Source organism: Callorhinus ursinus, unplaced genomic scaffold (assembly GCF_003265705.2).
Source record: "Callorhinus ursinus isolate GAN/ISIS: 27379988/994484 unplaced genomic scaffold, GSC_fseal_2.0 scaffold82, whole genome shotgun sequence".
In the NCBI taxonomy this organism is placed as follows: domain Eukaryota; kingdom Metazoa; phylum Chordata; class Mammalia; order Carnivora; family Otariidae; genus Callorhinus; species Callorhinus ursinus.
This window is the reverse complement of record NW_027397144.1, coordinates 641,283-707,434: the sequence shown is the minus strand read 5'-3', so window position 1 is coordinate 707,434 and position 66,152 is coordinate 641,283. Positions and strand designations below refer to the sequence as shown.

General features: G+C 52.6%; 5 protein-coding genes and 2 non-coding genes across 12 annotated transcripts in view; 3 read left to right on the top strand and 4 right to left on the bottom strand.

The window, feature by feature from the left end:
• Positions 1-24,934, top strand: part of DNMT1 (DNA methyltransferase 1) — a 45,149-nt gene extending 20,215 nt beyond the window's left edge. For all 4 annotated transcript variants that reach the window (XM_025863197.2, XM_025863196.2, XM_025863198.2 and 1 more), the window contains 29 exons: positions 289-370; positions 2,224-2,258; positions 2,580-2,625; positions 2,720-2,800; positions 2,873-2,982; positions 5,911-6,029; positions 6,304-6,396; positions 7,001-7,152; positions 7,310-7,497; positions 7,601-7,784; positions 10,087-10,184; positions 10,397-10,544; positions 11,620-11,735; positions 11,917-12,121; positions 12,200-12,333; positions 13,479-13,652; positions 15,560-15,781; positions 17,035-17,227; positions 17,973-18,057; positions 18,238-18,366; positions 18,726-19,008; positions 19,330-19,471; positions 20,697-20,863; positions 21,282-21,459; positions 22,116-22,311; positions 22,618-22,784; positions 23,011-23,127; positions 24,188-24,278; positions 24,573-24,934. In XM_025863197.2, coding sequence (XP_025718982.1) covers positions 289-370; positions 2,224-2,258; positions 2,580-2,625; positions 2,720-2,800; positions 2,873-2,982; positions 5,911-6,029; positions 6,304-6,396; positions 7,001-7,152; positions 7,310-7,497; positions 7,601-7,784; positions 10,087-10,184; positions 10,397-10,544; positions 11,620-11,735; positions 11,917-12,121; positions 12,200-12,333; positions 13,479-13,652; positions 15,560-15,781; positions 17,035-17,227; positions 17,973-18,057; positions 18,238-18,366; positions 18,726-19,008; positions 19,330-19,471; positions 20,697-20,863; positions 21,282-21,459; positions 22,116-22,311; positions 22,618-22,784; positions 23,011-23,127; positions 24,188-24,278; positions 24,573-24,607 — 3,970 coding nt within the window. In that variant the 3' untranslated portion in view covers positions 24,608-24,934. The remainder of the gene's footprint in view (positions 1-288; positions 371-2,223; positions 2,259-2,579; positions 2,626-2,719; positions 2,801-2,872; positions 2,983-5,910; positions 6,030-6,303; positions 6,397-7,000; positions 7,153-7,309; positions 7,498-7,600; positions 7,785-10,086; positions 10,185-10,396; positions 10,545-11,619; positions 11,736-11,916; positions 12,122-12,199; positions 12,334-13,478; positions 13,653-15,559; positions 15,782-17,034; positions 17,228-17,972; positions 18,058-18,237; positions 18,367-18,725; positions 19,009-19,329; positions 19,472-20,696; positions 20,864-21,281; positions 21,460-22,115; positions 22,312-22,617; positions 22,785-23,010; positions 23,128-24,187; positions 24,279-24,572) is intronic.
• A 13,345-nt stretch (positions 24,935-38,279) lies between these two features.
• Positions 38,280-42,554, top strand: EIF3G (eukaryotic translation initiation factor 3 subunit G). The gene is made up of 11 exons (XM_025863124.2): positions 38,280-38,406; positions 38,515-38,561; positions 39,055-39,138; positions 39,244-39,332; positions 39,469-39,528; positions 40,406-40,510; positions 40,604-40,793; positions 41,586-41,693; positions 41,792-41,928; positions 42,023-42,129; positions 42,426-42,554. Exons 1-11 carry the CDS (start codon positions 38,387-38,389, stop codon positions 42,439-42,441), a joined length of 963 nt encoding a protein of 320 aa, XP_025718909.1. The 5' UTR covers positions 38,280-38,386; the 3' UTR covers positions 42,442-42,554.
• P2RY11 (purinergic receptor P2Y11) lies at positions 42,549-49,865 on the bottom strand. 2 transcript variants are annotated; one of them, XM_025863123.2, is made up of 13 exons: positions 49,746-49,865; positions 49,475-49,645; positions 48,866-48,967; positions 48,619-48,669; positions 48,353-48,523; positions 47,426-47,502; positions 47,128-47,235; positions 46,900-47,023; positions 46,722-46,800; positions 46,489-46,618; positions 46,249-46,412; positions 46,085-46,165; positions 42,549-43,909 (listed from the first exon to the last, which is right to left on the bottom strand). In XM_025863123.2, the coding sequence occupies exons 1-13, from the start codon at positions 49,761-49,763 to the stop codon at positions 42,825-42,827; spliced, it is 2,361 nt and encodes a 786-aa protein (XP_025718908.1). In that variant the 5' UTR covers positions 49,764-49,865; the 3' UTR covers positions 42,549-42,824. The 2 variants fall into 2 exon arrangements, with proteins under 2 accessions (XP_025718908.1, XP_025718907.1); XM_025863122.2 differs by lacking the exons at positions 46,085-46,165; positions 46,249-46,412; positions 46,489-46,618; ... (7 more) ...; positions 49,475-49,645; positions 49,746-49,865 and adding an exon at positions 45,417-45,757.
• Positions 47,308-47,387, bottom strand: LOC112816701 (small nucleolar RNA U105B). Its single transcript, XR_003206206.1, has one exon. It is a non-coding gene; the product is annotated as a small nucleolar RNA U105B (small nucleolar RNA).
• Positions 48,734-48,820, bottom strand: LOC112816707 (small nucleolar RNA SNORD105). The gene has a single exon (XR_003206210.1). It is a non-coding gene; the product is annotated as a small nucleolar RNA SNORD105 (small nucleolar RNA).
• On the top strand, positions 49,768-58,343 carry ANGPTL6 (angiopoietin like 6). 2 transcript variants are annotated; one of them, XM_073887680.1, is made up of 6 exons: positions 49,768-49,893; positions 54,398-54,980; positions 55,676-55,853; positions 56,404-56,591; positions 56,669-56,939; positions 57,908-58,343. In XM_073887680.1, the coding sequence occupies exons 1-6, from the start codon at positions 49,883-49,885 to the stop codon at positions 58,096-58,098; spliced, it is 1,422 nt and encodes a 473-aa protein (XP_073743781.1). In that variant the 5' UTR covers positions 49,768-49,882; the 3' UTR covers positions 58,099-58,343. The 2 variants fall into 2 exon arrangements, with proteins under 2 accessions (XP_073743781.1, XP_025719003.1); XM_025863218.2 differs by lacking the exon at positions 49,768-49,893 and adding an exon at positions 51,652-51,849.
• On the bottom strand, positions 57,854-62,808 carry SHFL (shiftless antiviral inhibitor of ribosomal frameshifting). Its single transcript, XM_025863219.2, has 8 exons — positions 62,548-62,808; positions 61,967-62,090; positions 61,722-61,771; positions 60,281-60,319; positions 59,964-60,113; positions 59,437-59,540; positions 59,181-59,335; positions 57,854-58,605 (listed from the first exon to the last, which is right to left on the bottom strand). Exons 1-8 carry the CDS (start codon positions 62,566-62,568, stop codon positions 58,379-58,381), a joined length of 870 nt encoding a protein of 289 aa, XP_025719004.1. The 5' UTR covers positions 62,569-62,808; the 3' UTR covers positions 57,854-58,378.
• Between the last annotated feature and the right edge of the window lie 3,344 nt (positions 62,809-66,152).

Below are 66,152 nucleotides of genomic sequence, written 5' to 3'. Positions count from 1 at the left end.
GAATAAATAAAATCTTAAAAAAAAAAAAAAGATTTTATTAGAGAGAATGAGAGAGCGAGAGAGAGAGAACACAAGTGGTGGGGGAGGGCAGAGGGAGAAGCAGGCTCCCCACTAAACAAGGAGCCCGATGTGGGGCTTGATTGCAGGACCCTGGGATCTTGACCTGAGCTGAAGGCAGATGCTTAACTGACTAAGCCACCCAGGTTCCCCAAATTTGTTATTTTTGATGTGAGTTGGCAATATGGTTATTCTGAGCAAATATTTGGCATATATTTATTTACCTAATAGAGCTGCCAAACGGAGACCTGAAGAGAAAGAACCTGAAAGAGTAAAACCACAAGTTTCTGAGGAAAAAGATGAGGATGAAAAGGTAAGCTCTTATTTTTTAATCCTATTGTGTTTCCTACATCCCAAAGTGATTTTTTTTTTTGAAGGTAACTTTTTATTATGGAAGCATTCACGCATACCCCAAAGTATGCAGAATAAGGTAGCAACCCCTTGTGTTCTCATCCACCTGCAACAGCTCTCAGCTCATGGTCCAGTGTTTCAGTCAGTCCCTCCCCCATCTCTCAGCCTCCCTCACCCCTGGATGATGCTGAGTAAATCCCAGATGTATTACTGAAATACTTACAGAAGAACTACCTGTAAGAGGAAAGGACTGTTCTTAAATATCACCACAAGACCGCCATTAACACAATGTCCAGGTCTAGTCTGTTCAAATTTCCCTGCCTATAAAAGACAGTGGAGACTGAATCAGGACCCAAACGAGGTCTGTACAGTGAATTTGGTTGGTATTTGTCCTGTCTCATCCAGAGCTGTGCCCCTTCCTCTTGTGGTTTATGGAGGGAACTGGCTTACCTGTACGGTTTCTGGGTTTTGGTTTTTTGTTGTTCGCACCCCTCTTTTGTTAAGCATCTCTCTCCGGCCCTGTCTCCTACAGGTCTGGGGGCTTACCCAGAAGCCGGTCCTCTGTTTTCAGTGGACCGCTGAGGTGGTGCCAGGTGCTTCCTGTTGCATCACACCAGAAGGCACAGTTGTCTATTTATGGTTTTAAGACTTATCACTGGGCCGAAGTGTTGTCACCCGATCCATCCTTTATAAAGTCCCTCTCAGCTTTTCTTTCGAGGTTTTTAGCAGTTATTGCTTAAGTCTGTATCACTGGGAGTTGCAAAGTGGTGATAGTCCAGTTCTCTCATTCCTTCATTTACCCAAAATAATTCTAGAAAGAAGTTTCCCCTTTCTTTATGGTGGCCCAAGCAGACTAATATAATACCATAGTCCAGGTGGTTTAAACAACAGATGTTTATTTTTATAGTTCTGGAGACTCAAAGTCTAAGATCAAAGTGCCAGCAGGGTTAGTTTCTGGTGAGGCCTTTTTTCCTGGCTTGCCGATGGCTGCCTTCTCACCATGTCCTCACAGGCTCTTCCCGGTGCGAGCGTGGAGGGAGAGTGTGAGCCTGGTGTCTCTTACAAGGACATAGTCCTATTGGATTAGGGCCCACCCTTATGACCACCCTTTTAACCTTGGTCACCTCCTTAAAAGCCTCCTCTCCAAATGCAGCCACATTCTGGGTTAGGGCTTCAGCTTGAAATTCGGGGAGACTTAATTCATTTCATAGCACCCCTCATCAGTTGTTGACTTATGAGGTACTGCTTGTACAAGAAAGCTAAGCATTTTAATTTTAATTTTTTTTTTTTGAAAAAGATTTTGAGAGAGTGAGCGCAAGCCGGGGGAGGGGCAGAGGGAAGGGGAGAAGCGGGCTCCCTGCTCTGTGGGGAGCCCAACATGGAGCTCGATCCCAGGACCCTGAGATCACGACCCGAGCCAAAGGTAGATGCTTAACCGACTGCCTTTGGCTCAGGTTGTGATCTCAGGGTCCTGGGATTGAGCCCCACATTGGGCTCCCTGCTCTGTGGGGAGCCTGCTTCTTCCTCCCTTGCTCCCCTTGCTTGTGCGTGCTCACTTATGTGCTCTCTGTCAAATCTTTAAAAAAAAAAAAAAGGGTCTCTGTTAGGAGTCTGTTAAGGGAGGCTTTCATTACAGGAATTTTGAATATAAGACTTTATACACTGCAGATGGCTGGGGTCTCACTGGTCCTTTGACTGCCTTCTTCCCTGCCTCTGACTAGGTTTTGTGATAACCATGTAGATAAAATTCTGAAGCATTATTCAGATATAAAATACTTTTGTACCCTTCACTCCTCTTTCGTTCTCTCTGTTTAGGAAGAGAAGAGACGCAAAACTACATCCAAAGAACCGTAAGAACTTATTTTTGTCTTGGTAAAAGCAGGTCATAATTTTAATATGTTCTAGAAAGAAAAAGAGGTTTTTAATGAATTTAGAGCAGCCTTAGCTTAGCTTTGTATCTGATTGGGTCTGTGAGCTCAGGACCAAAACATTCCAATTCTGCATGAGGCAGGTGCCCTCTGTGTGGTAAGGATGGGGAGTGGACCCAGCCCCTTGCCCCTGAGGCAGCAGCTGATGCCCATCTGTGTTGGTAGATAAGGTGTAGCTTTGGTAGATTCTTACATGTTCTGATAGGATTAAAAAAGCCAAACCATCTTGTGCTTTATTCTCAGAACTGAGAAAAAAATGGCTCGAAACAAAACAGTAGTGTCCTCCAAGGTAAACCTATAGCTGGGGGTAAACCCAATGCTACGGTGCCAGTGGGGTTGCCCAGAGCTGGCTGTCTGAGCACTGTTTGTGTTCATGCCCCCAGACCAATCCTCTGCGGTGTGTGCAGTGTGGACAGTACCTGGATGATGCCGAACTAAAGTATGAACAGCATCCTCCTGACGCAGTAAGTTCTGGCTCTACTCCCAGCCTTCCAGTCCCTGTCTCTGCTCCTGCCTAATGGTCCGATGTCTCTCAGGTGGATGAGCCACAGTTGTTGACAAGTGAGAAACTCTCCATCTTCGATGCCAATGAGTCTGGCTTTGAGAGTTATGAGGCTCTTCCCCAACACAAACTGACCTGCTTCAGGTAACGGATATGCTTCTGCTCTTTTGTAATATAATATAGCACTTCCCTGAAGATGCTAAAATTCTTAAGATCCTAGTGAAGTTGTTTGTTTTGTTTTCGTTTTTTTCCCCCTTCCCCCATCCTAGTGAAGTTCTTTAGCACCTACCTGTAACATTTCTTAAGTTGCTAACACTTCATGGATAAGAACCACAAAGATAGTAGGAGTATAGTAGAATTTGCTGTGTGGTTTGTTAAAACTATATGTGTTTAATCTTCAGTCTATGCATATCCTGAAGCTCATTCAAAGGAGGGCCAGCCAGGTGCTAGGTACTGATCTAGGTGTTAGGGATGGAGCACAGCAGGTCCCTGCTTTCGTGGAGGCAGAAACAGTTACGCCTGTCAGGTAGTAACAGCTACGACTGATGTGAAAAGCATGGTGAACAGAGAGGGGTTGGGAGAAAGAATGTTTTTGGAATGGAGGGTATGTGACTTGAGCAGAGCCCTTAGTGACATAGAGAACAAGCTAGAGAACGAGGGGATAGCTAGGGAAAGACGTCCCTGCTTCCCCCACCACCACCAGGTGGAGGGAACAGCAGGTACAGAGACTCCGAGGTGGACTCCTGTTGGCTCTGGAAGACTCAGCGATGAGGCTGCTGTGATTGGAGTTGAGGGAGCAGGGGGTCAGGGAGGGGGCTAGATCCTGCAGGGCTTTGCAGGCTGTGGCAATGACCCCTGAGCTTTCTGAGTGCAGGTCTTGGCATCTGGACTGTGCCTTTGGCTAGGTTCAAACAAACCTTTGAGTACGCAGAGTCTCCACGTTCTTCAGCGCCCTCTGTTCCATTCAGCTCCTTCTCCCTGGGGCTGCAGTTACTCTGAGGCTTCACTTTGTGGGAAATGGCTTGCCTCCAGGACTAGCCCAGTTTCTTTCAGGCCTTGGCAGGTGCTTTTCCCCTTCCTGTGGAGAATTGTGGGGGTGGATTGCCTCCATCACACCTGCTAGCCTCAGGTGGGCATCACTTCCATGACACCCCTGCCCCATAGGTTAGGGGTTCTCTTGCCCTCAGACAAGATCCCCAGTATATTTCTTCAGCACATTTCATGCTTCATGTGGTCGGTGGTTGGCTGTATCTTCCTCTCCAACATGATCAGGATCCTGATCTGTGTCAGGATGCTGTCCACCTACCAGTGATCCTCAAGGCCTGGCCCTCAACTCTGCCAGTGAAATCAGCTGATACAGCTGATGCTCATGCCCTCATGTCTCCCTGTTGTGTCTCTCAGGACTAAGGCTCAGGAGAGGACCAGGAGCTGGAGCCAGGGCTGCCGTAGTCAGGAATGTCAGAGCTTGGGGTCTCTTGGCTCCCTCCTTGAGAGGGATCTGCTGTAGACTCCTTCCTGTACGGTGGGGTGGTGGCACTAAAGACACACTTTCCAGGGATAATGTGCTTCTTAGCCTCGGGCCGTTGGAGCCAGACTGCCTGAGTTATTTAGGGACTCTGCTGACCTCTGGTACTTGGGCTGAAAGTGGCAAGTGGAAACAAGTCCAGGGCAGGGTCCATACTGTGAATTAGTGAGTCCTGTCCCTGCCTGGAACTTAGAACTTCTCCCTGATACCACCTCTACCAAGAGGGTCCATGGACAGCTTGTCGGGCTGGGCACTATTTCTTCCTCTTCTGTAGGCCCCCAGTATCCTGTTTTCCCTTGATAAGTGTCCAGGTAGCCCACTGGGCCTAAGGCCTGAGGGCAGAGTATGACCCATGTCTATCATGACTGGCACGTAGTAGGGGAGTTTAACTCAAGATATTCATGTTTTCATTAAGTTCTGTGACATTTCAGGATGTGGATTTCTGGCTCCTAAGGGCCTAGGCTGTGGGATCATGGTGGAGGGTGGTGTTCTCGAGAGACTGCAGATTGTGTGTGGCCTGCCTGGGCCTTGGAGGGATGAGATGGTACCTCTGGTGCAGAAAGTAGTTTTTGAGGCCAGCCTGAGCAGGAAGGAACCCCGCCCCCCCCAACCACAACCCCCCCCCCAACACACACCGATTTCATGTTCTTCTGAAGTTTGGCATTTGGGTGGTAGGACTGTGGATGCCTTCCAGCTTGAGATTTAACCCTCCAAATGAGGCTGTCCTTGCCATATCTTTGTACTACTTTCTTTCTTTTTTTTTAATTTTATTTATTTGACAGAGACACAGAGAGAGAGAGGGAACACAAGTGGGAGGAGTGGGAGAGGGAGAAGCAGGCTTCCTGCTGAGCAGGGAGCCCGATGTGGGCCTCGATCCCAGGACCCTGAGATCATGACCTGAGCCGAAGGCAGACGCCCAACAGCTGAGCCACCCAGGCGCCCATCTTTGTACTACTTTCATATTATTATATAGTATGCTTTATTATGCCCCCCTTTCTTTTTTTTTGAGGTTAAACTCCTGTAACACTTAACCATGTATGAAATAGCGTGAATAGGTAAATGCAGAGAAACAGAGTGGGGAATTGCCAGGGGCAGGGACGGAATAGGCAGCAGTACCTGCTTACCAGAGGGGATTTTCTCGGGGGCAGTAAAGGTGTTGTGGAGCTAGACGGAGGGGACGGTTGCACGACTCTGGGCGGAACAGGTCTGAGAAGCCAGTGCTCCTCCGTTGGCGGTGTGCCGAGGGAAGATGTAGTTACTGCTCCCCTACGAGGTTTCCTGTGCTCCCGCCGTAAGACTCACCACTCTCCTGGTGTCACCCTTGTAGACATCCAGGTCTGCAGACATCAAGGTCCTCTTGATGCACCGGTGGGAGAATCGGGTAGAACTGTCGGGGTGGGGACACTGTGCTGACCTAGTGTTCTGGCAACCGAAAAGGTAGGAGTCTAGGACTTGCACCTGGGCCCGTCACCTCGTGTCTGAACGGAACTCTGCACCGATACTGCCTCCACCGGTCGGCTGGTAACGGCTCTCTGTTGCCTGTCTAGCGTGTACTGTAAGCGCGGCCACCTGTGCCCGATCGACACCGGCCTCATTGAGAAGAACGTTGAACTCTTCTTCTCCGGTTATGCAAAGCCAATATACGATGATGACCCATCTCTTGAAGGTAAGTGGAACACTCCAGGTTCTGTGTGGGACAGAGATCTTAGAAACAAAGCTCACCTCCAAAGCAGTACTCAGCTGCAACTACTCTTCTTCAAGTTGGGACTTAAGACGTGCTGTGGACAGCTGTTAGCACACTTGCTGGCTCTGCGGGCTGCCCGCTTTGGCTGATGAGTGCAGTCAGCTCGGGAGCACTCAGTGCCACTGACCCTTCTGGGGTTTGATGGGAGTCCTAGCTCTTAGTTCATTTCTTTTCAGGAAACTTTTTCTTCTCTTAGGTGGTGTTAATGGCAAAAATCTTGGCCCTATAAACGAATGGTGGATCACTGGCTTTGATGGAGGTGAAAAGGCGCTCATTGGCTTCAGCACTTGTAAGTATGTGGCCAGTCGGGGACTGTAATGGGATCTGAAGGGGGCCTTCGTTCCTGCCCTCCCTGGGGCTTGGTTGGGCTCTGGTGGGATGCCTCAGGCTCACATGAACAGCAGGTGACTAACTTGTGACTGTGTGGGAACTAGGTCGGGTTCCAATAGGGTGACTTTTCTAGGAGTTACAGCTGACTCTGGAACTGACCCTCCAGTTAGAAGAAAGAGCAGGTCTTATTCTTATAGCTCAAACCCAGACTGAATTCCAAAAACAAAGATGAGCCCAAATAAGGCCACTTGGCCAGTCTCCTATTCTCTAGCTGTCTCTAAGATATTATTTAAGGAATCTCTGCACCCAACATAGGGCTTGAACTCATAACCCTGAGATCGAGTTGTATGCTCTACTGAGTGAGCCAGCCAGGCACCCCCGTTCTCTAGCTGTCTTAGACCACTTCTGGATGAGTTCACTCTGAATGTACTTCGCATTTTGTTGACTTTTGCGTATGGAACAACTTAGACTATTCCATAGTCTTCATAGACTCATCCCTGGCCTTTGGCCATCATAGTTGTCATTAGATTCAAACCACTTCTTAAAATTTCTGTTTACTTCAGCTTTTGCCGAATATATTCTGATGGATCCCAACCCAGAGTATGCACCACTGTTTAGCGTGATGCAGGAGAAGATCTACATAAGTAAGATCGTGGTTGAGTTCCTGCAGAGCAACCCAGACTCAACCTATGAAGACTTGATCAATAAGATTGAGGTGAGAGGTTCAGGGTCTTTGTAACCTGGGATTCATGCCTATTTACATGCCGCATAGATGTTGCTAGAAAACACATCTAAAATGAGAAACCGTTTTTCAGTTTTATTAGAACAGTTTTGCTTAAGCCTAAGAGAAACTTCTGATGTTTTTCTTAAAGACCACTGTTCCTCCTTCTGTGCTCAACCTGAATCGATTCACAGAGGATTCTCTCCTTCGACATGCCCAGTTTGTGGTAGAACAAGTAGAAAGTTATGATGAGGCTGGGGACAGTGATGAGCAGCCCATCTTTCTGACCCCTTGCATGAGAGACCTGATCAAGTTGGCTGGGGTCACCCTAGGAAAAAGGTAAGGATGCAGCAGGAATAAAACCGAAGACATGACACCAGAGAAGGTAGTGTCATGGGCGCTCCTCCCTAGCCCACTGACACGATGGAAACCTCTGTCCCAGGCGAGCTGAAAGACGTCGGACCATCGGGCATTCTGCCAAAGAGAAGGACAAAGGCCCCACTAAAGCCACCACTACCAAGCTGGTCTACCAGATCTTTGACACTTTCTTCGCAGAGCAAATCGAGAAGGATGACAAAGAGGACAAGGAGAATGCCTTCAAACGCCGGCGGTGTGGCGTCTGTGAGGTAATCTCACTTGGGCTGGGCTCCCTGTGTAATCTGAAGAACTTCTTTCTTCTGGCTTGAGACTCTCCCTCCTCAAATGTCACCCTGAAAACAAGGTTACCTGGGGGGGATTGCATGCCTCATGGGACAAGCAGATTGACCGGACAGCTGTGCAAAGAGGTGTGCTTGGGCACTTGGCTGTTAATGCTGCTCTCACCATAGAGGCTGGCCTCCCGGGTGGCATTGCTCTGTCCGGATCGCACCGTGTCTAGCAGCCTGGGTGAGTGCAGAGGAAGGCATTACCCCACAGAGGTGCTGCTGCCACAGAGGACATCCTCCCCGGAGCCTTCCTTGTCTCCTGGTGTAACTTTCCCAGGAAAGTGGGGACTCTATCCAAAATAGATTTGAGGCCTTTTAAAAGCCCTCTCTTCCTCTGAATTCTTATATTTACTTGACTCAGGTTTAGGGGGATTAATTTCTCCAGTCACCGAGAGCGGAGGTATTTTGGTATCTACTACAGGCATACCTTGTCTTACTATACTTCATAGATACTGCATTTTTGGGGGGTTTTTTGTGTGTATTTTTGGTTTCTTAAAAATCGAAGTTCTGTGGCAATGCTGCATTGAGCAAGTCTATTGGTGCCATTTTTCCAACAGCATTTTCTCACTCTGAGTCTGTCACATTTTGGTAATTCTTGCAGTATTTCAAACTTATTCATCATATGTATGGTGATCTGTGACCAGTGACTGTAGTTTGCTGAAAGTTCAGATGATGGTTAGCATATATTTAGCAATAAACAATTTTTAAAGAATATCCTTTTTTTTTTTTTAAGACCTAAAGCTATTTAATAACACATTTAATAGACTATGGTGTAGTGTAAACATAACTTTTCATCTGCACTGGGAAACCAGAAACTTCATTCGGCTCATGTTAATGTGGTGGCCTGGAACTGAGGTCCGCCTGTATTTGACTTATTTTGGACAAAAACTCAAATGTGAAAATACTACAGCTGCCTTTAGAACCTGTGTTCACACTGCCTTGCTGGACTGTGTTTTCCTTTTGTTTCATTAACAGGAATTCACATGTTCTCACCATTCTTTTGGTTTTATTTTTTTCATTTAACACATGTATATGCAGTTTTCAGAGCTTCTTAAATACACAGAACTGGTATTTGCGCCAGCTATGTGTTGATGCAGTTAGATGTAGTTGACTCACTTTGATTATTTAATAGTGTTTCATTATATGAATATCACAGCTTATCCCTCTGTTTTAATGCTGTGGCAGTGTCCTTGAATGAGGTTTCTTTTTTTTTTTTTTTAAAGAAATTTAACTGTCTGCTGAAGTTTCTTTTTTTTTGTTTTTAGATTTTTATTTATTTATTTATTTAATTGACAGAGAGAGAGCGAGCGACACAGCGAGAGAGGGAACACAAGCAGGGGGAGTGGGAGAGGGAGAAGCAGGCTTCCTGCCGAGCGGGGAACCCGATGTGGGGCTCAATCCCAGGACCCTGGGATCGTGACCCGAGCCGAAGACAGTCACTTAACCAACTGAGCCACCCAGGCGCCCCTTGAATGAGGTTTCTTGTGACCATCTCTACGTAGAAGCAGAATTGCTGGGGTGTGCATTATAGGTTTAACTTTGGTCTAGAAAACTCCAAAGTATGGGGCGCCTGGGTGGCTCACTCGTTAAGCGTCTGCCTTCGGCTCAGGTCATGATCCCAGGGTCCTGGGATCGAGCCCCGCATCGGGCTCCCTATTCGACAGGAAGCCTGCTTCTCCCTCTCCCACTCCCCCTGCTTGTATTCCCTCTCTTGCTGTCTCTCTCTCTGTCAAATAAATAAAATCTTAAAAAAAAAAAAAACAAAAAAAAAACTCCAAAGTGGTGGTGCTGGCTTACCCTTTGAGCTTTGCGAGCTCTCATTTCTCTGCACTTGTCCCAACACATGCCCTGCTTTTTAAATTTGCTAACCTGGAGGGTGTGAATGGGATCTTGTTCTGAACTTACTTCTCATACTTCACCTAATGAGGCTAAATACAAATTTTTTTTTTTAAAGATTTTATTTATTGATTTGACAGACACAGCGAGAGCAGGAACACAAGCAGGGGGAGTGGGAGAGGGAGAAGCAGGCTTCCCACGGAGCAGGGAGCCCGATGTGGGGCTCGATCCCAGGACCCCAGAAACATGACCTGAGCTGAAGGCAGATGCTTAACGACTGAGCCACCCAGGCGCCCATAAATACAATTTTTTTTAAATTGTAATTCACCAAAAAAATGGTTACCAATGGTTACTAATGGCCATTTCATTCACTTCTTAAACTTTTTAGGTTTGTCAACAGCCCGAATGTGGACAGTGTAAAGCCTGTAAAGATATGGTTAAGTTTGGTGGTAGCGGACGGAGCAAACAGGCTTGCCAAGAGAGGAGGTAGGTTTGGCTGACGCCGTTCTTGTAGCAGAGGAAAATGCCAGCTGGTGGCAGATGAGCTTTGCACAGGACAGGTGGGCTGAGCTATCCAGAGCAGGCAGCCTTCCCTTCTAGCGTTGTCCCCGGTCTGTCCGCGTTATCTGACTAAAACATCCCCAGTAGGTTTTACTTTATTATAAAAGGGGATTTGCTTATAACAAGTGATTTTATAGGTGCCCCAACATGGCCATGAAGGAGGCAGATGACGATGAAGAAGTCGATGACAATATTCCAGAGATGCCATCACCCAAAAAAATGCATCAGGGGAAGAAAAAGAAACAGAACAAGAATCGGATCTCTTGGGTTGGAGACGCTGTCAAGGTAATCCTGGAGAAGCTGGTCTTCTTATTGTCATACCTCTGAGAAAAGAGTTGTCCCCTCTGTATCACTGCCAAACCGCTTCAGCAGCCTGAGCTCTGGAGTGGAGAGACCTGCTCGTTTGCCTATGAGAAGAGTAGGGCCCGTGGGAGAGGCCAAGGCCCTTGGCCATGCACCAGAAATGTTTTTTGTTTTTGTTGTGTGCCCAGACTCCTAACATTCCAAAGTGGGCATTTGACACTGTCCTGGGGGTGTCAGGCTGGTTCTCCTTCAAAGCTTGTTTCAAAGAGAGCCACCACTGCCCCCTCTGGCCTGGGCGTGGGTGTTTTTGCGACACTAGCAGATTGCCTCCCTGTCGTTCTGTGATTGGCTGTTGTCTATCTAAGGCACAACTTTTACCAAAGCTGGAGAGCTTTCCTTTCCTTTAGCACTGCTTCCTTGATGTCTGTAGGCCAAAGATCCGCTCTGTAGCGTGAGGCCTACCCGTGCCAGATACTGCTGTAGGCCTGGACATGGCTAAGCCTCTGTGCTATGGTGCTGATCCTCTAGGACAGGAGAATAGGCACATGGACTGTCCAGCGGATGCAGGGCTGGAGGGAGGTTGGGGCCTTGGAGGCTTCCTGAGGAGGCAGCCTCTGAGCTGAGACTCAGAAGGTTGGCGAGGAACCAGCCTCACAGAGATGTGGGGGAGAGGCAGGGCAGAGGCCCTCAGGGGGAAACTAGCTTTCCTGGTGGGAGAAGTAGGTCCTTGTGGCTGACAGGAGTTGGGGCTGGGATGTGGCCTTAGGACCTTGGTGCAAGGAGTTGGGACTGGTGCTGGTTAAAATCAAATGCTGGAATCTGCTTTGCTGCTGACACTGAAGGGCAGGGCTGATGAGGAGGGAAAGTGAGTGCTCTTCATGTAGATTTCCAGCTAAGTGAGGTAGATGTTTTCTGTAGTAGCCGGGTTGGTAGAGGCTCATGATTTAACAAAATTATTAGAAGTTAGGCTTTTATGCAAAGTAATAGGAACAGGTAGGTCAAGCAGAGACTGGACCTTCAAACCCATCCTCACCTGAAATGAAGCTCTTGTTTTCAGACTGATGGGAAGAAGAATTACTTTAAGAAGGTTTGCATCGACTCAGAAACCCTGGAAGTGGGGGACTGTGTCTCTGTTATTCCAGATGACTCCTCAAAACCGCTATATTTAGCAAGGTTTGTATCTTTTCCTTTGCTTGACTTCAGCACACATTCTCTTAGACAACTAGGAGATGCTTACATAAGGAGAGCAGTGGCGGCTCTTTGCTAGGCTAATTGCAAAAAGAGAACACAAGTTGCCCTAAGTAGATTCAGTCCAGATTTGCCAGTCAGGTGAGTGACTTTCTTCGGACTCCAGGGTCACTGCGCTGTGGGAGGACAGCAGCAATGGGCAGATGTTTCATGCCCACTGGTTCTGCGCCGGGACAGACACAGTCCTCGGAGCCACATCGGACCCCTTGGAGCTGTTCCTGGTGGATGAATGTGAGGACATGCAGCTTTCGTACATCCACAGCAAGGTGAAGGTCGTCTATAAAGCTCCGTCGGAGAACTGGGCCTTGGAGGTGAGTGCCCAGTGCCCCTCTCGTGCCCTTCCCTCCCTGAGTGGGGTCATGGCTGACACTGGGTCCTTGTGCTCACAGGGAGGCATGGATCCCGAGGCTCTGATAACGGAGGATGACGGAAAGACCTACTTCTACCAACTGTGGTATGATCAAGACTACGCGAGATTTGAGTCCCCTCCGAAAACCCAGCCAGCGGAGGAGAACAAGTACAAGTGAGTGCGGGCCGGCCACTGACGCTCATGTGCTGCTACCTGGCGGGGTTTTCCTCCCCCGCTCATCAAACACCAGCCCGACTTGGTCACAGTTGCTTTAAATGTATGGACAGCCCGGGCGTGGAGTTACCTTCACGAGAAGCTCTCCCATCCCGGAGCAGAATGTGTGTTTTTGTGTGCTTCTCAGCGTTTGTGCTACAGACCTTGCACGTTTCTTTGTGTTTCTTAGAGGTTTTCTTTCATAAGTGGTCCCTCTGATGCTGCTTTATTCTAACTGGTGAGTGACTGCTTTTAGGGAGGCTTTTTAAAATTTTCTCTGGGTGTTCAGTGCCCCGTGCCTTCCTTTGTAGCCTCTGTACCTCACCGTTTGAACTCAGCGTGGCACTGGCACCCCTCCAGCAGCAGTGAGGCTGATGGGGTGAGGGCTGGGAGGCTTGCCTTATGTGCTTCTGGGGTTTCTCCCGTCGGCCTGCTGCTGCCTTTTGACTTGATCTCCAGTGAAGGCCATTTCTAGCTCTCCTTTATGGGCTTATTGATGAGAAATAATGAATTTTACCAGCTAGCTTTTCAGCCTAAAGAGAGAATAGTAGGAGACTCCTTTGACATGGAGTTCTGCCTGAGCCACTCTGCATTTTTGCTTGTGGTGTATTCCTTACCGTATTCTACATTCTGTTTGTCTTAGGGGTTTTATTTTGTTTTGTCTTAGGGTTTTTATTTGTTTATTTATTTTTAAGATTTTATTTATTTGACAGAGAGAGAGACAGCGAGAGAAGGAATACAAGCAGGGGGAGTGGGAGAGGGAGAAGCGGGCTTCCCACCGAGCAGGGAGCCCGATGCAGGGCTCGGTCAGGACCCGAGCCGAGGGCAGATGCTTAACGACTGAGCCACCCAGGCGCCCCATCTTAGGGTTTTTATATCAAATACTTGAAAGTGGAATTGACTTGTCATTTTCTTGTGTTATATCTTTGGTCCCAAGTAAGTGTTTTCCAAAGTGTGAACATAAACTACAGGAAAGCTACTTCCTTCAAATATCTACAAATATTTTCTGTTGGTCATCAGAGTTTTTGGATTAGGCCACTGGTTGTCGTTGCTGCAGTCGCTACCAGCCAGCTCAGGGCCTTTTTTTTTTTCCTTCACTCCTTCAGGTTCTGTGTAAGTTGTGCCCGTCTGGCTGAAATGAGGCAAAAAGAAATTCCAAGGGTCCTGGACCAGCTTGAGGACCTGGACACCCGGGTTCTCTACAGCTCGGCCACCAAGAACGGCATTCAGTATCGAGTGGGTGATGGCGTGTACCTCCTCCCCGAGGCCTTCACGTTCAAGTGAGTGCCTGCTCTGCCCAGGTCAGGGCCATGAGCTCTGGACCAGTACAGGGTTGGCTTTGCGATGTCCCCCACCCTGGACCCCGAGGACTAGCTGCTGCCTGAACTGTCACTGTAGTATCTGGTGATCAGCAACGGCCACCTCTCCCGTGTAGAGTGCGGATAGTTCACTGCAGAGTGAAGCTGTAAGCCTGAAGGAAGTCCACGGATGCACTGGCTAAGGGGTCGCTAGTGCCCGTGGTGGGGCCCTGCCCAGCCATGAGGCTTTGGGGCGGAGACCATCTCCTCTCAGTCCCTGTCTGTTCCATGGGAGGATGGTCTCGCCTGCCCGGCTCTTAGGATGAAGTGAGTTGAACAGAGAGCACTTAGCCCAGTGCCTGGCCTAGAGTAAAGATTGAATGAACAGGAGTTGCAATCCCATTTACCAGGAAGTATCGAGACTCTTTGTATATCAGAGGTTTGGGGCTCTTCGGGGACAAATAAAGCTGAGGAATTTCCACACTTGATCCAGTCTTTGTTCTAAGAACTAGCGTGGGGTTGCGTTTACAACCAACACTTTCCGAATTTCTCCGTTTTCCGACTTGCAGTAGCATTTTCCTAAAGTCCCAGTTGGAACCCAGTCCCCACCCTCCGTTCGGTTACTGTGAATTACAGAACAGAGGGCAGGGGCCTTCCGGCCTCGGGCAGTTGGTGCATGTAGCCCCTTTAGCCCCGCTGTCCTTGGTGCATTGGAGAGGGTGCCCAAGGTGCTGTGTGCCCAGATGCTCACTGCAGAGCACAAGCGTCCACACCATGCTCAGAGGCCCCTCTGGAACCTGTCAGACTGAGGGGGTCTGGTGGGAAAGCACGGCAGCTGCCCTCCTCATGGCAGCCTTGAAAGTGTGCAGCCAAATCAGATGACCAGCTGTACCTCAGGAATAAGGCCAAATTCAGCTTGCCCAGACCACGAGTCTCCACCCTGGGCCTTTTGCAGCATCACCTCTTGGTCAGCACCTGTCAGGAGAGCACCCGTTAGGCCTTGGGGATAAGCCCACAAATGGGGAGGTTTCCTTGCCTGTGCTGTGTGTCCCTCGCGGTTCAACAGGGTACTTGACGGGTTGGGTCACTCGGAACTGAGCTGGTGGAACCGCTGCCTTCTCACAGTTGCCAGTCTGAGCCAAGGGAAAGCGTCCTGGAGGCTCTCCTGGCAGTTTAGTGTTCCTGCCTGGAAAGTGCTTGTGTTCTCACACTCACTGAGCAGAATGAGTCACATGCAAGGAAGTGCAGTCCTGCCTTGTGGCCGGGAGCTGGGCAGATCCAAACAGTGTCAGCCAGCAGCGCACAGATGGAGAAAGCTCGTTTTATTTTTTTAAAGATTTTATTTGAGAGCCCACATGAGTGGGTCGGGGGGGGGGTGGAGAGGGAGAAGCAGACTCCCCGCTGAGCAGGAAACCTGATGTGGGGTTCAGACCCCGGGATCATGACCTGAGCTGAAGGCAGATGCTTAACCCACTGAGCCACCCAGGTGCCCTGAGAATGCTCATTTTAAACTATGGGTGAGACTTCATATTTCTCTGTAAATCTTGGGGCACTTAGCTGCATTAGTTTATAGGGTGTTCGAATTAAGTAGTAGTTGTTACTGGCTGGTGAGGAAGGCTGAGGTAATTGCTTTTTTTTTAATTTTTTTAATTTATTTATTAGAGAGAGAGAGAATGAGAGATAGAGAGCACGAGAGGGAAGAGGGTCAGAGGGAGAAGCAGACTCCCTGCTGAGCAGGAAGCCCGATGTGGGACTCGATCCCGGGACTCCAGGATCATGACCTGAGCTGAAGGCAGTTGCCCAACTGACTGAGCCACCCAGGCACCCCCTGAGGTAATTGCTTTTTATGGTTTCATGTTCAGTTATGCATAATGCTTGCTTCTCTGCAGCATCAAGCTGTCCAGCCCTGTGAAACGCCCGCGGAAGGAGCCTGTGGACGAAGATTTATATCCAGAACACTACCGGAAATATTCTGATTACATCAAAGGTAGTAACCTGGATGCCCCTGAGCCATATCGAATTGGCCGAATAAAAGAAATCTTCTGTATCAAGAAGAGCAATGGCAGGCCCAACGAAACTGACATCAAGATCAGAATCAACAAATTCTACAGGTCGGTGAAGGCCTCTGCTCTTCCAGGAGGGCGCACTCTTCTAGAAGTCTGAAATGGGATTGTAACAGTGATATTTTAAGACTTTGGTAGAGATAGCTGTTTTTCTTTTTTTCTTTTCTTTTTTTTTTTTTTTAAGATTTTTATTTATTGAGAGAGAGAGAGAATGGTAGAGAGCATGAGAGAGGAAGGTCAGAGGGAGAAGCAGACTCCCTGCTGAGCAGGGAGCCCGATGCAGGACTCGATCCTGCGACTCCAGGATCATGACCTGAGCTGAAGGCAGTCGCTTAACCAACTGAGCCACGCAGGCGCCCGAGATAGCTGTTTTTCTAAGTGTTTGATTATCTGGTGGGTGCTGACAGTGACTTAATTATATTTCATAGCCTTGCTTTAGACCTTTGTTTTATTTTATTTTATTTTTTTAAAGATTTTATTTATTTGAGAGAACGAGTGAGCAGGGGCAGAGGGAGAGGGAGAAGCAGACTCCCCAGCAAGCAGGGAGCCCAATGTGGGGTTCAATCCCAGGACCCCGGGATCATGACCTGAGCCGAAGGCAGACGCTTAACCGACTTGAGTCACCCAGGCGCACCTAGACATTTTTAAAGTGACAGAGTTCTCTCCCCCAAAGAAATCCTTACGCAAAAGTCAAGTGTGTGACAAAGTCGGGGGGAATGTCCTGGGCTCTGCCGTCTATTTAGGATTGTCTGAGTTCTGCCCCCTCCTCCCTCCCCGCCCCATTCTCTCCTCCTGTTCTTCCCAGGTGCCCCTTCCTGTTTCTCGGGTTCCCCTCTGTCTGTCCTTTTCCCAAGTTCTTGGCTTCAATCAGTCTGCCTCTGGGATCCTAGTAACTCCTAGTGGTTAGGAGCTAACCAGAAAATAATCAGAAATGGGTATAAGGTTGTTTCACTTAACTAATGTGTATCAAAGACTTAAAGTCTTTGTAGTAATCGTTTGTATTAGCAGAAAGGGAGTGAGAGGTCTGGCTGGTACAGGCAAGAGCAGGAAGCCCTAGACGCCTAACGGGCAGCAGGCAGCTGTCCTCCGTGGGGAAGGAGCCAGCAGATCCCACGCTGAGTCCGTGGCGAGGAATCACTGTTGGTCGTGTCAGTGAAGGGAGATAGAAATCAGGTTGACCTAATGGGGTTGTGGTCTTTACCCGTTGATTTTCTGAGCACCCCCAGAAATGTGGTGCCGTTTAATTCTTTTGTCAGTTAACAGCAAAAGAGAATTGCTAACCAAGACGCTTCCATTTTCAGGCCAGAGAACACCCACAAGTCTACCCCAGCAAGTTACCACGCAGACATCAACCTGCTTTACTGGAGCGATGAGGAGGTGGTGGTGGACTTCAAGGCCGTGCAGGGCCGCTGTACTGTGGAGTATGGGGAGGACCTGCCTGGGTGCCTCCAGGACTTCTCTGCCGGGGGGCCAGACCGCTTCTACTTCCTTGAGGTGGTACCCTGCACTTACTGGAGGCGGGGGCTTCAGGTCAAAGTTCCAGCCTCCAAGAAAGTAGTGGAATTACCCAGAGTAATTCCACTGGAGTAATGAATCTGCGGTATTCAGGTTCTTCTGGAACTTAACACTTTCTTAAGCCAGAAGTAACATTTGAGAGTCCTTATGTACGTACAGTTTATTTGGAAACTACTAGGAGGCCTCTGCTAGCCCTATTAATGCCTTAATGTGAGTTACAGAAAGGTGCCCCTTTCCCTGGCGGACTCAGCCCTGCCTCTCAGTCCCTTCACCCAGAGTCTGTGGCCAGGTGAGGTCTGTACGGCTGAGCACTGATGACTGAGGAAGGATCTGGGAGTTTGTCACTTAAGTTAAGAGCTTTTAAATTGTTTGAGCGTGGCTCTTCCTGGGTTAGGTCATTTGAAGTTGATACACGCCTGTGTTTCCCTCATGTTTCACTGTGGATGGCCCAATTATCACTTTGTCTATTTTTAGAATGAGTAGTCCAGGTACTTAGAATAGCAGGAATTCCAGAGTTGGCCACAAAATATTTGTATCATAGAACTCCCCCCTCCCCTCCCGTTTCTACCATAATAAAATCGAAGTATTCTTATTGATGGCTAATGCTTATGGCCATAATTAGGGAGAAATTAAGTGGATCTTTATCAGATTAACTTAAATTGTCTTTGTAAGAAAAGGGACCAGTGTGTTTCCCTGCCAGACTGTTGTGGTTTTTCCTTCTTAGGCCTATAATGCCAAGAACAAAAGCTTTGAAGATCCTCCAAACCATGCCCGTAGCCCTGGAAATAAAGGGAAAGGGAAGGGTAAAGGTACGTCATTATTCCGCACGGTTCTCTTCAAGTCTGTCTTATGTAATTTGGGAACTGATGAATCATTTGGTATGAAAACACAGCTTCTGATATTGCATCATTCTCTGCTGTGAATTTAAAATGAGGGTTTAGGGAGAACAGGTTAGGGCTCTGACCTAACTTGTGGCCTGTCTCTTCCAGGGAAGGGCAGGGCAAAGTCTCAAACGTGTGAACCGAGTGAACCAGAGACAGAAATTAAACTGCCTAAGCTGCGGACCTTAGATGTGTTTTCTGGCTGTGGGGGGTTGTCGGAAGGATTCCACCAAGCAGGTAAATACCATGAGGGTTTCTCTGCATAACTAGTAAAACTGGGGGCGCCTGGGTGGCTCAGTCGTTAAGCGTCTGCCTTCGGCTCAGGTCATGATCCCAGAGTCCTGGGATCGAGCCCTGCATCGGGCTCCCTGCTCCTCGGCAAGCCTGCTTCTCCCTCTCCCACTCCCCCTGCTTGTGTTCCCTCTCTCGCTGTGTCTCTCTGTGTCAAATAAATAAAATCCTTAAAAAAAAAAAACAACTAGTTAAACTGGATCAGGCAGGTTCCACCTGGAAGACGTTTCTGGCTCCCGTCACAGTTCTGCCTCGAGTGTGATTCAAGGGGGTTCTTAGCACACATTTGTCCTTGTATGTCCCAGGCATCTCGGAAACACTGTGGGCCATCGAGATGTGGGACCCTGCGGCCCAGGCATTTCGGCTGAACAATCCTGGGTCCACGGTGTTCACGGAGGACTGCAACGTACTGCTGAAGCTGGTCATGGCCGGGGAGGCGACCAACTCCCGGGGTCAAAAGCTGCCTCAGAAGGGAGATGTGGAGATGCTGTGCGGTGGGCCGCCTTGCCAAGGGTTCAGTGGCATGAACCGCTTCAACTCTCGTACCTACTCCAAGTTCAAGAACTCCCTGGTGGTTTCCTTTCTCAGGTAAACGGAGTAGAAGCCCCTGTGTTCAGGGCTGCCTGAGGGTGGCTAGACAGCCAGCCCTGGGACTGCGACAGCACGTGTGCTGGCGGCGCACAGTCGCTGGGTTAGCTGGTGTGCCTACTGGAGGCCGTGTGTGCAGGTGAGGCGCCCAGCCTTTGCCTCCAGGGAGTTCACAGCTGGCTTTTGGCAGAGAGACTTGGAGAGTCACCGAGCGTAGCTTCCCAACGAGCAAACTTCGAGCATTCGGGTGTAGCCTCTGGTAGAGTAGGTCTTCATTTGGTGCGTGCGGATGACCCTCGTAGTCTCTGCCACCTCCCACAGCTACTGTGACTACTACCGGCCCCGCTACTTCCTGTTGGAGAATGTCCGGAATTTCGTTTCCTTCAAGCGCTCCATGGTCCTGAAGCTCACTCTCCGCTGCCTCGTCCGCATGGGCTATCAGTGCACCTTCGGCGTGTTGCAGGTGGGCAGACGGGTGTGGGCAGGGGAGGGGCTCGGTGGTCCCTGGACTGTGGCAGATGGTTTCTAACTGAAAATAAGAGTTGAACGGGACAGGCCTGTACTACAGTGACATGTGCCAGTGAGCGTGGGGGAGGTGGCGGCTGGGGCCTGCACCCACCTCTGCAAAGCTTGTAGCATCCAAGTCTGAGACCACAGAACCGGTGCACCAGTAAGTCTGCCTACCTCTTAGGGTTTTGAGAATCGAATCATCTGGTGCCTGAGGAGGGGCTGTGTGTTTCCACCCCCTTTCTCTTGAGAGGAAAGGATGGTGGCCAACTGCAGAGCTCTAGGTAGCAGATAGATCCCCATGCGGGGTAGGTGAAGCCAGAAGTGCAGAAGGATGGGGCGCCTGGGTGGCTCAGTCATTGGGTGTCTGCCTTTGGCTCAGGTCATGATCCCAGGGTCCTGGGATCAAGCCCCACATCGGGCTCCCTGCTCGGCAGGAAGCCTGCTTCTCCCTCTCCCCCTGCTTGTGTTCCTGCTTTTGCTTTCTCTCTGTCTCTGTCAAGTAAATAAATAATATTAAAAAAAAAAAAGTGCAGGAGGATGCACAGACTAAACCGTTACTGGTTAGCAAAAATATCTCTCAGGTGAATGTACCCAGGTAGAAACCTCAGGAGAAGGTGGAAGATCGTACTCCAGGGAGCGACTGGTAGCTCTGTCTGCATGGATAGAGACTTTGGGTGATTTGCTGGAACTAGGCTTGATCTGCAAAGCAGCTAGTCTGTATATACCTGTTCAGTAACTAATGGCATAACAAAAACTGAAGCAATGCTCAAATGGGAAGAAAGTCTGGCTGGAAGGTAGTGAGGTAGTGTCTGCGTGAGCGAGGTGCTGGGCTGCCACCCACCCCCACCCCCCAGGTCCAGCCTCCGTGGGTCTTGGGCTCACCCATCAAACCTTGTTGGCAGCACTTGGTGCTGCTGGGTAGGCGGCAGGGCTCCTTGGCTCTCTGCCCGCTCTTCTCCCCGAGCACTGAGATCAGGGGATCCCACGTAGAGCTCTCGAAAGAGCTGGCTGGACTTGCCAGCACGGTTTACTCCCACCTTCTCCAGGGACTAGTGGCCATCGCGTGGGATCTTTTATCTTTCGTGTGGTCCCACTTCTGTTAGGAGTAAACCTGCTGAGTTAATTAGGGGCTAGCTGGAGGTGCCCGCCTAACTGTGGGTGCCTGGCCCGCTCCACAGGCTGGTCAGTACGGCGTGGCCCAGACGCGGAGGCGGGCCATCATCCTGGCCGCGGCCCCTGGAGAGAAGCTTCCCCTGTTCCCAGAGCCACTGCACGTGTTTGCGCCGCGGGCCTGCCAGCTGAGTGTCGTGGTGGATGACAAGAAGTTCGTCAGCAACATCACCAGGTGGGAGCCCCTCCTTTGCCCCGCTGTGTTTCCTGGGAGGTTTGGTGTCGGTGGGTCTCTCGTGAGGCCAGAGCTGAGGAGAACATGTTAGAGCAGGCAGCATGGCGCGGGCCTGCCGCACAAGTGCTTTACCTCCTCTGGTCTTGCTCTGACCTCTAGGTGAGGGCTGCACGCAGGGCAGCCGCTGGACCCGGTCGTGGCTGTGAGCAGAGCCCGTAGGGCAGCTTGTCTTTGTACACAGGGTCTAAGAAGGATGCCGCTCTCATGACCTTGGGCGGCCCTTTGACTTCTGAGCTAGGTTGTCCTCCCTGGGCGGGGGGGGTCGCAGGGCCAGCTGTCAGGATGTGGCACCTGTGACATGAGGAACTGTCGTGGCCTGGGTCCCCAGAGTTGTCAGCAGTCTGCTGTGCTGTTGCAGGTTAAGCTCGGGCCCGTTCCGAACCATCACTGTGCGGGACACCATGTCTGACCTCCCTGAGGTCCGGAATGGAGCTTCGGCACTGGAGATCTTGTACAATGGGGAGCCTCAGTCCTGGTTCCAGAGGCAGCTCCGGGGCTCACAGTACCAGCCCATCCTCAGGGACCACATCTGTAAGGTAACAGTGCCTTGCCAGAGCAGGGCCAGCCTGGTCGGACCAGTGGCCTCATGAGAATGGAACGTGTGGTTGGAGCCCAGCCAGGGCTTGGGGTGGGAGGCAGGATCTGAGCCTGGCCCCTTCCCAGCTCAGCTTAAATCAGCATCCTCTCAGCTGGCTCCCGCCCTCACCTCCTGGCCTCCTGCTTTTCTTCTTGCCACTACCATCCGTGCCCCCCTGCAGCAGCACACGGTCACAGAGCGTCTGAGCTGCTGCTCTTCCTGAACAGGTGTCTGGCCACTGCCTCTCTGACCAACCTTGTCTCTTCTGCCCATGTTCTGTGTGTTCTCCTAGATACACCAAACCCAGCTCTTGCTCTAGCTGGTTCTCTGATCCTGCGGGGCTCTGCTCACCTGTCACCACCTCAGAGAAGCCCTCTCAGCTTGCCCTTCACCCACTCTCCCACATGCTATTCCATGTCCCTGCTCTGCTACCTCCATGGCAGGTGCAGTCCCCAGGTTGTCGATTTGGGCTACCGTTTGTCTCTCACAATGGGATGTAAACCCCCTGGGGGTTCCCGTTTCCGGTGCTGAGAATGGTGGTGCCCAGCCTACCATGGGTGCTTAAATGCTCCCTGATTGAAGTGACAGACAGTGGGCGCTGCTGTGCATTTTCAGGACATGAGTGCATTGGTGGCCGCCCGCATGCGGCACATCCCTCTGGCCCCTGGCTCAGACTGGCGTGACCTGCCGAATATCGAGGTGCGACTCTCTGATGGCACCATGGCCAGGAAGCTGCGCTACACGTACCATGATAAGAAGAACGGCTGCAGCAGCACTGGGGCCCTCCGCGGGGTCTGCTCCTGTGTGGAAGGTGGGGACCCTGCCGGTGCCCTGGGTGGGGCTTCCCTTGGGTTTACCTTGAACCACCCGCCCCAGCCCCTTCAGCTTCTGATCACCTGCAGCAGTACAGGGGGCTCCCAGCGGGAGATACTGGGGGCCGCCGCTCATGGACCTGCGGCCCCGGGCAAGGCACAGACCCGCCGAACCTGGATGGCCCTGCTGTAAATAGATGGCTGAGAGCATGAAGTCATAAAAGCTTTGTCTTCGGCTGGGGACTCTTGGCTGCTCTGTCCCTCCCGTTCCATAACCACAGTCTCATCGCAGCCCTCTCTTCTAGCGGGCAAAGCCTGTGACTCTGCGGCTAGACAGTTCAACACGCTCATCCCCTGGTGCTTGCCCCACACCGGAAACAGGCACAACCACTGGGCCGGCCTCTACGGACGGCTGGAGTGGGATGGCTTCTTCAGCACCACCGTCACCAACCCTGAGCCCATGGGCAAGCAGGTAGGTCTGAGGGCTGGGGTCGTGCCTGGGAAGGGACAGAGGCATGGGCTCAGCAGGTGGGGCCGGCCCATGAGAGGCTAGCCTCCTGCCTCTGTGCTGACGGAGACCGACTCAGCCATTGAGGCCTAGGCTAGAGTTTTCCTGTGGGGCAGCTTCCCTCCTCCTGTCCCAAAGGGCAGGTGGGCCCAGTTTCGTTCCCCTTCCCCACCTCCCCTTTCGCCCCCAGGGCCGTGTCCTGCACCCCGAGCAGCACCGCGTCGTGAGTGTGCGGGAGTGCGCTCGCTCCCAGGGCTTCCCGGACACCTACCGGCTGTTTGGCAACATCCTAGATAAGCACCGACAGGTCAGTGGGGAGCTGAACCCGGCCTGCTTTTCCTCTGTCCTCGAGGACGGGCCGAACGGGGTCTGACACAGAGTGGCCCTGATGGGAGAGGGGCCGCTCTGTGTGACCAGGGAGAAGCAGTACTCACATGGTCACTTCTGAGGGGACGCTGAGCACCCTGAGTTTGTTGGCCGATCGGCCTCAGTGTCCCCAGGAAGGAGGGACCCTGTCCCTAGGGCCCAGGGTGCTCACAAGTCAGGCTGTCGTTAAGCACATCGGTTGCTATTTACAGCTCTGAGGCAGCTTTAGCCCAAAGGAAAGTTCCAGGGCACTGAACCTCAGTGAAGGAGCAGAGTAAATGTGCATCGGTTAAAACTCACAGTTGCTAAGGGTGGGAATGAACCAACAATCCCTTGGGTGTTGAGTTGGCTGTTTCTTTTTTTTAAGATTTTATTTATTTATTTGACAGAGAGAGAGGCAGGAGAGAGGGAACACAAGCAGGGGGAGAGGGAGAGGGAGAAGCGGGCTCCCCGCGGAGCAGGGAACCCAGTGCAGGGCTCGATCCCAGGATCCTGAGATCATGACCTGAGCCAAAGGCAGATGCTTAACGACTGAGCCACCCAGGCGCCCGAGTTGGCTGTTTCTTAAATGTATTTCCGTCCAGTGGGGGAGGGGGGGAAACGTATTTCCGTCTAAGTAATGCCTGCACATGGCTCACAAAGCCAACAGTGCCTGGGCTTATAGCAGAAACCTCCTGCCTCCTGCCTCCCCCCGCCCCGAAGTCCTGTTCTCTAGAAACAACCCCTCTTAGCCGGAAGTGAAGCATGGTGACATCCATGTCTGGATCTGAGCTTTTCTAAAGCCCTTTAAAAGCCCTTCTTCTGTGGGTGGGTCTTGACATGGGGTTTGGGGTGTGAAGATGAGCTGGTTGGAGGGTCCCAGAGCCATCACGGTGGCCAGGCTTTGCAGGCCCATGTGAGCAGGAGACCTGGGCCTTTGCGCCCTCATCATCGTTCTGAGAAGAGGCTGGTGCTGACCCCAGCCATGCCACACCGGGCATCTCCCTCCTTCCCTCCTGCAGGTGGGGAATGCTGTGCCGCCGCCCCTGGCCAAAGCCATTGGCTTGGAGATCAAGCGCTGTATGTTGGCCAAAGCTCGAGAGAGTGCCTCAGGTACAGTGGGGGCAGTGGGCGTGCGGTTAGCTCGGGGCCCTTTCCTCAGGCCTGCCCTGTGGCCTGGCTCAGACGCTAGCCAGGGCAGCTGGGGAATCTCTAGGGAACACCTGGGAGCAGTCTCACTGAATATTCATCCCGAGCCCCTGCAGGTGCTTGTTTGGTGGGCCATTAACGTCGACACCTGGCTGTTAACACGGCTCTTTATTTTAGCCTGTTTGTTACACTTGTCTGTTGCTTAGTGTAAGGTCATATGTGTGCTCTGCAGTGACTTGACCTTTTATTTCTCTTTAGTTAAAACCAAGGAGGAGGAAACTACGAAGGACTAGTTTTGCCCTCCCGTCGCCCTTGTTTCTGGCACCAGGGATCCCCAACATGCACTGATGTTGTATTTTTAACATGTCGGTCTGTCAGTTCAAATGTGTCGTTCACGGTGTTTGTGGCCTTGGCTGACATGAAGCTGTTCTGTGAGGTTTGCTTATCAACTAATGACTTAGTGATCAAACTGTGCAGTACTTTGTGCATTCTGGATTTTAAAAGTTTTTTATTATGCGTTATATCAAATCTACCACTGTATGAGTGGAAATTAAGACTTTATGTAGTTTTTATATGTTGTAATATTTCTTCAAATAAATCTCTCCTATAAATCACCCTGACTGGTGGCTTGTGATTTCTGAGGGACTTCCAGCTGACTCTCAGCTGGGTCTGGATGAGCGTGGGCTCCTCAGAGCTGAAGGTGACTCCATGGAGGTGTCTAAAGTTAGATCACTCGATGGGGCACCTGGGTGGCTCAGTTGGTTGGGCGACTGCCTTCGGCTCAGGTCATGATCCTGGAGTCCCGGGATCGAGACCCGCATCGGGCTCCCTGCTCAGCGGGGAGTCTGCTTCTCCCTCTGACCCTCCCCCCTCTCATGCTCTCTCTCTATCTCATTCTGTCTCTCAAATAAATAAATAAAATCTTAATTAAAAAAAAACTAAAGTTAGATCACTCGAAGTGTGCCATGGACGTGCTTGGGGTGGGGGTTAACTTGCGACAGGTCTGTCCAAGGAGACGCAAGTGGAATTTGTTAGTGTGGCTTCCAGGAGGAAGGCTGGAAGGCTTCTTTTAAAGCCTCCTTTAAAACCTTTTAAAGGAGCAGTCTTCGTTGGCCTTCCCCAGTGTAGCCCTTCTTTGCTCTAGAGTGGACTGGGATGCCTGGTGGTACAGCAGCCATCTTGTGACCATGAGGGTAGAAGCCCTGTGTAGTGGATAGTGAAGAAAGAGGAGTCGCTCGGAGCCGTGGCCTGGTACCCACAGACAAGCTAAATCTTTTAGGTAGGCTTCCTGGGCGTTCAGCCTAATTCAGTCCTACTGAATTCAAAGACATACCTTTTCTTTGGTTTGTCTTTGTAAAGGATTTGCTATAAAATGCCAACAAAGCAGAAGCAAAGAAGTGTTAGTCACCAGCACACACGACACAGGACCACTCGTGGGATAAGGAACACCCGTCCTACCACCTCTACTGGTAAATGACGCCCTTGGTGGCCCTTTGGCTGTCGCTTTCCCCTCAGGGAGTCACAGGTGTCTTAGTCCTAAGAGTGGAAGACTAAACCTAGTTCAAACGTAAAACTTAAAACTACCTTCCTACTAAGGGGCTAGATGTTTCCTCCTGTTTTAAAGAGCGCCACACTGAACGTCGTTGTACACGGGTTTCCATCTCCTTCAGGGAAATACTTGGGGGCTCCTGGATCATTGAGTGTAAATGTTTTCTGTTTCTACTTCAGAACATTGACCGACCAACCCCGTTAGGGGTCTTAACGCTGCTCCCACCAACAGTATGAACTTTCCTTTAGCGTACTCTGGCTTTTGCTGTTTTAATCCTCATCAATGGCCTAGAGAGACCCTTGTTAGCATTTTAAGGAGCGATTGAACATCTTCAGGTGTCCGATGGCCCCTGGAAGTTGTTCCTTGTCTCTGATGCTGCGGGACTTGGTCCTTGCTGGTTGCCGTTTGGGCATTAGATTTTTCCCCCTTGCTTGTTACTTGGATCTTGAGTCATCCTATCTTTGCCATATAGGAATCTTATTTTTAGGGGTTAGATTTACATTTGCCTGCTTTTCTGTTATTCAGAGCCTAAGTGTAAAGGTCCTCCCTACCCCCCAGATCCGAAACTAGTGCTTTCTTCCCTATTTCTTTGACCCCTCCTTTTTAACATTGCTTCTGTAAGGATGAAAATAAACACCTCAACTTACTTATTGACTGGGTAACAAATGCACCCGGGGAACACAACAGCTTGATGTGGTGCCTGGTAAAGTTCTCCCATCAGATTTTATTTCCTGGTTATACCTTCTGTTTGCCACCCCCCCTTTTTTTTTAAGCTAAAAATTCACTTAGAAAGTATATTGTGAAGGGGCACCTGGGTGGCTCTGTTGGTTAAGCATCTGACTCTTGATCTTGGCTCAGGTCATGATCTCAGGGTCCTGGGATTAAGCCCCCCTTCTGGCTCCGCACTCAGTGGGGAGTCTGCTTCAAGATTCTTTCTCCCTCTGTCCCCCTCTTAAAGTCTTTTGTGAGTAGAGTGAGGAGTATGTTAAATCTTTTTTTTTTTTTTTTTTAAGATTTTATTTATGGGCGCCTTGGTGGCTCAGATGGTTGAGCGTCTGCCTTCGGCTTGGGTCATGGTCCCGGGGTCTTGGGATCGAGTCCTGTGTCGGGCTCCCTGCTCCTTGGGAGCCTGCTTCTCCCTCTGCCTCTCTCTCTCTCTCTCTGTCTTTCATGAATAAATAAATAAAATCTTTAAAAAAAAAAGATTTTATTTATTTAATTGGCGAGAGTGACAGCGTGAGAGGGAACACAAGCAGGGGGAATGGGAGAGGGAGAAAGAAGCAGGCTTCCAGCCAAGCAGGGAACCCGATGCGGGGCTCGATCCCAGGACCCTGGGATCATGACCTGAGCCAAAGGCAGACGCTTAACTGACTGAGCCACCCAGGTGCCCCAGAAGTATGTTAAATCTTTTCCCCATTCCTAAACCCCTTGACCAAGACAACAGAGTCCTTACCTCCTGAAGACCTCCTCTGCCCGAGTACAGTGCGTGTATTTGACTTTTCCCTGCTACAAAGAGTGGCATTGATTAAAACTACACCTCAAAAGCTATCCTACCTGCACATGTCTTGCTCGGCCCCTGGTTTGGTTCTGTTTTGTTTCTGTCGAGGTCTGATAGGAAACCAGTCCTGAACATACAGCTTGTATTTTGATAAATGAACCCACATCCTTTTTTTTTTTTTTAAGATTTTATTTGTCAGAGCGAGCACAAGCAGGGGGAGCAGCAGACAGAGGGAGAAGCAGGCTCCCCGCTGAGCAGGGAGCCCGATGCCGGGCTCGATCCCAGGACCCTGAGATCATGACTTGAGCTGAAGGCAGATGCTTAACGACTGAGCCACCCAGGTGTCCCAAATGAACCCACATCCTTAAGCTGTAGAACATCTCCATCACTCCAGAATCCCCTTGTGTCCCTCCCCACCTCCTCACCCCTCTTCCCCTGCCATCAGGCAACCCCTGGTCCATTTGGGTCTCCATAAAGGACCTAGAGCCATTCAGTTCAGTGTGGGCTCTCGCATCTGGTTCCTTTCACTCAGTGTGATGTTTTGGGGATCCATCTATGCCAATGTCTGTCACCAATTTGTTCCCACTTATTACTAAGTAGAAGGAATGCCTTTATTTTATTTTATTTTTAAGATTTTATTTATTTATTTGAGAGAGAGAGATGAGACAGAGAGCACGAGAGGGGGGAGGGTCAGAGGGAGAAGCAGACTCCCCGCTGAGCAGGGAGCCCGATGCGGGACTCGATCCCGGGACCCCAGGATCATGACCTGAGCCGAAGGCAGTCGCTTAACCAACTGAGCCACCCAGGCGCCCCGGAATGCCTTTATTTTAAACTGTTAGGGTGCCTGGCTGGCTCAGTCAGTGGAGCGTGCAACTCTCGATCTTGGGGTTGTGAGTTTGAGCCCCATGTTGGGTGTAGAGATTACTTAAAAATAGCTTAGTAGGGGCGCTTGGGTGGCTCAGTCGTTAAGCGTCTGCCTTCGGCTCAGGTCGTGATCCCAGGGTCCTGGGATCGAGCCCCGCATCGGGCTCCCTGCTCGACGGGAAATCTGCTTCTCCCTCCCCCACTCCCCCTGCTTATGTTCCCTCTCTCACTTTCTCTCTGTCAAATAAATAAATGAAATCTTTAAAAAAATAAAAATAGCTTAGTAAACAGTTTATTCAAAAACTTTATTTTTTATTTTTTTACTCTTCTGTATTTGAAAATTACTGCCCCTCAATGGCAGTTGGTCAAATGGTGGTAAGTACATTTGTTAGTGTGTCTGAATTCACATCCACGGTACCTTTCTAGTAGTTGAATGTTGAATAAAGTAGTTGAATGGCTCGGTCAAACTTTAAATTTGGCATATCTTCTGAAAACCTAGTGGGTATTTTCATAGTGATTGCATTAAACTTACAACTTCGGAGGAAAAATGATCTAATGACAAGCCTGCCTTTCTAAGAATAGGGTCTGCCCTGGTTACAGATATTTTTTTGTCCCTCAACATTTCAGTCTTCATATAGATACTGCAGTTTTGTGTTTTTTTTTTTTTTTTAAGATTTTATTTGAGAGAGAGAGTGCGAGAGTGCAGTAGCGGGGGGCAGAGGGGGAGGGAGAGGAAGAGGGAAAGAATCCCAAGCCTACTCTGTGCTGAATGCGGAGCCAGAGATGGGGCTCGATCCCAGGACCCCAGATCATGACCTGAGCCGAAATCAAGCACTTAACCAACTGAGCCACCCAGCCTCCCTGATACTGCAGATTTCTTAACTTGACTCCTAGGTATTTAATCCTCCCATCACCAACGTAAATGGGATTTCTTTTTTGGGTTTTACTGGGGGGTAGGGAGGGGAAGGATGTTACTATCTGAACAGTGGCCCTTTGCCTCTACAGAAAGATTGACGTGTATTGATTATTGACTTTGTGTACTATGTGGTTTTGTTGTTCTTTGTTTTTTGTTTTGTTTTTTAACCTAGCCAACCTGCTGAATTTCCTTATTTTTGTGATACCTCACTACCAAGAACAATTCGAAGATTCACTTTAGCGTGAGGAGTAGAAACTGTTTGGTGCTGTGGCTTGAGCACTGGGTCTCAGCTGGGCAGTGGTCTGTTCCTCGGGGGTGGCCCAAGTGAGTGGCTGCCTGTCAGGTACATCTGCCTCCGTGTACCCCAAGAGCACCGGTCTGAGCCAGGCTGTGGACCAAGGGGGTGCCCCCTGGTGCTAAGGGAGGGGACATGGCTTCCAGCAGCTTCTGCCTCTCTGGCTCCCTAACGGCATCTTCTTCCATCAGAGTTCAACTCCGCCTTTTCCCGGGAAGAAAAACCTACTGGAGTTGGAGAATTGACAAGAACGGTGATTGTAGTAGATCTAATCAATGAAATCCATGGATGGTTCAAAGCCTTGTTACCATTTGAGGTGACTGTTAAACATGGTGCTGTACTTTGAAATCATTAAAAAGCGGGGGGGGGGGAATCAGGCCTTTCTGGCAAGAACGATTTAATGAGAAGCAGGTGGTGCCCGCTGATGAGAAAGCTCTGTCTCCAACAGAATGGCAGTTAGTAAATCAGGTGAAAGAATAGATTTTGATGATCATTTTGTAATCCCTAATCTAATTTACTCAGTCAAGAATCATGGCTGGGTTTGGGGGTTTTCTTAGGTTTTTGTTTGCTTGTTTTTTATAAAGCATTAAACCATTTTAAGTGTATAATTCAGTGCCATTCAATTGCATTCACATTGTTGTGCCACTCTCACTGCACTTTCCAGAACATTTTTATCCCAGAGTCATTAAACACTAACTCCTGGGGCGCCTGGGTGGCTCAGTCGGTTAAGCGTCTGCCATCAGCTCAGGTCATGATCACAGGGTCCTGGGCTTGAGCCCCGCATCGGGCTCCCTGCTTGGTGGGAAGCCTGCTTCTTCCTCCCCAACTCCCCCTGCTTGTGTTCCCTCTCTCGCTGTGCCTCTCTCTGTCAAATAAATAAATAAAGAAAATCTTTAAAAAATTTAAAAATAAACACTAACTCCTTATCCCTCCCCACCTCCTTTCTGTCTGAGTTTGCCTACTCTGGGCACCTCCTATAAGTGGAATCATATATTCGGCCTTTTGTATCTGGCTTCTTTCACTAAGCATGTTTTTTTTTTTTAAGATTTTATTAAGTCCTAAATTAATTAAATGTTAAATTTATTTTATTAGAGCAGGGGGAGGGGCAGAGGGAGAAGGAGACAGAGAATCTCAAGCAGACTCCCCGCTGAGCCAGGAGCCCAATGTGGTGCTCAATCCCAGGACCCTGAAATCATGACCTGAGCTGAAATCAAGAGCCGGACCTTTAACGAACTGAGCCACCCAGGCGCCCCTCAGCGTGTTTTTGACGTTCATCGATGTTGTGGTAGGTGTCAGAACTTCATTATCTTTTTTTTTTTTTTGCAGCTTTGTTTTACTTTGAAAAAGAAATGGTTACTACTCTGCCTCCCTTTCTAAAATTGTCCACATGACATTTACCCATTATAAAGTCAAAATACCTTTATTGTATAAAACCTTAAGCATATATCAAAGAATGTAGGAGGGAATTAAATTTGGTTGGATCTTTACTACCATCTTTTGTTAACTATTGTCTGTTAAATGTGATGGTGTTTGTACACGTGGGTGCATGTTTTACGTAAGTATACGTAAACATAACAAAAATGTATCAGGCATATCTAAGCAACATCTCAGATCCTCTTGTCCGTTCCTGTTTCTGAGGCCCTTGGCCAGCTTTTCTCCCCTGGCTGCCACTGCAGTAGCTGAGGAGGTATGGACTCTATCAACGTCACTCAGGTCCACCCAGCAGTCCCTCTCCTGTCCCTGCTGGATGCCTCTCACCTCCTACTCTTGGCTTCCCTCTTGCTTTTTTTTAAAATTTTCTTATTGTTATGTTAATCACCATATATTACATCATTAGTTCTTGATGCAGTGTTCCATGATTCATTGTTTGTGCATAACACCCAGTGCGTCCATGCAGAACGTGCCCTCTTTAATACCCATCACCAGGCTAACCCATCCCCCCGCCCCTCCCCTCTAGAACCCTCAGTTTGTTTTTCAGAGTCCATCATCTCTCATGGTTGGTCTCCCCCTCTGACTTACTCCCCTTCATTCTTCCCCTCCTGCTATCTTCTTCTTTTTCTTTTTTCTTAACATATGTTGCGTTATTTGTTTCAGAGGTACAGATCTGTGATTCAACAGTCTTGCACAATTCACAGCGCTCACCGTAGCACATACCCTCCCCAATGTCTATCACCCAGCCACCCCATCCCTCCCACCCACACCACTCCAGCAACCCTCAGTTTGTTTCCTGAGATTAAGAATTCCTCATATCAGTGAGGTCATATGGTACATGTCTTTCTCTGATTGACTTATTTCACTCAGCATAACACCCTCCAGTTCCATCCACATCGTTGCAAATGGCAAGATCTCATTCCTTTTGATGGCTGCATAATATTCCATCGTGTATATATACCACTTCTTCTTTATCCATTCATCTGTCGATGGACATCTTGGCTCTTTCCACAGTTTGGCTATTGTGGACAGAACTTCATTATCTTTTAGACTGAGTAACATTCCATTGTCTGACACACCGCATGTTCATCTGTCTGTCGGGGAACACGTGGGTTCTTTCCACCAGCTCTTGTGAGCAATGCTACCGTGAGCACTGGTGTAGGAGTAGCTGAGTCCCTTCTCTGAGCTATTTTGAGTACATACCTAGGAGTGGAATTGCTGGACTATAAGGCAAGTCCTATGTTTCACTGTTTGAGAAAGTCTCAAACTCTTTTCCACAATGGCTGCACCCATTTACATTCCCATCAGGAAAGCACAAGGGTTCCGGTTGCTCCACATCCTTACCAACACTTATTTTTCTGTTTATTAATTAAACAGCCATCCTAATGGGTGTGAAGTGGTAGCTCATTGTCTGCTTCAGGTGTGGGTATGTCCATGTGTTTTTAATTTCTTTTTTTAAAAGATTTTATTTATTTATCTGAGAGAGAGAATGAGAGACAGAGAGCACGAGAAGGAAGAGGGTCAGAGGGAGAAGCAGGCTCCCTGCTGAGCAGAGAGCCTGATGTGGGACTCGATCCCGGGACTCCAGGATCATGACCTGAGCTGAAGGCAGTCGCTTAACCAACTGAGCCACCCAGGCGCCCTTTGTGTTTTTAATTTCTTACTCGTGCTAAAATACATATAAATTACCGTTTCAACCATTTTTCAGTGCCCAGCTCCGTAGCATTAAACACATTTCCACTGTTGTGCAGCTGTCTCCACCATCTGTCTCCAGAACTTTCTCATCTTCCCACACTGAACTTCTGCCCCATGAAACACCGACTCCCCACCCCTTCCCCCACCCCTGGCATCCTACATTTGCTTCCTGTCTCCGTGAATTTGACTCTGGGGAGCTCCTGTGAGTGGAATCATGCAGTATTTGTCCTTTTGTCACTGGCTTAGTTCACTGAGCACAATGTCCTTAAGGTTCGTCCCTGTCTTAGCAGGTGTCAGAATGTCCCTCCTTTTTAAGGCCAAATAATAACCACAGTTTGTGTACCCATTCTTCTGTCAACAGACACTGGGGTCGCTTCAACTTTCTTGCCAATGTGATCCATGCTACTTTGAGCACGAGTACAAATATATGTGTGTCCCTGCTTTCAATTCCTTTGAAGATGTACCCAGAAGTGGGTTTGCTGGATCATGTGGTAATTCTGTGTTTTTTTTTTTGTTTGTTTGTTTTTTTGTTTGTTTTTTTTTTTTAGGAACTGCCCTACTGTTTCCCACAGCAGCAGGTTATTTAATGGCCTAAACATTCAAGGCCCAGCTATAATCCTTTTGTGTGCCTCCCAGATCCCCATCTGCTACTTCCCCAGACATACCCATATGAGAGCATTGCTTGCCGTGTCTTCTTCCTGTCCAAGATTTTCCATTGCTCCCACATCCCTGAATCCATAAACCTAGTATTTTCTAGGTCTTTAGGAATATTTGGTAAGTGCTATCTCACTGCACATATCTATCTGCAACCTGCATGTTTGGAGTTTTTGAAGAAAAGGCAAGCTATAGAAAAAGTACAGTGTATCCCAGAACGACCAAAATGAATGGTCAGCACCTGTTTCCCTTTTAATGGTGCGAGGAAGCCCGACACCCTGGCATCATCTGTCAGCTTTGTCCACATTCACAGGCAGTCATCTGTGACTATGAATAGAAAGGTAGATAGTGTCCTACAACCACTGACCAGGCACCGACTCTTCCAGACCCGGGGCTTAGTCGGGGCATGTGGCGATATGACAAACCAACACTGTCCCTTCCTGCCTTGAGACCAAAGCAGGCAGACAAAATCCACAACGAACAAGGTGATTTTAAAGAGCGAGAAATGCTATGAAGAGAATTGAGATGGAGTGGCTGAACCTTGCTTTGTTCCGCTCCAGGTTTCATTAAAGGGTGTATCGATTGGGGCATTTGGGTGGCTCAGTCGTTAAGCATCTGCCTTCGGCTCAGGTCATGATCCCAGGGTCCTGGGATCGAGCCCCGCATCAGGCTCCCTGCTCAGTGGGAAGCCTGCTTCTCCCTCTCCCACTCCCCCTGCTCGTGTTCCCTCTCTCGCTTTGTCTATGTCAAATAAATAAATAAAATCTTAAAAAAAAAAGGGTGTATCGATCTTATATGAGTGCAGCTGGATTACTTTTCACATGTGTACCTGCCTGTGTCATCCACTACCCAGATGGACACATAGGAAATTCCCATCACCCTGGAAGGATGCCTGGCACCCCTCCACCCTCAGAGAGTGCTCAGGTCTGATTTCTGTTAGTATCAGTTGGTCTTGCCTGTTTGCGAATTTCCCACAAATGGCATCCCAGGGTATCAATTCTTTTGTGTCTGGGATACGCATCCATGTCACTGTGTGTGTTAGATTGCTCCTTTTTTCCTATATTGTTCTCCACTGTAGAGATGGACCACGGTTTATCTTTGGCTTTCCATTCATCTGTTGATGGACTTTTGAGTTGTGGCATGGGCTGAATTGTGTGCCCCTCAAATTCATGTTTAAGCTCTAACCCCAAGGACCTCAGAATGTGAGTGTATTTGGAGATCGGAACTTTATAAAAAATAACTGGGTTAAAATAAGGTCATGAAGGTGGACCCTAATCCAATATGACTTGTGTCCTTATAAGGGCCACGTGAAGACACAGGGACAAGGTGGCCGTCTACAAAGCCAAGGAGAGAGGCCTCAGAAGGAACCAGTCTGACATAACAATAAAAAAATTAAAAAAAAAAAAAAAAAAAAAGAAGGAACCAGTCTGCTCAGCACCTTGATCTCGGACTTCCAGCCTGTGGGCCTGTGAGAAAATTCATTCCTGTGGTTTGAGCCCCCCGTCTGTGGTACCGTTAACGGCAGCCCTAGCACGCCAAGCCAAGTTGTTTCTGGTTTGGGGCCACTGTGAATAAAGCTGCTATGAACATTTGTGTCCATATTCTAACACGTGGCTTGTGGTGGACAGGAACACTTGTTTCTTCTGGAAAATACCAAGAAGTAGAATTCTACATCGTGAGATCTTGCGAATGGCCCTGGAGCTGCCAGAGTTTCTGGGGGGACAGCATATGGTGCATGTCCTCACGGCCCTCCTCATGTGCTTGGCTCAGCTGGTTTGGCTCTTGTCCTGGCTGGTGTCCTGTAGAAATTCCGGAGGTGGGAAGAATGTTGGTGCTACAAAGAAGAGCTGGAGGAGAGGAACTCGGAGGCATTTTTTGTTTTTTGGTTTTTTGTTTTTCCATCCACCCTTGGACTCCAGGTTCTACCCACATCCCTATGCTCCCTTGAGGCCTCTGATTTTCCCTTGGGAAATACCTTTTTGTAAAAGTGATACGTGCCTGATGTTTAAGAAAAAGTATTCCACACAGAAAAATGCCAAAAAATAAGTAAAGATGAAGCCAAATGGAAATGCCCAGAAAAATCCATCTTTAGAGGTTAACGTCTTTTTCTTTTTTTTTTTAATGCGAGTGTTAATATTTAACACTTTTTAAAAAGATTTTATTTATTTATTTGACAGAGAGAGACACAGCGAGAGGGGGAACACAAGCAGGGGGAGTGGGAGAGGGAGAAGCAGGCTCCACCAAGCAGGGAGGCCCATGCGGGGCTCGATCCCAGGACCCTGAGATCACGACCCGAGCCAAAGGCAGACGCTTAACCATCTGAGCCACCCAGGCGCCCCGAGGTTAACGTCTTTCTATGCATCTACAAACGTGCAGTTCCTCTCCAGAGGTGGTGCTTGCACAGATGGGGCAACATTTAGCTAATCCCTTGTTCAGGATGGTTGCACTGTTATCAGTTTTCCAATTCCTTAAGCCGCACTGTGCTGGACACTTTTTATAGACAATTTAATACACCTGGACATGAATTTCCTTAGGCCAGTCCTAGAAGAGGGAATGCGAGTTAGTGGATATGCAAAACACACTAAAATACATTTATATGTTACATCTCACACATATTACACACTACAGATTTATATATAAAGTGCATAATTGGGGCGCCCGGGTGGCTCAGTCGGTTAAGTGTCTGCCTTCGGCTCAGGTCATGATCCCAGGGTCCTAGAATCGAGCCCCACATCGGGCTCCCTGCTCAGTGGGGAATCTGCCTCTCCCACTGCTTGTGCTCACTCTCTCTGACAAATAAATAAATAAAATCTTCTAAAAAAATAAATTGCATAAAATTATATGTATGTGTATACTTATATTTAAACCCAAATAATGTATACCCATGGTAAAAAATTTTAAATATAGTAGAAAAGTCCCAAAACAAGCCTTCCTCCCCTGATGTCTTCCTCTTGAAGCATCCCTCAGAAAGTTTGATTTTTTTTAAAAGATTTTATTTATTTATTTGAGAGAGAGAGAGAGAGCGTGAGCAGGGGACAGGGGTAGAGGGAGAAGGAGAAGCAGATTCCCCACTGAGCAGGGAGCCTGATGTGGGGCTCAATCCCAGGACCCCAGGATCACGACCAGAGCCGAAGGCAGAAGCTCAACCAACTGAGCCACCCAGATGCCCCCAGTCTGATATTTCTTTTCAGAAAATAGTTTGCATATATCTACATATATGTGCTATTTTTTAAAAGATTTTACTCATGCTTGTGCTCTCTCTCTCTCTGTCAAATAAATAAATAAAATATTTTATTTTTTAAAGATTTTACCTATTTTTGCGAGAGAGAGAGCACAAGCTGGGGGGGGAGGGGGCAGAGGGAGAAGCAGGCTCCTCGCTAAGCAGGGAGCCCGATGCGGGACTCGATCCCAGGACCCTGCGATGATGACCTGAGCTGATGGCGGACGCTTAACCGACTGAGCCACCCAGGCGCCCAATAAATACAATCTTAAAAAAAATATTGTAATAACTTTGTATGGTGGCAGGTGGTGACTACACTTCTTGTGAACACCGCATGATGTATAGAATCGTCGAATCACTATGTTGTATACCTGAAACTGATATAATATCGTATGTCTATGCCACCATAAAACAAAATTCATGTTATTTTAAGTTTCAGTGAATGTAAAATTTCCACCCAAAAAGTCTGCATAATTTCATGCATTAATGAGTGTTCAAGTGTCTCTTTCTCTACATCTTTGCTACCACTGGGTAACATCAAATATTTAAAGTTTTGCCCATCTGCTCCGTTACTAAGATTTTGCATTTCTTGGAGTAAATTCGAGTAAGTTTGCCCAAATGTTTATTGGCCCTTTGTACAAACTTTATACTTTTGTTCTTATTGCCAAAACGCTCTCCTTTGCTCACTTTCCCAGGCTCCTTTCTCATCTGCTAATTCATTTCTTACCACTTCACCCTCTTCAGGCTTCCAGAAAAATCTTTCTCACAGGAAAATATGGTCACAATGGGTCACCATTCAAAACATGTCCGTGACCTCACCCGTACTCAGAGCCTACAGGATAAAGAGCCTACACTCCTTAGTCTGGTTTAAAAAGTCTCCTTTATGATCTAGTTCCCACTTTGCCCCAAATGCCCATTAATGGAGCACTTAGTATGGGCAGACCTCCCCGTGGGTGCTGGGCACCCAAGAGGCAAACAAAGCGGGGAAATGTCTCTTTCTGCAGATGACCTTCTATGTGGGGTTTCTCAACCTTTTTACATTATTGCTCCTCTAAAGGAGAAAAGTGGGGTTATTTTCCAATTTAATTTAATTCCAACCTGATTACATTTAATTTCTCCCTAACGATATAAATTAAATACTTAGGAATAACATTTTGTCTAGGAGTGCTGATTTTGGAGGGCCACAAGCCTTTGTAATATCCAAGGTGTTTTGCCACCCAAGAATTCATTTTGGCCCCTTTGGGAGCCATGTGGTTCCCCCTGAGAATAGAGAGATGCACAATAAACAAGTAAGTGGAAAAGATCGTATCAGAGGGCCAAGAATATTACAAAAGAAAGAAGGGAGGGAGGCTGAGGGGCCACTTGACATCTTGATCATTTGAATCAGGAAAACACTTCCCAGGAGCGCCTGGGTGGTTCAGTCAGTTAAGCGCCTGTCTTGGGCTCAGGTCATGATTCCAGGGAGCCCCCCCCCCCCCCCCGCATAGGGCTCCCTGCTCAGCGGGGAGCCTGTTCCTCCCTCTCCCTCTGCCTGCCACTCCCCCTGCTTGTGCTCTCTCTCTCCGTCAAATAAATAAAGAAAATCTTAAAAAAAAAAAAAGAAAAGAAAAACTCTTCCCAGACTAGGAAGACCAACCTTGATTTCTTCAGCTTTACAACGAAAATGATAATTTCCTCCTCACAGCGGCTGGCGTACAGCAAGCTCTCAATAAGTGAGCTTTACAGTTATTAGTACATTTTTACTTTATCTAAAAGGTAAACGGAATACGCCTCTGCTCAGCCCGAGTACCAGCGCCCAGCAGCTCCCACAGCCGGCACCTCCACCTCCGTCCGCAGGGGGCGCTGTGGGCCCTGCTGCTGGGCTGCTCTAGGCGGCGGCACAGGAAGTCTCATCCTCCCCTCACTTCCGGTCTCTGGCCCGGGCTTGTGCTGCGTGGAGAAGGGTCGGAAATGCCAACTGGAGATTTTGAGTGAGTCGGGGGTCGCGGAGCGATCCCTGGGAGGCGGTCTGGGGGTCCTTGGGGGAGTATCATGGGGCCTGGGTGCGAGCCTGCCCCTCTGCAAACTTGTCTTTGCAGTTCGAAGCCCAGCTGGGCCGACCAGGTGGAGGAGGAGGGCGAGGACGGTGAGCATACCGGGTCGTCCCAGGTCACCGCGGCCAGTCCCCAGGCCCGTCACTGCCGCCTGCTCCAACCCTGACACCGCCGTCCGACCCCGCATCCCCCTTCACGGCCACCCTCTGCCCGGCGCCATCCTCCCTCCGCGCCAGCCTATCTCCAGTTCCAGATCTCCGCTGGCCAGTCCCTCCTCCTCCCATGCCACCGCCCAGTCCTCACAGCTGCCCCGGGGAGGAAGTTGTAACAGCCTGCCTCCTGCCTTTATACTGGCGCCGGGTATCTTTATGGGCCGCCCATTGCTTTCATCCTTGGCACTGCTCGAGGTTACTACAGCTCGGCGTTCTGGCACGGCTATCCCAGGGCACTTCTTCGCCAGTCCCCCGCCCTTGGTCCCGCCTCCCTCGGCCGCTGGTGTGGGCATCATTCCAAAGGTCCCTTCATTTTAGCTTGGGAGCTCCCGCTCCTCCAGCTCGCCCTTCCTCCCCCCACTCTCTCTCGTAGACAAATGTGTCACCAGCGAGCTCCTCAAGGGGATCCCTCTGGCCACTGGCGACACCAGCCCAGAACCTGAGTTACTGCCGGGAGGTGAGTGACGACCTCTGCTCCATTCGGGGCTGCCTCTCCCCAGCGGCGTTCCCGCCTGGTCCCCGTTACCCAGGGCTCAGTTCCGTCACCTCTTCTCTCTCCCAGCTCCACTGCCGCCTCCCAAGGAGGTCATCAATGGAAACATCAAGACCGTGACAGAGTACAAGATAGATGAGGATGGCAAGAAGTTCAAGGTGAGGCTGGGGGAGGAGGTGGGTACCCTTGTGCTTGGGGGCACTTGGGCTGGGAGGGGATGGCATGTGGGTTGGTTGGTTGGCCCCAAGAGCCTTGAGATACAGGAAGGCCCAGCCTCTCCCCTCCCATCCACAGATTGTCCGCACCTTCAGAATTGAGACGCGGAAGGCCTCAAAGGCTGTCGCAAGGAGGAAGGTGAGACCCTTCTCCCCTTGTCTTGGGGGCTCTCCCAGGGCTGACCGGAGGAATTAGGAATCCTTTTTTTCTGTTACCTTTATTTTTAGAAGCGGCGTTTAAGTCTTTGTCCCTATTGTGTTGGGAGCACAGCTTAGGTCGAAGGGTTTTTGTGCTCTGTTGGGGATCCTGAAAAGTCCAGGCTGCAGAATCTAGGTGGGCTTAGATTCTTAACTCCTTTCAGCTTGTTTACCAGGAGGAACAGAGCCAAGCCCTCCTCCCCTCAGGTGGTCATAGCAGCTCCCATTTAACTGGGCTGTGCTTAGGAAGAAGCGATAGCCGTAAATGCATTTGGCACAATTTTCTGTGCACTTCCTCTGTGCCAGACCCCAATGCCAAGTGCTTTGCAGGAAGTGTTCTCTTATCTGATCCCTCTAGCTATCCTGGGAGATGGGGAGCATTTGTGGCCCCATTTTATAGGGGAGGAAGCTGAGGCCTAGGTTGTTTAACTAGCTCAAGGCCCTCACAGTCTGGGTGACCTCTGTGCACCCCTGGGCATCACTTACTTGTGGGAGCTGGCCCAGCTGCTTTCATGGGTCCCCCAGGAATGATTAACTGTGGGGCTTTCTCCCTGGGCCTTCGTTCTCTCTTTTGGAACTTGGAGCCAAGAGCCATCTCCGCTTCCTAAGCCAGCATGAAGCTAGGAGCTGGCACATGCTAGGAGTGGGACCCACTAGGAAACAGGAACTGTCATTGTCACTGCTATGGGGGCTTTTTGGGAGGGTGAAGAATATGGTTCAAGGCCCAGGCACCCTGAAGGGGGCTACTGTAGGTCTGGGGTGCCAATGGAGGGGGTCCCACTTGCCCTTACCTGTCCCCCATCCTGCCCTGAGCCCAGAACTGGAAGAAGTTTGGGAACTCAGAGTTTGACCCACCAGGGCCCAATGTGGCCACCACCACGGTCAGCGACGATGTGTCCATGACGTTCATCACTAGCAAAGAGGTGAGTGGGGCAACAGGGCAGGCCCGGTGGCCATGATGGTGGTGGCCAGGGTGTGGCAACCTCGCTCTGAGCTTCCGCTGACCGTCCACCCAGGATCTGAACTGCCAGGAAGAGGAGGACCCGATGAACAAGCTCAAGGGGCAGAAGATCGTGTCCTGCCGCATCTGCAAGGGCGACCACTGGACTACCCGCTGCCCCTACAAGGACACGCTGGGTCCCATGCAGAAGGAGTTGGCTGAGCAGTTGGGCCTGTCCACTGGCGAGAAGGAGAAGCTGCCTGGAGGTGCCCGGGCCTGGGATGTGGCTTGGCAGGCCATGGGAGGGTTGTGTGCACCTCTGGGAGAGACCTTGGTGTTCGCCTGCTGCGACTGGGGCTGTCCCCGTCAGGAAGTTGGCATCTCTCATGTCGGCACCAGTCCTGCAAGGCTGTGGCTGTGGCCTGGTTTGTGTGAGAGCGTGAGACCGGCCGGGTTGGTGCTATGACTGCCGGTAACGTCGCCCATTGTTCCTTGTTGGGGGCTGGCGGACTTTGCAAGCCTGTGTGTCTACACCGCGTGAACGTGAGACTTGCTAAGCTGTGATTCTGCTGCAGACTCTGTGACCAGATTTGAGCGTGTCATGTCATGTCTGCCACGGATGTGCCCACGGCCCTGTGCGGGGGGGTATGTGCGCGCACGTGTACAGCCTCAACGCGTCACTGCAGTCCACGTCCTTTGGTGTGATTTGCTCATAGCGGGTTGAGTCTGGACAGTTCTACGCCTGTGACTTGGCGCACAGCACACCTGTCCCTGCCATGTTCCTGTGTTGGGAAGCTGAGCGTTCTTCTAGACCTCAGCCCTGTGTCCCCTTGGATTGCACCAACCCGTGGGTTCTTGCTCTGACTTCCTGGATGTGACTTTTATGTCCCTGCAGCCAGTGGGCCTCAGAACCGCCAGAGGCCTGTGGCTTGGTAGATGGTGCCTGCGCTGGATCAGGGCTGGAGCTGCCAGCATCCCGGGGGCGGGGGTGGGGGAGGGTGGGATCTGTTCCTCGTCTGTGCCAGGGTGAGGCCTGACCCAACTGCTTTGGTCTCCAGAGCTGGAGCCGGTGCAGGCCGCGCAGAACAAGACGGGGAAGTATGTGCCGCCAAGCCTGCGCGATGGGGCCAGCCGCCGTGGGGAGTCCATGCAGCCCAACCGCAGAGGTGAGTGGCGGGCGGGCACTCCTCGGTCCCATGATTATCCTTCCTTCAGGGCCTGGTTAGGGCCGTTCTCTACAAGTTGCTGCTCCTTGCCTGTCTAGCCGATGACAATGCCACTATCCGTGTCACCAACCTGTCAGAGGACACTCGTGAGACTGACCTACAGGAGCTCTTCCGGCCTTTTGGCTCCATCTCTCGCATCTACTTGGCAAAGGACAAGACCACTGGCCAGTCCAAGGTGGGCTGGGGGTCATGGGGGTCGAGGAAGGGGTCACCTGTCCTGGTTGTGCCCTGAGGGCCCCTGACTCAACCCCCCACCCCCACCCCCCCAGGGCTTTGCCTTCATCAGCTTCCACCGCCGTGAGGATGCTGCACGAGCCATTGCTGGGGTGTCCGGCTTTGGATACGACCACCTCATCCTCAACGTCGAGTGGGCCAAGTAAGACCTCTGCCACACCCTTGCCTCCTCAGCCCTTTCCCAGCCACCACTCGGGTTGACTCTGGGCCCCACGTGGGTTTACTAGTCCCCAAGCCTGTTCTGAGGTACAGGTTATTTACTGTTTTTTTCCTTCTTGAGGAGGGGCTCACTGCTCCTCTGGCGCTCTCTGCCCTGCCTGCCCCTCCCCCACCCATCACGGAGGCCCCAGTTGTAGGTGGCACGGGGTCTCGGAATTCCCTTCGGGGCCTGGAGCCCTCACACTTGGCTATCCTCATCACCTGTCTGTCTCTCTCTAGGCCATCAACCAACTAAGCCAGTTGTCACCTTTGCTGCAGCTGCTCGGCCCCGGCCCCAGGACCTCATGGCCGTAGAAGGTAGCCCCCGAGAGCCGGGGGTTCTTGGCAATAAAAAGGCTCCAGTTGTTACAGGCTGTCTCGTTTATTCACCTGCTCTGTCGCTAGCAGGGCCAGTCCTCCCCAGGGTCAGTGCTGTAGGCAGAAATTCCTGCCACTATGGCTTGGGCACTCGCCGGTCCCCCAGTGGGTCTTTCCCTAGGGGAAGAAGCGGTGGTTCGGGGCCTGTTGGTGGCCCAGGGCCAGGGGTCTCCCGGGCTCGCAGCCCGCATTCTGCGGCTGGTCTCAGTGCCTCGTGAGGAGGTGGCGGCTCAAACCAGGTCAGGTCGTGGGCTCAGGGAGCTAGGGCCCCAAGGTTTGGGGAGTGGCTGTGACATTGAGGGGCAGGACTTGGCCAGAGCTCCCAGTGCCCTCCAGGGTGTGGCTCCCCCTGCAGCCGAGGCAGCTCTGGCGGCAGCATCCCAGGCTGGGTGTCACAGCCATGTAGAGCAGTGGGTGGATGCAGATGGCCACAGGCATGAGGCCCCGCATGACCTGGTGGCTCACGTAGGTCCTCTGGTCCAGTGCTGCCGTGGCCTCGGTCTCGTTGGCAAAGCCCGGGCAGCGGGCCCTCCAGCGCTGCCGGGCATACACGTTGAGCACCTGTGTGATGTGGTAGGGCACGTAGGAACTGGCGTAGAGGGCCAGGCCACTGGCCACCAGCACTGCCACGCGCAGCTTCTCGGCTGCCGTCATGCCGTGGCTGTGCAGCACGGCCCGCCCGAGGGCACCGTAGGCCACCAGGGTGAGCAGCAGGGGCAGGCCGCAGCCCAGGGCTGCCAGCACCAAGCTGTAGGCTCTGTAGGCCTCAAGGCGGCTATCATCCGCTGTCCCCAGGCACCTGGTGCAGGCCTCGGGGCTGGCCACCGTGCAGTTGTCTTGCTCCAGCGGCCGCCTCAGGCGGGAGAAGCTGAGCGTCGGCGCGGCCAGCAGGGCTGCAAGGGCCCAGCCGGCGGCGCTGATGGCCCAGGCGTGCTTGGGCTGCAAGCTGCTGCGGGTGAAGAAGGGGTGGACGATGCCCAGGTAGCGGTTTAGGCTGATGCAGGTGAGAAAGAAGACGCTGCCCAGCAGGTTGCAGGTGAAGAGGAAGCGCTCCAGGCAGCAGGCCAGCTCCCCGTACTGCCAGTTTTTGGGCGGGTAGAAGTAGGCGGCCAGTGGGAGCAGCGTCAGGGCATAGAGCAGGTCGCTGAGGGCCAGCTGGGCCGAGAACACCACAGCTGGGTGCCACGGGCGCTGCTCCCGCGTGCCAAAGCGGTAGAGGGCCAGGCCGTTGCTGGCCACAGCCACCAGGAACCCCACCACCAGCAGGGGCCACAGAAAGCCTTCCTGGAAGCCACTGAGGATGCGGTCAATGGCTGCCGAGAAGTTGGCTGGGCAAGACAGAGCACCTGTGGGCAGATGGGGTCACCAAGTGAGAACCGTCCCTCATCATGGCTCTGCCCGCCGAGCCTCTGCCCTGCGCCTGGTTACAGAAGCCCTCTGGGGGCACACTTTCTCCGTCCTTGGCGTGCCTGGGAGCCGGCACCAGCCACACTCTTTACAGAGGAAATCGGCCCAGAAAGGTCAGAAGCCCAGAGTCCTTTCATGTGATGGTGACTAAGTGTGCTGGGGGCCCTGAACCCTCAGGAAGTGGGGCGTTACTGCCTTCACAACACATGTGAACCAGCAGTGATGATAACCTGGAACCACCGGTTAGGGGTGGTTGGGGGAGGGGGAGGGAGTCCGGGGGGCCCCAACCCCTCGGCAGCCCTCCTCCAACACTGGATGGATCAGTGAGTCTCACTGCCACCAACTTCAGAATCTGGCACAGCCTTCCAGTTCCTGACCTCATCCCTACCTGTTCTTCCCACAGCCTCCCGGAGGGTGCCTGTGGACCCCTGAGGTCACCTTCCTCTGCTCAGCATCCTCATGGCTCCCTCCTCATTGGCAGGAAAAGGCAGTCCTCACTTCTCCCACCGAGGGGCCCAGGAGCGACCACTGCTCCCTTTCACCCACTTGCGCTCACCTCGGGCTCTCGGTGACTCACTCCCAACAGTTCTTCCCACAATGGCTTTCTAGCTCTTAAGGCACATTCCACCTCAGGGCCTTTGCATGGATTCTCTCTGCCTGAGTCACCAGCCCCCACTCATCTGGTGTTTAGCCCCAAGAGGCCCTTTCCGACCCCTCTAACGTTGCGACTGCACCCTGTTGCCTCCGATTTCTGCAAAGCCCATACTTCCATCTGACCGCTGTTTTTTTTTTTTTTTTTAAGATTTTATTTATTTATTTGACAGAGAGAGACACAGTGAGAAAGGGAGGACAAGCAGGGGGAGTGGGAGAGGGAGAAGCAGGCTTCCCGCGGAGCAGGGAGCCCGATGCGGGGCTCGATCCCAGGACCCTGGGACCATGACCTGAGCCGAAGGCAGACGCTTAACGACTGAGCCACCCAGGCGCCCCCATCTGACCGCTGTTAAGGAAAACCCCCAGGAGAACATCTGAGGGCAGGGAGTGCCCTGCCGCTGGCTTCCCAGGGCCCAGAACAAGGCCTGGGACTCAGCAGTGGGGAGGAAAGCAGAGAGCCAGAACGGATTCTCTTCCATGTACTAACTCCACCTCAACTGCGTGTAAACAGCCTGGTCTGGTCTGTCCAGCAGGCTCCGAGCCACCAGGCTCCGGGCCACCAGGCTCCAGGCAAAATGCACGCACCCCTCCCCCGCCCCAGGCTGCTTGCCCAGCCACACTTCTGCCTCCCCATCCCATCTCTGCTCTGGGAGGAAGTCTCTGTCCAGACGTGATTAACTCACTCCCCTCCACCTCCTAGGAACCAGCCGCCCCCACCCCGAGTCCTGGGCTGAGCTGCAGGGGCTAGGCCCCAGGACCTCTAGCTCAACCGATCCAGCGGCGTCTGCTCCTCACCTGAGGTGGTGGCGGCCATGGCCCGCATGCCCTGCTTCTGGGTCTGCTGCCCACGCTGTGCTAGTCCCCAGGCCCCGTGCTGCCAGCGTGGTGGCTGGCCCCTCCCTTCCCGCAGCTCCACCCTCCTCCCCTCAGCACCAGCAGCTCCACCCACAGCCAGTACGGGTCCCGCTTCCACCACCCCCTGGTTTCCTTCCTCTTCACACCCTGTCTTCCACAGCGGCCCAGTTACAGGCTTGCAAGTAAGCCTGGGGGTGGCTGGGGGCCGTGGAGGGTGGCAGGGAGGGGCCCCGCACGCCCAGAGACTTAATTCCCAGACACTCCTGGCCCCGAGGCTCTCTGGGCTTTATACACAGAACTCCACATCTGCCCATTACAAAGGCAGACTCAGACTTATGGGAAATCAGTCATTTACCACAGTGGAAAATTGGGAAAATGGCTCCTTTATGAAAGGAAACCCAGGGTTGCACCTGGAGGTCCAGGTAAAGTTTTGTGGGCCCCAATTTGGGGCATCCCATCTGGTGCTCCGGCTTGGCCTCACACCGCTTTCCTAGGTGGCCGTGCTTGGCCTCGCCTGCGGTCCCAGGCAGCTCCTCTGCGTCCCAGCTTGGCCTGGCCCTGCTGCGGCCTGCCCTTGGCCTTTGAAGGCCGGTAGTCGGTGCCTTGACCTGGCCTCTGCTCCCTTCCTTGCTGCTTCTTGCCTACAGGCCCAGCAGGCTGTCTTCGTTTGGCTGCCTTCGGGAACATGTCTGTGGAGAGAAGACGGTGTCCAGGCCACCAAGGCACAGGGACAAGCCCGAGGTGTCCAGCGGCACCAACCCCTGCCACGTACCCTCATCGGGCTCCTCTCCCACTGCCTGGCGGAAATACTCGGCTTCGTCGTCGTCCTCCCGCTGGCCAGCCCCCTCCGTCTCTGGGGGCACACCAGGGTCCTCAGCATCGCTATCCCCATCGGCCCCTGCCCGGGCCCGCTTCATGCCTGCCAGGCTCTTCTTCCTGGAAAGGGGTGGCAATGAGGGTGGGAGCCTGCACCCGGGACCCTGCCCCATCAGCACAGCCCACTACCACACACTTGTGGACCTCCCGCTGCTCCCGCTTGCGCTGGACATCCTGGGCCTGCCGGGCCTGCCTCTGGGCCTTGAGCCGCAGCTTCTCCTCCTTGGCTGCCAGGATGGCCTGCAGCTCCTCCTCTGTCTTGTGCACTGAGCAGGAAGAGACACGTCACCACGATCCAAGTGGGTTCCTAAGACCCACCTCTGAAGGCCTTGGACTCCCAGCCCCATGGCTCACCAGCCCCGTTCTCACCGAAACTGTGGAACAGCACGTTCCCCTCCCCCACACCCTCCTGGATTTTGATAAGCTGCAGCGTCAGCCGAGGCCCAATCTGGAGAGATAAGGGGGAAGAGTCAGTTCTTCATCAGGGCTGGGGGCTGCCAGAGGAAGTCACCTCTGCCACTGGGCCTGCCCTGGGGCTGGGCCTCACCTCAGTGAGCCTCACGGCGCTCTGCTGGGCCCGCATGTTGCCGCGGCCTGCCACAGCCTGGGGCAGCTCTGTAATGTTGTGCTCACCATCCGGCTCCGCCTCGCTCTCGGACAGCCCAGCGCCCCTGTGCAGAGGGCACACACCAAGGTGAGCAGGGGATCGCAGGCTCCTGAAACAGCTCCGGGGCCCCCAGGACTGCAGTGATCTCCCACCCAGTGCCCTCCTCACGTGGCCAACAGCTCACTGATGTCCTGCAGACGGCTCATGTTGGGGAACTTTTCCTGTAGAAGCTTCTTCATCCCACGACTTGCGCCCACAGGAACGACTTTGATACTACTGCAGGAGCCAGGATGTGAGAAGGGGCTTTAGGAGTCGAGATTGGAGGTCAGGTCTACCCGCCTACCCTTTCCACAGTGCGTCAGAGCGTTTACTTTGAGAATGAGCAATCACAGAGCCTCAGCTGGAGCACTGTCATCAGCCGCACGTGAAAGCCTGCCCTCCCCCACCCCCAAGGCCCAGTACTCACTAATGACGGAAATCTAGCTCCTGGGAGTCCGGATTGTAATTGATGAGAAGGCAGCGCTTGATGGTGTTTAGGTTGACCTGGGAGGGAGAGGCGGGGGGCACTGAACCATGTGAACCACCCACAGATTCCCTGTGTGCTGAAACCACACCAAGCCCAGGCCATGGCCATGCTCCAGAAATCTCCCAGCAAAGGGGTATGGGGTGCTCCTAGCAGTGCTAGCAGCTGTGGGGCCTGATGGACTGGCTGGGGTGCTGGCCTGAAATCCTGGTTCTGAGGCCCACTTAAGCTATCACACCGGAACCCCTGATGATCTAACAGCCTAATTTGAGACCTGCTGGTGTCAGGGATTAGGAGCTGGGGCTCTGGAACCAGACAAGTTAAAAAATCCAGTCCTGGGGCACCTGGGTGGCTCAGTTAAGCGTCTGTCTTTGGCTCAGGTCATGATCTCAGGGTCCTGGGATCGAGCCCCACATTGGGCTCCTGGCTCAGCAGGGAGTCTGCTTCTCCCTCTTCCTCTGCCCCTACTCTCTAATAAATAAATAAATCTCAAAAAAAAAAAAAAGGGCATTTCACTCTACTCCCTGTACCTAACCTCAGACTAGACTTCACCTCTCTTGACCTGTTCATCCGTAAAATGGGACTCACAACACCTACCATGCTGCTTAGACCAACACTCAATGCACACTCCAGAAATAAAGAACCATCAGCGTCCTTTTCATCTTCCAGAGAATAAGGCAGCTCATAAGGGAGCCTCTTACCCCAGTGTCACAGACACACGAGTGAGATTGGCGCTCAGGAGCTGCAGTGCTCAGCCTCAGTGCTGGGAGGTGAAGAGCGAGCAAACAACCCAGGGACCCATGTGTGCTACCTACTGAACTGTCCGCCCCATCCCCCCCATCATCTGCCATCACACCAGGCTCAGCTCACCTTGTGCACATTGATAGAGGGGAACAGGTTCTGGAACATGGTGGCCATGAGCTTCACGTGCATGCCATGGGGTCCGAAACTGTTCAGCACCAGGAGGGGTGGGTGGGCAAACTGCTGCTCGTGCATGCGGTGTCGGCGCAGGGAGGAGATGACATCACGCACTAACGTGTACTGCAGAACAGGATGAGTGTGCGCCACACGTGGCTGGCACCACCCCCAACCCATCCTCTACACAACATGGCCCTCCTATCACCTCCAATCCTTACCTTGTCGATCCGGAAGGTCAAGGTGGGGCCTCCTGGGAGGCGCATCAGCTTCTACAAGAAAAAAGGACTGGTGAGAGTTGAGGCGGGCATCCAGTTAGGGAGCAGGGAGTGAGAACCTCTGCTCCAACTCTTCAGAGCGTTTACTTTGAAGCCAGAATCATGGCAACTCAGAGGCATATGGGTTCATCATGAGAGTGGGCGGAGGAACAGGGCAGGGAGCAGAGGAGGGCTGTGCGTATTAACTCACAAAGTATATGTTAGTCTCGGTTTTACTCAAGATCAGGAAGTGTGTGACCCCAAGGGGCCCAGCCACTGCCACACAATCCTTCAGGGTGTTTTTCTTTCGTATCTGAGAATTGCAAGAACAAAATGGAAGGATCATAAATATCTCTTCTTGAGCAAAGACCGTAACCTAAGCTGTTATGTCCTTTCTTGCATTTAATTTTCCCGAAAAAGAGGAGAGAGGGGAGTGGAAGGCGCTTGACCTCTAGAACTAATCAGACTTGAATTTGTCCCTTGTTTACTGTGCATCGCCCAATCTGCGGAGGAGCCAACTGGGCCCGGCGACGTTAACTTTCTCCCTTCAGGCCTTTGAGAGAGGCCTAGTTTCCACCCTAGCTTTGCTAACCCGAGTCCCTTAACCACCAGCCTTAGGCATCCAGCCAAGCCCCCAGCTGACTGCGTTCATCCGCGAGCCCTCACTGCTGCCCCACGAATCCCTGAGAGGCAGGGACGATGCTCCCCATAAAGGTCCCTTTCTCCAGCCGAGCCACGCGCGGTTCCGCGGTTGAAGCCACCTCCGCAGCCGCGAGGACAGGGCCCATGGCTGATGGGAGGCGGGCTGGGTGATGCAGACCTGCAGGCGGGTGGCGGTCAGGGGCTCCATGACCCGACGCAGGTCCAGGCTGAGCTGCCGGACGCCGCGACCCGCGCGACCCCGCGCGAACACGAAGGAGTGCGGCTGCGCGGCGTAGGCCTCGAGGTTGCGCAGCTGCGCCTGGGCGCGCGCACGCTTCTGGTGCCGGGACTGCGGGGGCGAAAGGCGAGCGGTCAACGCCACGGCCGCCGGGCAGACCCCACCACCCCCGCCCGCCCCCCCAACCCCTCCCCGCGACACCGCGCCTCACCCGCCCAGACTGCCCCATGCCGCCGACTGCTCCAGCGGGACCCTTCTGCCTTGTGCTTCCGTCGCGGCGCCGCTTAGTTCCGGCGCCGGCGAGGTGACCACGTGAGGCGGCACCCGCGGTGACGTCACCAGACGGGCATGCGCACCAGGTAGAGGCAGGCGGAATCCACGGAGGGGTTGCTATGGAGACACCGGGTGCTTGTTTCTACGGAAACCGGGCGGGGCTAGCGTCTCAGGGAGGCAGCTCGGGCTTCGGAGAAGTGAACCGGGGGTTCGAATCCTACCTCGGCCTATTTACCCAGCTGAGCGAATTTGAGAGCCACTTTATCCACCCCAAGGCTCCCACAGGTATCCTAAAGTGAGGATGGTGATCATTTCTCTGACCCGCGAATTAAAAAGGATGATGTGTGCACAATGCTTGGGACACCAGCACCAGGCCCTTGGGGAACAACCAGAGAAATGGGTAGAGCGTGGCAGTTAGGTATGTGGGCCCCCAGCTCCTGAGGGCCAGCTGTCTGCCCCGGAGGCCCTGTCTGCAGCTGAGAGATGGAAAGTCCACATCACCTTCTGGAAACTTAGGGCAAGGCGGGCGCTTTGTGAATAACTCACCTCCTCCCGGTTTCCGCTCAAAGCCCCAGTCTTGGCCTCAGGCCTCTGGCTTCTTCCCCAGAACCTTGGGGTGGGGGAAGGGGACGCCCCCAACATCTCTCTCCCTGTCCCATTGGTTTCCTTCCCCCATATGCTTCCCCTCCCTCAGCTGTCTCCCCTCCCCCATTTGCTTCCCCTGTCTTGGTTCTCCTCCCCAATTCTTTCCCCTCTTCCCCCCCTCTGTCTTTCCCTCCCCATCCCTGTCTTCTTCCTATCTCTGTCTCCCTCTGCCCCAGCTTTGTCTCTGCCATCAATTGTCTCTCATCGCCTTCAAGTTTTGATCTCTCCTGTCTCTGTCTCTGTCCCCATTTCTCTCTTCTCATCCCTTTTCCCGACTCCCCCTGTCTCTGTCCATCTCCCCCATGACTCTCCCCTCCTCTGTGTCTTGGACTCTCTCCCCCTTCTGTCAGTCCCTCTCTATGACTTATGAGGTTTCTTCTCTGCTGCCAATGGAAGAAGCTGGAGGGGGCTGCGGGTGGGGGGCCAAGGGGCCCAGTGTCGGGGCGGAGGGGACCGAGCCCAGGCCTGGAGCCCAGCCTGGCAGCCTCTCTCAGATCTGGGACGACCATTTCCTCTTTCAGCCCGGGAGTCCACTCGGGTTACGGTAGGAACTGGGTGAAGGAGACTGCTCCCTGAGAGTGTGTCTGCAGGTCGGTGAGGCCTTTATGCAGGTGGGAGACCCTAGTCCAGGCTCTGGGGGCCTCTGCGTGAGTCTCTTTGTACCTCTGAGAAATGACTGCATGGTTACTTCCGCCTGTTTTTGTCCCTGCATGATTTGGCCTGAGGATGTGACGCTGTGTGTTGGAGACAAATGGGAACATGTGCACTGTGGTGGGCAGGTGGGCGGGTGCCAGGGGCTCACTGTACACCTAGTTAGCACCTCTGTGCTTGCCAGTGTGAGACCCCGTGTGCCTGGGTGTGTATGTGTCTGACACGCAGAACAGATGTACTCCACCCACAGGGTATTTTCCTTTAAGTCGCGGTTGTGTGTGTGTGTGTAGCCATATTTTGAACACACATTTGCTGCCGGAATCTGTGCTGTGTTTCCAGTTGTGTCTTTGTATGTGCCGGTGCCAGGCAAATCCGCAGACACACACACAGACTAGTCTCTCGGGGCCTGCAGCCTCCCACGCTCTGTGCTCTGCTGTGGGGGGAACGTCCGGAGCGCTGACCTGTGTTATCAGGCTCTAGTGGCCTGGGCAGGGGGATCTGGCAATTCTGTCTCAGTTCTCATGCGGGAAATGCTAAATATTTACAGTTGGAGCTCCTGGACTCAGCACACAGCTCTAGTCCCAGGCTCTGGGGGCACAGGGGTGGTTACCAAGCCTCCTCCCTCTGGCTCTCCCCCCGGCCTCTCCCCATACTCACTTAGAAGCTTCTGCTGGACCCTAAGCTCTTCCTGGGACTTCTTGTGCCTGCTTCGAGCCTTGCCAGACTCAGGGTCTTGGTCCTGAGAGGTGAGAGGGCAGGAGGGCAGGAGGGCAGGGGGAGGCTGATTTTGTCTGTTTGGAGATCTGGGCTTCCCCAGGCCTCCTTCTTACCCCAGGTTGAGATCCTGGAAGGCAGGGGATGTTGCACATATACAATGTGGCTCCAAGGGGTGTGGTCCATCCCTGTTGTGGGGGGCCTAGTGTCTTCAAGGAGGGGGCAAGGAGAGCTCCTGCTTGGTGTGGGAGTATGAGAGTGCTCATGCCTTTCTCCAGCTCAGACTCCTCTGGGGTTCCCACCTCACTCAGGGTAAAACCCAGGTCCTCTGGAGGCCCACGAAGCCCTGCCCATTTTGCTCGGTTCCCTCCTCGCCCTCACCTCCTCCTGCTCTCCCCCTTGCTCACTCTGTTCTAGTCTTATAGGCCTCCCTGGTGTTCCTTGGGCACATCAAGCAAGGTCCTAGCTCAGGGCCTTTGCATTTGCTGTTCCCTCTGCCTGGAATGCTCTTACCCTCCTTTCTTCAAGTCTTTGCTCAAGTGTCATCTTCTTAGTAAGTCCTGACCCGTCTGTTTAAAATGGCCCCTCATCCCGACTCCCACCCCCTTCCTCACTTGAGTGTTCTCCTAAACACTTATCACCCTCTGAACTACCCACCAGCTGCTTTCCCCACCTGAATGTTGGCTCCATGAGGGCAGGGATTTTTTTGTCTGTGTCAGTCATGGCTGTGTCCCCATTGCCTGGAACAGCTCTTGGCACACAACAGGCACTAAAGGAGTGCTTGCTGAATGTGTGAACAGGCAATGTGTGTGACAAGGAAGACCCCGGGGTACCCCTGTGTGGCCACCCAGGATGTCTGGCTTTGGACATAGTGGAACTTGGGGCCTATGGGGGTGATGTGTGGACACGTGAGACCTGTTCTGAGTGTGGGCAAGTGCATGTGAGAGGCATGTATGTCTTTGCCTGAGAGGCTGCAGGTGGACGAAGCCCAAGAATGAAGGCAATGGGGGCCAGGGGTAGGTGGCCTCAGTACATGCCCTCAAGTGAAGATTCTTGTAGGAGCTCACCTATGTGAGCTGAGAACACTTGGGAGGGTGTAGCCGACCTGGGGCATGTAGGTGTTGAGGGGTGTGTGAGTGGCACCAGGCACTGAACAAAACCCAGACTCAGTCTCTGAAAAACTGATGTTTTGGTGGAGGAATTCAGATAATAAACAATGGCAAACAAATGAGGCAATTTCAGAGTGACAAATGCTAAAATGAAAATGTTTGGATTGTGATAGGGAGTGCCCAGGAGGAGCAACACTAAATGGGGTTGTCAGAGAGGGCTTCTGAAGAGGGGACATGTGAGCTAAGACCTGAATAAGGAGAGAGGGGGAGCCACGTTAAAAATCTGGGAAGAATGTTCTCGGGTGAGGAAACAAGTGCAAAGGACCTGAGGCAGGACGGTCCCTGGTGAGTTTGAGGAGCAGCAAGGAGGTCAGTGTGCCTGGGACAGAATGAGTGAGCGGGAGGGAGAAGAAGGCAGGGAGGGGACGGGAAGCGGGTGCAGGGCCTTGTGGGGCACAGGAAAACTTGGGGTTTTGCTCTGAGTGCGCTGGGGGCCATGAGGGGTTCTAGGAAAGGGAGAGACATGGCTTGACTCTGGCAGCTGTGCGATAAACAGACCAGAGGTTGATGACGGACAACTGGAGGCCTGGGGGGCAGCTGCTGTAAAGAAATCCAGATGGTGTCTTGAGCTGGGATCATGTTGGTGGATGATGACTGTGAGGGATATGGAGAAATTCAGGGTCTAAACAGAAGGGCTGACAGGCCTGGCTGATAGGTTGGCTCTGCTGTGAAAAGAGACAGGGATGATTCCGGGGTTTTGGTCTGAGGACGTGGGAGATGGGGTGTCTGCTACTCGACTGAGTTAGTGAGACTTACCTCTCACCCCACCTCACTTGTTCCCACCCATTCTCCCTCTGCTTCTGCTCCAGCCTCCCAGAAACACCTTTAATACACCAGGAACCGGCTAGCCTCAGGGCCTTTGCATTTGCTGTTCCCCCTGGCAGGGATGCTCTTCATCCTCAGACATCCTCATGACTTCCTCCCTCACCTTCTTCAGGTGTTTGTTCAAATGTCACCTCCTCCAGGACGTCTTCCCTCCTTTGAAATTGCAGGGGCCTGGGTCCCCACATCCCTCCGCTGTTTTACTGCTATCTCAGCACCGTCTAATACACTCTATTAACCCCTATAGTTTATTTACTTTTATTTTGCCCATCAGGGCAGGAATTTTTGTGTTTTGTTCCCTCCTGTATTCCCTAGAACTGAGGCTGGCACCCAGCAAGCACTCAGTGAACGTTTGTTTAATGAATGCACGACATGCTGTCCCGCAGGGCGCCTGAAACTCAATGGATAGGCCAGGGTGGGATCCCATTTGGGCACTTCCAGATTGGGCGGCGGAGGGGCTCGGGGGGGGGGGGCGGGGAGCCGAGCCTGTGTCGACCTGGAGCAACGCAGGTTCGGCCCAGCCTGAGAGCTGGGGGCCCAGGCTAGCCTCCCGGGGCTCCCCTCCTTCCCGTTCGTCCTCTGCCTGCAGGTCGGCCATGTCGGCGCCTCCGCTGCGCACGCTGCAGCTGCTGCTCCTGCTGGGTGCCACGTGGGCGCGGGCGGGCGCCCCTCGCTGCACCTACACTTTCGTGCTGCCCCAGCAGAAGTTCACGGGCGCCGTGTGCTGGAGCGGGCCGTCTGCCGCGCGCCCGGCCGCGGAGGCCGTGAACGCCAGCGAGGTGGCGGCGCTGCGCATGCGCGTGGGCCGCCACGAGGAGCTGCTGCGCGAACTTCAGCGGCTGGCGGCGGCCGACGGCGCCGTGGCGGGAGAGGTGCGCGCGCTGCGCAAAGAGAGCCGCGGCCTGAGCGCGCGCCTGGGGCAGTTGCGCGCGCAGCTGCAGCACGAGGCGGGGCCGGGGGCGGGGCCAGGCCCGGGGGCGGAGCCCGCTGCGCTGCTGGCGCTGCTTGGGGAGCGCGTGCTCAACGTGTCAGCGGAGGCGCAGCGAGCCGCCTCCCGCTTCCACCAGCTGGATGTCAAGTTCCGGGAGCTGGCGCAGCTGGTCACCCAGCAGAGTGGCCTCATCGCCCGCCTGGAGCGCCTGTGCCCGGGGGGCACGGGCGGGCAGCAGCAGGTAACCTCTAAGCTCGCCGGGAATCGTAGTCACTTCCTGTGTGCAGCGTTTGTAAGACGGGGCTCCTGCGACCCCACGCGCGATCTCTGATCCGCAGTTTTGAAATCCGAAAAACTCCAAAACCCAGATTCCTACCTCTCCTCCCACAGCTCTTTGGGTCAGAACGCGACTGGTGGCTACCTAAAATCTTTACTTACCCACTTAATATAAATATTCGCAGAGCCTGTAATCAAGCATATTATTATGTAGAGACCAAAGACCCATGTTATGGGGGTGTTATGCGATATAAATATCTGCCCTGTGTTACTCTTTCTAACTGCTGCCATATTATCCTTAATTCTGGAACATGGCTGACCCTAATTTTGAATAAGATTGTTGCCCTGTGACAACCCACACCTTACAGGGCTGTTGGGAAGATTCTAATACTCATTGTTGGAGGCACTCTCATTATCCCTACTCTACAGAAAAGAAGCGTCAGAGGCACAGATCAGTTCAGCTGTGAACACCAGAGTGGGAATTTAGGCCCAGTTCTGCTCTCGGCAGCTAGAGTTAGGCTTTGGGGAGTATCAGTTATAGGGCTGGGACATGCTCCTGCCTGATCTCCCACCCATCTGGGTGTCGGGAAGAGTTAGGGGTCCAGTGTCTTTTCAGCTGAAGGCTAGTGCAATCACATCTGAGTCTCTTGGTCACCCCAGATCCTGCCACCACCCCTGGTGCCTGTGGTTCCTGTCAGTCTGGTGGGTGGCGTTAATGACACCAGCAGGAGGCTAGACCCAGCTCCAGAGCCCCAGAGGGACCAGACCCTGAGACAGCAGGGGCCTTTGGCCTCCCCCATGCCTGCAGGGCACCCTGCTGTCCCCACCAAGCCAACAGGTAGGATGACAGCAGGGCTGTTGCGGGTGTGAGGCGCTAGGGGCTTCCCAGTGCGTGTGGACAGAGGGAAATAGCCAGGATTTTAATGGCAGATTTCTCTCATGGTAAGGAGACGGGGGGAAATGATGCTTTTATCCTGGTGATGGAACAAGGAGCTATGGCTCTCATTCTTATAAAGACCAGAATTCTTACTGGGGTATGAAAATGGGAAAGGAAGTACTTTTCCTTTGATGAGGGGCCAGGGAGTTTAGGACTGCTTATTGGTGAGCATTTAAGCTAGTTCAGAGTATCATGTTCAGGATTTCTGTTCTGGTGAGATTGTAGAGCCAGGATTTAAGTACCCCAGGCTCCATATTTGCTGTAGTGAGAAAAGAATGAACTAGAATCTTAACTCAGGGAAGGAAGTGGATATTGGGGCTCTTATTTTGGTCAGGGAATGGGAGAGGCAGGACTGCTATTCAGGTGAGGGGATGAGATGAGAATCAGGACTCTTCTGAGTAAGGGGTTGGTTGGTCCAGGCTGTGCTTTCCCCCTACCTCTGTACCCACAGGTCCATGGCAGGACTGTGCAGAGGCCCACCAGGCGGGCCATAGGCAGAGCGGCGTGTATGAGCTGCGACTGGGCCGGCACATAGGGTCAGTGTGGTGTGAGCAACAGCTGGAGGGTGGAGGCTGGACTGTGATCCAGAGGCGGCAAGACGGCTCTGTGAACTTCTTCACCACCTGGCAGCACTACAAGGTGGGCGTGGATGGGTGGGGCAAGGCCGGGCAGAGGGTGGGGGACCTGCTTCTGACCTGACTTCCCTGTCCTGCCAGGTGGGCTTCGGGCAGCCTGATGGGGAATACTGGCTGGGCCTGGAACCTGTGCATCAGCTGACCAGCCGTGGGGACCACGAGTTACTGGTGCTCCTGGAGGACTGGGGAGGGCGTGGGGCACGTGCCCGTTATGATGGTTTCTCCTTGGAGCCTGAGAGCGACCACTATCGCCTTCGGCTTGGCCAGTACCACGGAGATGCTGGAGACTCTCTTTCCTGGCACAATGACAAGCCTTTCAGCACCGTGGATAGGGACCGAGACTCGTATTCTGGTAAGGAGAACTTTTATTCTGGTAGGGAGTGGGGACAGGGAGGTGGGACTCCTAGGGAGGGAAGGAAAAGAATGAAAAGGAGCCGGGTGAAACGTCCCTCTGGTGAGGATCAGGGTAAGCAAGAGAAGAGAGGAGAGGACTTTTATTCTGGTGAGGGGATGGAGAGCCTAGATTCCTAATAAGAGTGAAGATTTCTGGGGCGCCTGGGTGGCTCAGTTGGTTAAAAGACTGCCTTTGGCTCAGGTCATGATCCTGGAGTCCCGGGATCGAGTCCCGCATCGAGTCCCGCATCGAGTCCCGCATCGAGTCCCGCATCGGGCTCCCTGCTTGGCAGGGAGTCTGCTTCTCCCTCTGGCCGCCCCCCCCATGTGCTTTCTCTCTTTCTCTCTCTCAAATAAATAAAATCTTTAAAAAAAAAAAAAAAAAGGTCAAGATTCCTGTTCTGGTAAAAGGCAGTGTGTGAGAACTAGGAGTCTTATTATTCTTTTTTTTTTTTTAAGATTTTATTTATTTTTTGACAGAGGGAACACAAGCAGGGGGAGTGGGAGAGGGAGAAGCAGGCTTCCCGCGGAGCAGGGAGCCCGATGCGGGGCTCGATCCCAGAACCCCGGGATCATGACCTGAGCTGAAGGCAGACGCTTAACGACTGAGCCACCCAGGTGCCCCTAGGAGTCGTCTTATTCTAGAAAGGAAGTAGGTAACATTCCCCTCCCTCCCAATAAAGGTAGAGCTCCTGGTTTTCAGAAAGGGTGGGAAAGATGTACTTTGGTAGGATGATAAGGAATTAAAGCTATTACTCTAAAAAAGAAAACGGGGCCAGGGTTCTTACTCTGGAGAGAGGGAGGATCCAGGTTATATTCAGTAAGAGTGAGAAGGGCCAGGGGATGCCTGACAAAAGCCTTGCACTAGTGAGGTAGTGGTAGAGGCTTTTATTTTGGTGACAGGATATGGGTTTTCTCTCCCCTCAGGTAACTGTGCCTTGTACCAGCGGGGAGGCTGGTGGTACCACGCCTGTGCCCACTCGAACCTCAACGGCGTGTGGCACCGCGGTGGCCATTACCGCAGCCGCTACCAAGATGGTGTCTACTGGGCTGAGTTTCGTGGCGGGGCTTACTCTCTCAAGAAGGCCGCCATGCTGATCCGGCCCCTGAGGCTGTGACTATCCGTCCATCTATCCCTCAGGTCCCAGGGGACATTTGTCAGCAGGAGCCCAAGTTGTCCTGGCCACACTTGCTTTGTGACTTAGCGGGGGCCACATCCCACAGTCTGTCCTGTTGTGGATCTGCTCCCCTGAAAACGGGACCCAGGAATCCCCCCTGCTGGTTTCTTAGACCCAAATGGCTCCAGAAGGGCGTTTAGATCGCAGTTTGAGCTCATATTTTATAACAACACAGAATCTCCACAGAGCGTGTCTGGTTTGCCTCTTCCCCCGTCAGGGGTCACTCCCTGTGCCCACCCCCCTCCTCCTCCTCTTCTTCCTCCAATTCCTCCTTTAGGTCCTCCAGGATGAGGTTGTCCAGGTCTTCCAGGAGGCCCCCCTGGCTCAGGCAGGTGGCCACAGTGGAGCCACTGCTGATGTGGGGGTTGCTGGGGTGCAGGACTTGGGGCAGGTGGTTCTGCTTTCGGCTCTTGGGGTGTGCGCAGGACGTCCCAGGCATGTGGGGCTCTGGGGAGGGAGAGGTTCTGAGGCTACGGAGCTTGAGGCCACCTAAGACTCTGGGGGCAAAGGGGCTGCAGCCACAGGGTGTTCTGGAGAGGGGAGGGGCCTGGGCCAGAGCTACAGGAAACTCAGAGATGAAAAGTCACAGGTGTTGAAGCCATGACAGACCCAGGGACATGGGCAACGCCTGAAACTACAGGACGTAAAACAGGAACCGAGAAGAGACCACGGGGCAGGGGCCGAGGCCATGGAACATTGGGGTGAAACCACTGAGCCTCAGGGGCAAGACCACAGAATATGGCTGATGGATATTTAGGTGGGTATTAGGAGGGGCAAGGTCTTGGGTGGCCTGGTGTTGGGAGGCCACGGAGACTGGGGGCGGCCATAGAAGATGCGAAAGGAGGGGCTGATGCCATGGGATGAGCTAAGTGGCTCTGGGGACCGAGGCCTTAGGAGGCACGTGGGAGAAGCCGGCAGGGACCTTGGTACAGAAGGCCCCAGAGGCGGAAGTCCCAAGAGTCAAGCTCAAGTAGACTGCCCCAAATTGGGGGGCGGTCATGGGGGACATGCCAGGCCCTCACCTCGCCGGTTGTAGCAATCGGCAGCCGAGCAGGAGTGGGTGTGAGTGCTGCGGCGGTCGGTGTCCCGGTCCCAGCGTGGAGGGAGGATCCGTGTTGGATACACAGGGAAGCCGCACCCGTAGCAGGGGGATGAGGACCCCATCTGTGCCCAGCCCCTGGGGGGCGGGCAGGGCCGTGAGGGTCCAAAGGTAAGGCCTGGGCCAGGGTGGGGCCAGGGCAGGGCGGGGCGGGGCGGGGCAGGGGTCAGCACCCTCACCGGAAGTTGTGCCGACACCTCGGGCAGTGGAACTCAGCCACACCCCACATCTTGTCACATGGCACGGGCTCATAGCGCTTTCGGCATTTCCTGCAGCGGGACACCTGGGTGTGTAGAATGGGGAGCAGGCTTGCTGTCAGAGGGGCGCCCCAGGAGCTCGAATACTGGCCGCAGTGGGAAGAGGTACCCCCCGGAAATTGGCAAATACTACAAATCTGGGGTTCTCGCACCACCTCCCTGCACTAGCTGGGCTACTAAGCATTTGCCAGAAGCACACCACTGATCAGGGGGTTCCAAATCCAGACCTGGGATTGTGGTTTTGGGGTCAGGTTTGATTTCTGGGGCAGCTGTCAAACTGTGGAGTCAGAGGTCGGGCTCTGGGGATAAGGGTGGAGCTGGAGGGTCAGATGGATGGGGTCCCAGATGGAGACTGAGCTCTGAGACTACAGGCCAGGGGTTGGGCTCTTGGGGGTTGATATTCTCAGGTCAGAGGTGCGGATACTGAAGAGGGGGGGTCAGGTTATCACCTCCTTCCTCTGGGGTACGCGCCGCCACCAGACATGGTCACAGGAGGAACAGGCAAATTGCCGATCCACGGCGGGAATGAGGTCTTCCTGGGCGCGCTGGAACATGCGGAGGTTGGCTTCTGTCAGGGGCAGGAGGGAGGTCGCCACATCCTGCACGATGGGGACAAGAGGGTGGTCACACCTCCTCCACGAACATAAACACGTCAGCCTCTTCCCTCTACATACATGTCTCCTCTGCTCATCCATGGACGCCCTCCACTTTCCCCCATGGATGCCCTCCTCACTCCACCTGCCCCTATCCCATACCTTGGACTCACCTGGATGTCCTGGTCCTGCTTCATATCCTCTGGCGGGTCCTGGGTGGAGACATCAGGGGCAGAAACTGGGGATGCCGCTCACACCTCTTCTTACCGTTATTCGTTGGGGCGGGGCTCCTGGACGAGGAGGCTGGGTCCTGGCCCCATTTGAGTAGGGAGTCCCTAACTCAGGAGCAGCTTATGGAGGGCAAGGTGCATGACCTCAGTTATCCTCACAGTCGTCTTGAGTGGGGGTACACCTATTATCCCCACTGCTCGGATAAACAGGCTCTGAGCAGGGAGTGGGGTTGCCTGCGATCACCCTGAGTGAGCATGGCCGAACAGGCCTGGACCCCATGCTTCCCTTCCTGCTGGTAAATGCCACACACTTGGTGGCATTGTGACGGGTCGCCTCTTTGAGTCCATGCTGCTTTAGGCTAAGTGCTTGGGCTCTGGATTCAGATAGATGCAGGTTCCAATCCGAACCACTCCCCCTGCATCCCTAATGAGGGGTATCTCAGAGCGGCACCACGGTTGAAACCCCAGCTGCTGCTTCACTCTTCATCTCAGTTCCCTTGTGTGTAAAACGGACATGATAAGTAATAGGACCTGTCTCAGTGGATCAGCATGGGGATGAAATTCAAGGAAACCCTACTGCAAGGGGAGGGCTCGCTTTCCTATTATTTTTTTCTTTATTTTAAGTAGGCTCCACACTTGATATGGGGCTTGAACTCATGACCCTGAGAAAGAGTCGCATGCTCCCCCCCAACTAAGCCAGCCAGGCGCCCCTCCCATATTTATCATACCCTTTACATGTGTAAACGTAAAGGATACAACACATACCTTATATTCTTTAACAACTACAGGGTGGGGGGTTGCTTTCAGGCAGGTGAAATCCATAGTGCGCTGGCCACCAAAGTCATTTAAGGGGTAAAGTAGCCATGTTGTACCTGTGCCTCAAAGCCTTTCATTCATTCATTCATCACATGAGCTCCCTCCCCCTCTCTCCTCCCCCATTTCCCGTTTATCCTAGCCTGTTTGCGTGTTCCTTTGCTCACTCTGTTCCCTCTTCCAGGAAGACCCTTCCCAACCCTCTCCTCCCCCCTACCCCTTCCCTGGATTACTTCTCAGCCTTAAAGAGTTGGCACCACCCCTTCCAGGAAGGCTTTCCTGACCTCTCAGGGTCCTCTATAAGGACACTAATCCTGATTTGTTTCACTGCCTAGTTTCATGTCTCTCTCTCCCACTTAATATCACCCACAAGTAACGACCAGTGCCTACAGTTTGCAGTCTCCCTGGTCGGACACATGACTGAAAGGTGAGTAAGTCAATGTGGATCATGAATTGGGGATTGGTGGTGCATAGAAGGGGCTCATCATGGATCTGCCAGGTCCCTTCTGTTCCCCCTCCCCAGCTACCCCATCCTTTGACGGGGGGGGGGCGGGGGGGCGAGGCAGTTTACCTGGGCATCCAGGTCATTACTCAGTTCCTGTCCATCTTGCTGCTTTACCCCTGGTGGCAAGAGTAAGTGTAAGTACAAGGTCCTTGAAGGATCTTGTGGGAGTTTCAGGGTCCCCCAGAGCCCCTGTATAGACCCTCCTCAGGAGATGATCTCAGCGTCTCTTCCTACCCTCAACGCAGACCACACCTCCTCTGCGCGCTTCCCGCTCTCAACCCCTACCAGGGCCGGGACCCCAGCCGGCTCACCGTACACGATAGAGCGCCCCACTCCCGTGTGGTCGCTGCCAAATTTCCTCATCAGAGTCCCCGCCTTCTTGGAGGATACCTTCCCATGAAACTTCTCCCGGAGGCGCCGGACGCTTTTCTCCAGCTTGGGTGGGCAAAGGAGGGTTCCGATCGGGTAAGGAGGGGAGCGACTGCCCCTCCTCCATCTCCAGGCATCCTTCTCCCAACCTGAACTTGACCCTTGGTTTTGGCCTCCCCCCCATCCCTCTACGGCATTTCCTGGAAAAAGCCAAAGTCCCCACAGGGCATTGGGGGAGGGAGCGGACAGGGGCGAGCGTCCTAGGCTAAGGGAAGAGGCCGGCCGGTAACCCCTGGCCTCTGACCCTTGACCCTGCAGCCCCCGCTTTTCCTCGAGGAGGCTGCATCTCAGTCTGGGAGATGTGGCGGTCATTCTCCTTCGGGGGGGCGGGGGCGAGTGCCAGCCAGGGGGACGGTCTGGGCTTCGGATGGGGTCCCCAGAAACTGCGAAGCCCCCTCCGCGCCCCCGGCCCCTCCCCGGCGCCTCTCGCGAGCCCCCCGGCCCAGCCGTAGCCATCTCCTACCTCCACACCTTCTTGAGACATGGTGGCGGCGGCGCAGGTTCCCGCGAGGGTCCGCACTGCGCGCTCGGAGCCCCCCTTACCTGGGCGCGCCCGCGGGTCCAGCAGCCGCGCAGGGCAGGGGGCGGGGCCTCCGGCGGCCCCGCCCTTCCTTCCCGGCCCCCTCTTTCGCTTTCGATTGCCGGGGGTGACGGGTGGACGGGGCGCTCTGGCTCCGCCCGGGCTCCGCCTCTGCTCTGGCGCCCCAGACCCGGGCGGGCGCCAGGGGTCTGCACCCTGCGGCGGAGCGCGCGGACCTCGGGCGGTGGAGGCGGCGCGGCCTCTGCAGTCGGTCACATGTCCCCACGCTGCGCGGGGTCCGCGTCTTCACGTCCCTCGTGGGGGCGGGGCCGCATCGGAAGGCCGCCGCGAATCTCCGTGTCCCTCTCAGCTCGCGCTCCCCCACTTCATCGCTCTCCCTCCTCCCCTCCCTCAGGAAATGGGCACAAATTAGGACCTGGGCCCCCTGCTCGCTCTGAGTCTCTTACGCGACTGTGTCGCCTTTCTCAACCTCAGTTTACTCCTCTGTAAAATGGGGATGATACAGTGGCTACATCTTGGTTATGTGTGTCTGCCCGGATTCGAGACCTGGGGTAGAGCACGTACTAGCACCTGGCATGGGGTAGGCTAACTAGTCACTGGGCCAACCTACTGCGTGCCACAGCCAAAGGAGCAGGTAGTTGGGCGAAGGGGAAGATGCTTGTTAAAAAATAGAAGTTACTGGTCCCTAGCAGTCTGGCAGCAGCCTGTAGTCTAGGGGTTCCTGGGAATCTGCACTGTAAATCGGAAGGTTGAGAATCCTCTTGGCTAGCACAATTTTTTATATTTTTTCTAAAGTAGGCTCCACACCCAAGGTGGGGCTTGAACTCGTGACCCTGAGATCCAGAGTCACATGCTCCGCCCACTGAGCCAGCCATGGGCCCCTATTACATAAAGATATTCTTTAACAAACACACCAAAAAATGGAGATTAAAAAATATAGGTGTTCTAATATTTTCTATTTGACCTCCAGAACTTTGTCTGTGGGTCAGTGCACCTCCTCTGGAGCCTATTAGTGAATATAAACGGTTCACAGTTCTTCCTGACTTAATGTGGAATTTCAAGCAGGGAGGGGTGTGGGTAGGCGGCATAGAGTACCTGGGATTTTATCCTGAAGGAAGTGGGGAGGTGTGGAGGGGCTCTCTTGTTATACATATATACAGTATATATAAGATATGGTATATAATTACTACTTACCCAGTGGAGAGGGAGGTTGCTGCCAGGGTGGGTGGCAAGCAGGCAGGAAACAGGTGGGAGACCCATCCACCTCCAACATGAACAAGATCTTCTAGCTTCTCTTTTTTTTTTTTTTTTTTTTGAGAGAGAGAGAGAGAGAGAGAGAGGTAGGGGGCGGGGGGTGGTGGTGGTGAGCAGAGGGAGAGGGAGAGAGAGAATCTTAAGCAAGTTCCCTGCCCAGCATGAGTCCGACGCAGGGCTCGATCTCACAATCCCGAGATCATGTCCTGAGAGGAAACCAAGAGTTGGGACGCTTAACTGACTGAGCCACCCGGGCGCCCCCAGATCTGCTAGATTCTCATAATAATGGACATCATATCGAGCTCTTACTCTGCACTAGGCACTGTTCCAGGCACAGAGCATCAAACTGTCTCGTATAGTTTTTGTGCATCAGGAATTTAGAAATGATTTTGCTGGACTTTCTGGCCCAGGGTTTCTCATAAATATTGTAGTCAAGATCTTGGCCAGGTCTGCAGTCTCCTGAATGTTTGACGGGGGCTGGAGGGTCCATTCGACATGGCTGGCTGGCAGGTGCTGGTTGTCGGTGGGACAGCCCAATTCTTCCCTCCCTGGGCTGCTTGAGTATACCCCCAACTTGGCAGCTGGCCTCTCCAGGGCAGGGGATCCAATAAGAGAAGAAAAGCCAGGTGGGAGTTGCATCTTCTACGACCTAGCATCACACAGCATCACTTCTACTGCCACCTTTTGTACGTTAAAATCGAGTCACTAGATCCGGCTAGTGTTCTGGAGAGGGGAAGCAAGACCCCTCCTTCTGCTGCCTGCCATCCTCCCATCTCCTGCTGGAGCCTCGCATTGGCTGCACCAGAAGGCAGGGAGAGCAAGGGAGCCAGCCATGCTGTTAGCCTCTCAGGGCAGTTGATTCGGAAGGACAAACAGAAGATATAACCAGAGTATTGAATTTTGGCAATTGTGGATGGACAGAGAAACAAACATTTCCAGCGATCACGTGGGGGTGCTGCCTACCCACCAGCAGTTTTCGGAGCTTTGTGGCCATCTTGGCTTGTTTGTGCGGTAGTAGGAGCATTACTGCATTTTATCTTCTGTCTTTATAGAAAGGTGTGGATGGGGAGAAAATGGATGTGCTGATAACAGTGATAAGAAGTAGCCCCTGGGCTTCAGGGTCGTCCAGTCAGTTAAGCGTCCCACTCTTGACTTTGGCTCAGTTTGCTGAGATAAAGGCCCAAGGCAGGCTCTGCGCCCAGCGGGAAGTCTGCTTGATATTCTCTCTCTCCTTCTCCCTCTGCCCCTCCCCTCAGTCTCTCTCTCAAATAAATAATCTTAAAAAGAAAAAAGAAATGTAGCCTCTGACATGTTGGTATAATTGAGTCAAAGACAGCCCTTACTGATCCATCCATTTGATGTAGTTTTGGAATGTTGATGAGGTTCGGTGGGGTGAGGTCTGGAGCCAATGGCCAAGAAAGAATTCTTGAGACATCTTTGGTGCAAAATGTGGTTTTATTAAACACAGGAACAGGACCTGTGGGCAGAAAGAGCGGCATTGGAAGGTGAGGAGCAAATGATGATATACTGTGGGGATGAGGGCGGTAAGGACAAAGGGAGGTGTCCAAAAGGACTTTCATATGCTAAAGAAGATCCTCAGGATCCTGGAGGCCATGTTATTATCAAGCTAAGTCTGTTTTTTCCTCTGGCAAAGCATTAACATTAAGATAAATTGGAAGTTTCCTGGAAGACTGTCACACACATTCCACCAAGAGGGGGAAGGTTGTGGGGTTGTCAGCTTGTGCTTTGTCTCCACTAGCCTTCCGCTCCCTCATCACATCATTAATTTGATAGACATGCATCAAGTGCCTCCCCTGGTGGCAAGCATGGTGCTGGGCACCATTTCTGCCCTTCCAGAGCTCATGGTCTTAATGGTAAAGAGAAACACAAAGCAGATGATATCACAAGTAATTATTATATTGGAAGGTAGGTAAGAACCTTAGGATTCGAAGCCAAGGGCCAAGAAAGAATTCTTGAGACGTCTTTGGTGCAAAAAGGTGGTTTTATTCAAGCCCGGGGACAGGACCCTTGGGCAGAAAGAGCGGCACTGGGGTCATGAGGAGTGGCCCGTTGCATACTTTCAAGTTGGGAGGGGGTTAGGGATAGAGCGTAAGGGTCTAAAGCAATTTTGGAGGCAAGGTTTCCAGGACCCTGAGGGGGCTAGCTCTCGTTGGGAAAAGGTCATTTATTACCGTCTAATAAAACCTTAGTCATGAGACCCTTCAGATGTATATCGGTGGGCCACATGCTTGGGGGAACGACTGCCAACATGT

What these genes read in the sequence shown, in the direction of transcription:
- EIF3G (XM_025863124.2), top strand. Translation starts at nt 38,387, where the DNA reads ATGCCAACTGGAGATTTTGA. An exon ending in GGAGGAGGAGGGCGAGGACG is followed by an intron (nt 38,562 to 39,054) that starts GTGAGCATACCG and finishes TCTCTCTCGTAG; the next exon opens with ACAAATGTGTCACCAGCGAG. An exon ending in CATGCAGCCCAACCGCAGAG is followed by an intron (nt 41,694 to 41,791) that starts GTGAGTGGCGGG and finishes TTGCCTGTCTAG; the next exon opens with CCGATGACAATGCCACTATC.
- P2RY11 (XM_025863123.2), bottom strand. An exon ending in TGACCGCCACCCGCCTGCAG is followed by an intron (nt 48,968 to 49,474) that starts GTCTGCATCACC and finishes TGCAATTCTCAG; the next exon opens with ATACGAAAGAAAAACACCCT. An exon ending in CCTCTATCAATGTGCACAAG is followed by an intron (nt 47,503 to 48,352) that starts GTGAGCTGAGCC and finishes TCTCCCTCCCAG; the next exon opens with GTCAACCTAAACACCATCAA.
- ANGPTL6 (XM_073887680.1), top strand. An exon ending in TGTCCCCACCAAGCCAACAG is followed by an intron (nt 55,854 to 56,403) that starts GTAGGATGACAG and finishes CTGTACCCACAG; the next exon opens with GTCCATGGCAGGACTGTGCA. An exon ending in GGACCGAGACTCGTATTCTG is followed by an intron (nt 56,940 to 57,907) that starts GTAAGGAGAACT and finishes CTCTCCCCTCAG; the next exon opens with GTAACTGTGCCTTGTACCAG.
- SHFL (XM_025863219.2), bottom strand. Translation starts at nt 62,568, where the DNA reads ATGTCTCAAGAAGGTGTGGAG. An exon ending in AGCAGGACCAGGACATCCAG is followed by an intron (nt 60,114 to 60,280) that starts GTGAGTCCAAGG and finishes CCCATCGTGCAG; the next exon opens with GATGTGGCGACCTCCCTCCT. An exon ending in AGGTGTCGGCACAACTTCCG is followed by an intron (nt 59,336 to 59,436) that starts GTGAGGGTGCTG and finishes CCCGCCCCCCAG; the next exon opens with GGGCTGGGCACAGATGGGGT.